Raw genomic sequence first — 72,089 nt, 5'->3', positions numbered from 1 at the left:
TCAGAACTGGAAAGGTGATAAAACAAGTTACTTTTAAATTGCAGGGAGGATGTGAGAGGAATGGATAGGACAAAGGGAATATCTCTGATGGGTGGGGCCAGGGTTTCCATGGGATTATTTGTAGATGAAGTTATCCAATTAATAGATTAATGAGGGTAGTTAGACAGAGAGAGAGAGAGAGAGAGCATGAACAAAGGAACATACAAGCTTTGAAAGGAGGGCAGATGAAGAGCAAGAATACAAAGAACATGTAAAAGCTGTGAAATTCAGAGCAATAGAAAATTCCCAGCAGACAGTAATAGTGAAAGAACAACTGAGCTAATATTATAGATAAATAACCTAAAGCAGAACTGACCAGTTCTTATACAAAGATTACCAATGATTTCATTGCACTTATGCATGGAATCATCCTGTCCATCGCTGGTAGTTCCAACGGTTGACCCACTCCCAGGTAAATTAGTCCCAGGTTCATGCAGCCCCACCACCAGTCCTTGGTTGAGTGACAATTGCTTTATTTCACTGCTGAACTCACCAGCAACAGAGGCTGTTTGTGCAGAGATTTCTCACAACATGCTGGAAAATCCCCACCTCTGCAATCATTCATCATCCGGACTTGGTGCAAGATCCCTATGCAGGAGGTCCTCAGGTTACAGAAAAACTGACAATGGAAATCCGGCTTTACACAAATTCTCCCAGACTCTGCTCTCGGGTATGCTACTCTTCATCAGGAAACAATGCAGACATCGGCCATAGACAGAGCTGATGCCTTCTCAAAACTCTCCTTAAGGTAAGTTCAAACATTATTAGCCCCAAGACACTTCTCGTTAGCACGCACTTTTATTAAACTGCTGATAGTTTTCTTGCGGATTATCTCCCTCCGTCACTCCACCCAAGCTGCATTCAGACAAATATTTTTCACGGTTCACTTGCTGGTTACATTTCCTATTATCTACATTGACTTTCCCCAGTCTACTCTTTGCAGTCCCCAGGGGCTGTTGAGGCAAAAGTTTTCACATTACGATTTTGGGGGAAATTGTTCACTTCAGACTTATGGAAAATTCACTTTGCAGACTGCTCTCAGGAACGGAACCTTTGATTAAGCAAGGGACTCCCTGTACAATTGAAAAGGAATTTCTGACCTGCAGATTGGGAGGAAATTGGCCACTTACATTTTTTTTTGATTATAGGTTTGCTCCCAGGATGTTCCAGAGACAGGACCTCAGCAATAAACAGCCTGAGCCTAACTCGTTCCTAAGGCCTTGTTACGCCTTGCTGTATGCCTCTAGGGTATGGGAGTTGTCAGGTCCTCCACATCTGTGGAAGATTATGAAGAGACAGAGGGCAGTGAGCCCAGGCAACAGGCTCTATCCAGCTCCACTGGCACCAATAATTCTTAAATGCCAAAATTCTAATAACTGGCATTTTACCAGATTATTTCCCCATTTGCTGGTTTGCATACTGGAACTAGTTACCCTCTGCACCACACCTTGTTCATACATCTCCTCACAAAATAGGCCCATTACTGCAAAAAAAAATGGGCAGTCAACCACACAAACTGAAATGAATGCATTTTCACTTAAAAAAAACAAAAAAAACAGATCACTGGAAGAACTGAGCAGGTCAAGCAGCATCTGTGGAGGCAAAAGATGCAAGTCAATGTTTCAGGTCAAGCCTGCTTCAGGGTTGAGAGGGAAGAGGAAAGATTTCTGCGTGGGGAGGGGGGCGGCGGGGGGTGGTGCGATGAAGACTGGTAGGTGATAGGTGGAACCAGATGGGGAGGGGATGATGGGCAGATGGAACCAGGTGGGGGGAGGGGATAGATAAGTGAACAATGACAAAAGAAAAGGAGAATACTGGGGTTACCTGAAATTGTAAAATTCAGTATTATTCCATCAGGTTGTAAGTTACCCAAATGGAATATAAGACGTTGATCTTCCAGTTAGTGTTTGGCCTATCTATAGCAATGGTGAAAGCGAAGAAGAGCAGGTCAGTGTGGTAGTGGGAAGGAGAGTTAAAATGACATGCAGCCAGAAGTTAGAGATGGTCATTGCAGACAGAGCACAGGTGCTCTGCAGAACGGTTGCCGAGTCTACGCTTGGTTTCACCGATATAGAGGAGGCCACATTGCAAGCACCAAATGCAGTAGACCAATTTGGAAAAGGTGCAGTTGAACCTCTGCCTCAGTTGGAAGGGTTCCTGGATGCTGGTGAGGGAGGAGGTGAAGGGACAGGTGAAGGGACAGGTGTTACACCCCCTACAGTTGCAGGGGAAAGTGCCAGGGGACAGGGATGTGTGAGTGAAGAAGGTTGAGCAGACCAGGGAGTCACAAAGCAAGTGGTCCCTGCAGTAAGGATAAAGTGACCGAGAGGGGAAGGTAAGACTAGTGGTGGAATTATGTTGGAGCTGGCAGAAATGGTGGAATTCTGTCTTCTTGAAAAATATGCTTTATACCATGGGCTTATCATTTCTACTGGGCCAAATTTAAGACAAAATAATTCATGTAATTGGAAAAATTAAAAACAGAATTATAGATTGGCCCTTGGAAACCATGATGTTGAGATTAATATGTTCATCCCTTTATCAACACATCCAGAAGTCTTGGTACATGTAGGTACCAATGACATCGGTAGAAAAAGAGAAGAGGTCCTAAAGGAGGAATACAAGGAGTTAGGAAGAAAGTTGAGAAGTAGTACCTCCAAGGTGGTAATTTCAGGATTACTACCTGTGCCACGCGCTAATAGTAATAAGAATAGAAAGATCTGTCAGATGAATGCGTGGCTGAGTGACTGGTGCGGGGGGCAGGGCTTCAGATTTCTGGATCATTGGGACCTTTTTTGGGGGAAGCATGACCTATTCACTAAGGATGGGTTACACCTAAACTCCAAAGGGTCCAATATCCTGGCGGGAATGTTTAATTTATCTGTTGGGGAAGGTTTAAACTACTCTGGCAGGGGGATGGAAACCAGGATGTTGGGATACAAGATGCTAGGGTAAGGGAGGAGGTTTATAGAAACACGTCCAAGACAGTGTGCAGTGAGGATGGCAAGAAGGACAGGCAGGTGAAAAGTCAGGATAGTTTGCTGAACAATAGAAGTACAACAAACCAGGATGTTAGGATACAGGATGTTAGGATAGAGGATGAGGTATATAGAAACAAGTCCATGATAGTGTGTAGTGAGGACGGTAAGAAGGACAGTCAGGTGAAAAGTCAGGATAATTTGCTGAACAATAGAAGTACAACAAAATCAATAGCAGATACTGGACTAAATGTACTATATTTAAATGCACATAGCATTAGGAATAAAGTAGATTACCTAGTGGCACAACTGCAGATTAATAAATACGACATTGTGGCAATCACCGAGTCATGGCTTTATGATAGATGTGATTGGGAACTAAATGTCCAGGGATACACAGTGTATAGGAAGGATAGGCGGGTAGGCAGAGGGGGTGGTGTGGCCATCATGGTTAGTAATGTTATAAAATCAATAGAAAGGAAGGACATTGGGTCAGAAGAGGTGGAATCCTTATGGGTGGAGCTAAGAAATAGCAAGGGTAAAAGGACAATAGTAGCAGTTATATATAGGTCCCCTAATAGCAGTCAGGAAGTGGACTATAAGTTGCAGTTAGAAATAGAAAAAACGTGTCAGAGTGACACTGTTAAGATAATTATGGGGGATTTTAACATGAAGGTGGATTGGGAAATCCAGCAAGGCAGTGGATCTCAAGAGAGTGAGTTTGTGGAATGTCTACGGGATGGCTTTTTGGAGTAACTTGTTGATGAGCCCACTAGGGGATCGGCTGTTTTGGACTGGGTGCTGTGTAACAAACCGGAGGTGATTAGGGAACTAAAGGTAAAGGAACCATTAGGAACTAGTGATCACAACATGATAGAGTTCAGTTTCAAATTTGAGAAGGAGAAGCTGATAACTGGTGCATCGATATTTCAGTGGAACAAAAGAAATTACAGTGGCATGAGAGAGGAACTGACCCAAATTGATTGGAAGAGTAAGCTAGCTGGAGGGACGGCGGAGCAGAAATGGAAGGAATTTCTACGTAATAAGGAAAATGCAGGATAGATATACTCCAAGGAAAAAGAAGGTTTTGAATGGAAAAAAGGCACAAATGTGGATAACGAGAGATATGAAGGCTAAAATAAAAGCAAAAGGGAGGGCATACAAGGAAGCAAAAATTAGTGGGAAAACAGAATACTGGGAAACTTTTAAAAACCTGCAGAAAGAAACTAAGAAGGTCATTAGGAAAGAAAAGATGAATTATGAAAGGAAGTTAGCAGATAACATTCGAAAGGATACTAAGTTTTTTTTAAATATATAAGGAGTAAAAGAGAGACACAGGTTGATATAGGACCAATCAATAACGGTGCAGGAGAGATTATAATGGATGATAAAGAGATGGCAGAAGAACTAAATGAGTATTTTGCATCGGTCTTCACTGTGGAGGACATCAGGAATATACTGGTTAGTCAGGGGTCTCACGGAATAGAACTGAGTTCAGTTAAGATTACTAGAGAGAAGGTGCTAGGAAAACTAAATGGGCTAAAGACTGATAAGTCTCCCGGACCGGATGAGGTGTATCCCCGGGTTCTGAAGGAGGTGGCTTTAGAGATAGCGGAGGCATTGGTGATAATTTTCCAGGAATCGATAGACTCCAGCATGGTCCCAGAGGACTGGAGGGTCGCAAATGTAGTTCCGCTGTATAAGGTGGGAGGCAGCATAAAGGAAATTACAGACCTATTAGTCTGACGTCGGTGGTGGGAAAGTTATTGGAATCGATCCTCAAGGATGAGGTTATGGAATACCTAGAGGTGCAAGGCAAGATAGGTCCAAGCCAACATGGTTTCGTGAGGGGAAGATCCTGCCTGACCAACCTATTGGAGTTTTTTTGAAGAAATCATAGGTAGGATGGATAAGGGAGAGGCGGTAGATGTTGTGTATTTAGACTTTCAAAAGGCCTTCAACAAGGTGCCGCATAAGAGACTGATTAATAAGATGAGAGGTCATGGAATTACAGATAGGATAACAGAATGGGTGGAGCATTGGCTGGTTGGCAGGAAGCAAAGGGTGGGAATAAAAGGACCGTGTTCTGGTTAGCTACTGGTTACTATTGGTGTTCTGCAGGGGTCGGTGTTGGAGCCGCTTCTTTTTGCCTTGTACATTAACGATTTGGATGATGGAGTAAGTGGTTTTGTGGCTAAGTTTGTGGATGACACCAAGATAGGTGGAGGAGTAGAGAGTATTGAGGAGACAGGAAGGTTGCAGAGAGACCTAGATAGTTTAGGAGAATGGGCAAGGAAATGGCAGATGAGATTCAATGTTGAGAAATGTGCAGCTGTACACTTTGGAAACAGAAATAAACGGGCAGGTTATTATCTAGAAGGAGAGAAAATTCAAAGTACAGAAGTACAAAGGGACTTGGGGGTACTCATGCAGGATACCCTAAAGGTTAACCACCAGGTCGGATCAGTGGTAAGGAAAGCAAATGCTATGTTGGCATTCATTTTGAGAGGTATAGTGCATAAAAGTAAGTAAGTGTTGATGAGGCTCTACGGGGCACTAGTGAGGCCTCATTTGGAATACCGTGTACAGTTTTGGACCCCATATTTTAGGAAAGAAGTGCTGATGTTGGAGAGGGTTTAGAGGAGATTTACGAGGATGATTCCCAGAATGAAAGGGCTTACATATGATGAGCGTTTGTTGGCTCCTGGACTGTACTCACTGGAGTACAGAAGAATGAGAGGGGACCTCATAGAAACATTTAAAATGTTGAAAGGACTGGACAGAGTAGATGTGGGCAAGCTGTTTTCCTTGGTGGGTGAGTCGAGGACCAGAGGGCACAATCTTAGAATTAGAGGGTACAGGTTTAAAACAGAGATGAGGAGAAATTTCTTTAGCCAGAGGGTAGTGAATTTATGGAATTCCTTGCCACATACAGCAGAGGCCAGATCATTGGAGGCATTTAAGGAGGAGATAGGCAGATAGCTAATTAGTCAAGGTATCAAGGGATGTGGGGATAAGGCCGGAAATTGGGGTTAGAATAGTTTTTTTTGCTCATAGAGCAGAGCCCCCCACCCCCCCCCATTTCTCATTTCTTTTTTCTTTTTCCCATTTTCTTTGGAGCAGACTCGATGGGCCGAATGGCCTACTTCTGCTCCCTTGTCTTGTGATCTTGTGACATCTTGAATTATTTTTCAGCTACCCACAGAAAGAAGAAAAACGAAAATTACTCCTGTGTTAAATTAAGTTTGATGAAGATGTTATGTTTCCCATAAGTACCAGAAAGAGCCCAGCTGAATAGTTGGGACCAATATTTGCTGAGGTAGAGTTTTCAAGCAGAGGGGAGGACCCATTGTAATTTAATTCCATGGCATACATGTTTCCTTTGAAGAGTGGTGTACGGTACTTGCCACCTACCAGCATAAGCCTGAATGTTTTCCAAGACTAACTGCCTCCAGAAGTGAATTGTTTCAGTGGCTGTGAAGCTATAAATGGAAATCAACATCACGCAGTTATCAACAAACATCCATACTTGTGGCCTCCTGATGGAGGAAAGTTTGCTGATGAAGCATCAAGATGGTTCAAATAAACATTGGAAATGCTGGAAATGCCAAGCAGCATCTGTGGAAGGAGAAACAGACCCTTCATCAGCAGTGGAAATGGAAAACTAAACAAGTTAATTTTAAGTTACAGAGAGGGTGGAGAGAGATAAAAGGAATATCTCTGATAGAGTGAGGCCAGTGTTGCTATGGTGATAAGCTGTTGATGATATCTGATTAATGAGGGCAGTGGGAGTGGGAGAGGGAAAGTAACACAGGAGAGTTGTGAAATGAAGGTCAGAATTGTAGGAAATGCCCAGGAGATCAGGCAGTGTCAGTGGAGAGAGAAAAAAACTGAGTCAATAATACAGATGGATAACTGACAGCAGAACTATCGTCAAACTTTTGCTTTGTTCTCTTCTCCTCTCCCCATTTAAAGCTTTTGTTTCTTGTTCTATTCTCAGTTCTATGGAAGATCTTTGACCTGAAACATTAGTTGTTTCTCTCTCCAAAATGGAATTTTCTGCTTTCATTTGATTTACCCCATCTGCAGTTTTTTGAATTTATTTTTGGACTTTGTTAAGTCCACTTTGCAAAGTCTACAACTGTACAGCTGTGTTTCTAAGCATTTCCCCTTTTGGGACCAGTTTCAAAGAATTTCATTTGTCATTAACTTGGTATTAATGAACAGTGGAAATTGCAATTAGTTGATTTTTTTCTCTCCTGCTCTTTAAGTTGGCATTATTTTGATTAAGTACCTTTAAGTGGATCCTTTGGATTCCAGATCAAATTGAATTTAATCAGATTGTAAATACTATCACTGAAACCTTAATTTCTATTAGCGGGGACACTTGTCATCAAAAAACCAAGAGAGGAGCTTGTTCTCATTATTTCCTGATACACTGATCAGCACTTTACAGTTAGCTTTATTTCTGACTTAATTAATCGTCATGCTTTGTTTTGCAAACTTATTCCATTTTAATACAAAGACAACATATGTGGTATTTGCTTTAAATATGATCACAGAAGTATTTCATTGCAGCAACAATGTTAAAATACAGGCCATCCCTGGGTAACGAATGGGTTCTGTTGTTACAAATGTCCATAAGTCAGAAAATACACAAAAGTCACTCGATACAGTAACCATACTTCCACAGTATCTTAATGAATGGCATCAAAAGCACATAGACTGATAAGGAAGAACTATTACTAAAAGTGGAGAGGGGATACTAGTTCTGATGTTCATAGGAACAAACATATGTCAAACTTTTGAATTTAATAATATTATGGGAGCTCATTTGGGTGTAGGGTGTCCGTAAGTCAGGCACTCATAACCTGGGGACGGCCTGTTCTGTGACACATTCAGGAATACTTTAAAATAAGCTCACAAATTTAAAACATTTTACTGTTTGTATTAGCTACTTTTTACATAACTACTTGATAAATTCAGTAAACCATTGGAGAAGCTAAAATTATTTCATTTTATTAATTTGGTATCAAAGTGAACTGAAAATTTACAAACAAATCTTTGCTGAGGGAGAGGCAGAAATTTCCATCACCATTCCACAACTTATTGCACTATAATGGCAAGAGTTGGAAATTCCAAAGAATTGCAGCTTAAAAATAGAAATCACACCACAATTTTCATAAGCATAAGAGTCAGTAATTGCTCAATTGGATAGATAAGTATAGAAACAAAAATGATCATCGAAAACAAATGTACGGGATTTTCAAAATAGATCATTAGCTTTTAACTCAAAACCATGATGAATAATATCTTTGGAAGGGCTTGACCATAAGCTAGTAAGCAATTCTTGCAGTCTTCAAAGCATTTGCTAATTTCAGCTGTTAGTGGTTGGGACTTTATAATCAAAAAATCATTCTTGGCACCTAGTCATTGTCTGATGATTAATGCATTTGAGACATTTGAAAACTAATTTCCACCATGTGGCTACATGAACTGTCTAGACTATTATATTTTTACCTTCATTCTTACCCATTTTTGGGGATTTGGACATCACTGACATAGCCAGCATTTATTGCCCATCTCTAAATGGCTCTGAGAAAGTGATGAGCTGCATCTTTGAATCAAGGTAGGCTTTCTAGTGAAGGTACTCTCAGTATGCTGTTGGGGAGGGTTCTAGGATTTAGACCCAGTAACAATGAAGGAACAGCAACATTTCCAAGACAAAATGGTGTGCAACCTGGAGGGTAACCAGAGGGTGATAGTGTTCCCATGTGCCTGTTGCCCTTTGTGGATGGTGGAATGTCATTGAGATAAGCGGCAGAGAGTGACTAGCCACAGAATATGATCTGCTTTTTTGCCACAGTATATATGTGGCTGATCCAATTGAGTTTCTGGTCAATGATAACCCCCAGATGGCAGTAAAACATTCTGGTCTAAATAGCTGTCTGACACTTGGCATATATCATCAAATGAAATCTCATTAACCCCTTTAATTGTAACATTGGTAGAAACATTAAAGTGCTGAATTGATTTAGGGACTTGGGAACAGTAGTCCATTCATTCAAATAAGGTTGTCTACTAATCATTTAGCTGATAGGCACATTCAATCACCTTGGGACTGTGGTACATTGTAGACTCCCTTAAAGTATTATTCCTTGTGTGATATATTCAAGTTTGTGTTTGACACACCAGACCTACATGTTCTAGATTCCTGCACCTTGCACTGCAGAGTGGAAGTGCAGAACTTGCTGGGGGTCAGAATGCAGGTGTGGGGATATCAACCCTACTAAGTCACAGTGTTTTTGTACACCTTCTACCAGGCTCCTGAGCTTCACACTAGCCATGGTTGGAATATCTACCACAACCCCATTCCTTTGACTGGGGGTGCTGACTTTCATTAAAATGTTAAGATAATTGTTTTTTATAATCTACTGCAGTTAAATGTCTTAGGTAAATATATTATGTTTTAATTATTTATTAGTAAATTTTAGTTCTTTTGTTTTTTTCCCCCAATTGTTTTGAAATGCTTCTGATTATCAGAGACATTAAGGAACAGTGGAAAAGCCTTTGATACTGCAAGCAGTGAGAAGGCCATCAGGGCGGTCTGTAGTTGGGGGTTAGATCCTAGCCCAGCAGCCCAGCCACCTCTCCAGCATGGAAAGGATAAAGCAAATGACATGGGTCGCGTGTTTGAGAGGCACGACACTACAGAGGATTGGTGAGAATGGGGGGGCTGGCATAGGCAGCAATCACAAGGCAAAGGTCAAGTTCAGCATAATCCACTACAATAGGTTGAACTTTCGTGAAAGAGGGTTGGAAGACAAAAGCAAGTCTTGTTCAAATTGTACAGAGCTGTGTGATAACATACTTGGAAAAACATTTACTTTTCAGTCTCTAAATTTAAGGAAAGATGCTCTTGAACTTGAAGTCAACAATGTAAATCCACACTTTTTTTTTACTGGGAAGAAGGGGTTATCCTATGAGGACAAATTGATAAGGAAAAGTTTATATTCACTTGAGTTTAGAAGGATAAGAGGTGGTCTCAATGAAACACAGATTAGGAGAGGGATTGGCAAGGAAGATGCTAAGTGGCTGTTTCATTGGACAGGAGTGTCTAGAACTAGGTTACTTAGAACCAGATAAGAGATCCTTGGGGAAATTACTTCACACAGAGGTCTATAAAGCTTTGGAATCCTTTACCCTGTAAGGTTGTGAGTTCCAAGTCAAGAGCACAGTCAAGATTGAGATCAACAGATGTTTGGGTACCAGCAAAATTAAAGGATGTAGTGATTATGAGTGAAAGTGGGCTTGAGGTGCAAGATCAGGTATAACTATCACATTTTCTACCATTTCCTTCTGCTGATCAGCTCATATATGCACAATTTCCAGTCACTTTATCCTGAATAACGGTAATTCCAGTATTTGTCCACAAATGATGTTAGGCAAACATGAAAATTCCCCAGTTGACCTCTTTTACTCTTCTCTTTAGGAATTTTGGCAATTTTCCAATCCAAGGGGCCAGTTCTTAAATGTGAACAACTTTCAGGCAGGTTGGGAACAGCTTCTTGCAGGTAAAACAGCATCCAACATGTGGGAGTCTTTTAAATGGGAGATAGTGAGAGTTCAGGGTAAACACATCCCTGTGATTGTGATATGAAAGATGGCAAAATTAGAACCCTGGATGACAAGGGATATCACCGGTTTGATGAAGAAAGAGAAGGAAGAATATGACCGATATACGTGGTGAGCAGGAGAGTTCCTTAAGAAAAAAAGAGCATGTAGGAGAGTACTTAAAAAAGAAATTAGGGAAGGAAACAAAAGAGGCCATGAAATATCATGGGCAGACAAGATTAAGAAACCAAAGATACAGTATTTATAAGTGCATCAGGAGCAAAAGGGTAACCAAGGAAAGAGTAGGTCCCCTTAGGGATAAGAAGGCAATCTGGGTAGAGCCAAGGGTTGTGAGTGAGGTCCTGAATGAATACTTCACATCTGTATTCACTAAGGAGAGAGACATAGTGAAATGGAGAGTTTAGGGAGTGCAATGGTAATATTGTGGAGCATATTAGCATTAAGAAAGGAGGGGCTAGATGTTTTGGTGTGCCTGATGAGACGTAACCCAGGCTGCTATGGGAGGCAAAGGAAGAGATTGATGGGATCCTGACGGAGATTTTTACATCTTCGTTAGCTACGGGGAACGCGCCATATGATTGGAGGATAGTAAATGTTCCTTTGTTCAAGAAGGGCAGCAGAGATAAACCAGGAAATATAGGTTTAGATCAGCGGTAGGGAAACTGTGAGAAAAAATACCAAGGGACAGGATTTATTTGCACTTGGAAAGGAAGAGATTAATTAGGGATTGTCAACTTGACTTTGTTTGTGGGAAATACTGTCTCACTAATTTGAAAGAATACTCTTGAGGTAATTTAAGCATATTGTTGAGGGCACTGCATTAGATTATGCCTACATGGACTTTAGTAAGGCCTTTGACAAGGTCCTGCGTGATAAGCTGGTTCTAAAGGTTAGAGCTCATGGGATCCAGAGCAAGCTGGCAAAGTGGATCGCTCTTTGGAAAGCTGTGACCAGTGATGTACTAGGATTGGTGATGCCACTTTTGATGTTTGTGACATACATTAACAGCTTGATATGAATTTAGGAGGTATAATTAGTACATTTGCAGAAGGCACGAACATTGGTAATGTCTTAGGTAGCAAGGAGCATTGTCTAAGACTAAGCAAGATATATATCAGCTGGAAAGTTAGGTGGAGCTATGGCAGATGGAATTAAATCCTGACAAGTGTCAGTCAAAGTCGAGTTCATTGTCACAGGCACAAGTACAATGAAAAACTTACTTTCAGCAGCATCACAGGCACAAAGCATCAGATACAACATTCATAAGAAAAACAAGTTATACAAAAATTATACAAGAAAGAATACATTTAAAACACAAGAAAACAAAGTTTATTGTAGTGCAAAGTGGTCACAGTGTTGCTATACTGAGGTAGTGATCAGGGCTGTGCAGGTTGGTTCAAGTAACGAATAGCTGAAGGGAAGTAACTGTCCTTGAACCTGGTGGTGTGGGACTTCAGCCTTCTGTACCTCCTGCCTGATGGTAACTGTGAGAAGGTGGCATGGCCTGGATGGTGGCGATCTTTGATGATAGATGTTGCCTTCTTGAGGCAGCACCTCATATAGTTAAGGTGATGCAGTTTGGGAAGGTAAACAAGGGTAGGGCATATGCACAGTAAATGGGAGGGCTCTGGGGATTGCTGATGAACAGAGGGACCTTGCAGCACATCCATAAATTCCTGAAAGTTCAGCAGAGGTAGAGAGGGTGATGAAGGCTTGCCTTTATTGGCCATGGCATGGAATATAAAAGCTGGGGTGTCAATGTTATAACTTTCTAAAACATTGGTCAGGCCACACCTAGAGTATTGTGAGAAGTTCTGGTCACTATTTTACAGGAAGAATGCAATTGCGTTGGATATAATTATAGAAGAGATTCACCAGGATGTTGTCTGGATTAGAGCATTTCATTTATAAAGAGATTTGGAGAGATTGGAATTATTTTCCCTGGAGTAGAGGAGCTGACCTGATGGAGGTATACAAAATTATGAGGATAGAAAGGGTAGATAGTAAGAATCTTTATCCGATGGTGGAGTTGTCTAAGACAAGAGGGCATAGGTACAAGGTGAGAGATGAACGGTTTAGAGGGAATGTGAGGAGGAATTCTTTCACACACAGAGTGATTAGAATCTGGAATGCACTGCCTGAGGTGGTGGTGGATGTTGGTACTCACAACACTTAAGAAGCATCTAGACAAGCACTTGAATCACCAAGACATAGACCGCTATGGATCTAATGCAGGTAAATGGAATTAGCAATAGCTGGGTACAACATGGATGTGGTGGGCTGAAGGGTCTGTTTCTGCACTATACAACTCTATGACTTGAGAGATTAGGGTTGAAAATGTGCACAGTTGGGACAAAAGATTTAAAAAAATTACATGCAAGCTTGAACTATTCAACATTCCAAAGGTCATGCTGACTAGCTGTTTATCTCTTAAATCATTCCTCATTCAAATTCCCAAAGCACAAGCCTTTACTTCTTGAACTCTGCTTTTCCAGTTAAAAAGAACAGCAAGATTAGACATTTGGCCACAAGTCTGCTTTAACCACGATCCTATCCCAAATTACATCACTTGCACAAAGAAGAAAGATTTCCACTTTGATTTTGACCGAGTTTTTATTCTGTTGACATTGGCACTGCTTCTGTCAAAGATGGAATGGTACAGGAAATATGAAACAGTCTACTATCATACCATAACTGACTATAATATGACACCAGTCTTGTGGTCCCACTCTCAGCCATATGTTGTGTTATATTCTGACAGCACAGGTGCAGCTACATTTAGTCCCGTTTCCTCCTTTAACATGAGTATTGGGGAATGGATATGCAATATAAATTATTACTCTTCTTCTGCCAGATTATATTTAATGTTCATGGAACAGGGGCAGGGCCCAATCAGGAACAATTCTAGTCCAAACTTCTTTCAGCCCCTCATAATCATACATGTTTATATTATTAAGGTATCCTCCTGGGTCCAGGTTCTGCAACAAAGCTACCTTTAGAAGAGTAGTGCCTGTTTCTCACTTTGTAATGAAAGCATTTCTCTATGCATGTGAAAGCTCTCCTTTACATTAACACACAAACCAAAGTGGAATCTTTTCTAGAAGAAAGTAAACAAAATAGTTAATTGAAGAAATTTCATTCAAACAGATAAAGTTACAAGCCTAGCCTGAGACAAAACAAAATAGTTTCTAAATTCAAATGGGTGAGCTTAAAACTTGCACCCTCTACAAATTATAAGAATACTTTATGACTCAGATTTAAATGCCTGCAGCCAATTTTACGTTCTTGGAGGGAAGTGGCCACAAAGCAATACAAATTCATGCTACCTGGAAAACACCCATCGACCAACTGAATCCTGGGGATTAGGCGCTGGGCTGTGTAACAGGGTGGTATGTTGGAGTTGGGTGGGGTGGTGCCAGGTGTAATATGGCAGCAGATCTGTCCAAGACTTCCTTGTGGATCCCAGAGAAGCATCTCTTGGCTCTACAAAGAAAAGATTACTTTTAAGGTCTGAACCTTGTCTTTATGAGCCTCTTTTGTCTCACCTGCTAAAAACTTCAGGCAAGTTCCAATGACATCAGTGAGACATTGGACAATCCCATCTCTGGGCTGGTGTATTTGTTCTTGCTCGATAGATTGTTTAAAACAAAAATCATGGTTTGTTGGATCTCAGAGGGTCATTGGTGGTGTGAAATATTAAAAGACAGATGCTGGAAATCTGAAATAAAAGCAGAAAATGCTGGTAATACTCATGCAGCCTCTGTGGAAAGAGAAATAGTTCATGCTTCAGGTCTGGAACCCTTAGTACTGGTATCAGAGTGGTTCAGGCCTTTAATCCCTGCTGTAAACTCTGTTTCCTAGCCAGGGACTCCATCCTTGCCCTGGCAACTGTGGGAGACTGAACCAGATTACCACAGCCTTGGTGTCCTGTCTGACTCAGAGCTTCTGACCAAACATCACCAACTTTGCCTTGTTGACTCCACTCCTGCCTCAGCTCATCTGCTGCTGAAACTTCTGTTCATACCTTTGCCATCTTAATTATTCCAATTGCCTCATGGCGAGTTTTACACCTTCCACCCCACATAACCTTGAGCTCATCCAAAACTCTGCTGACCACAGCTTAACCCATATCAACTCCCATTTACCCATCGCACTTGTTCTCCCTTATCTACTTCAGCTTAGCATCTGGCAAAGCCTCAATTTCACCTGCTTTCAAATCCCTCAAGGCCCCCACCACCAGCCACATACCCCCAAACACATACCTCTCCCAGTAATGTTGCCCACCATAACCTTGAGATTCAATCCTGGAATCTTCCGAATCCCTGATTTTATTTGCTCCAACAGTGGAGCTGTATCGGCTTTAGGTTTTGAGGCTCTGGAATTCACACTCTAAAATCATTACATACCTGTAGTGATTTAATAATGGCTGTAAAAGGGCGACTTTCTCTTTAAGGGTATCACTCATCAAATATAAGGTCATCTGATTGACTGCACTCTGGGTTGTAACAGGTCTCTGTAAAGGCTTACTGAAACAGTGCTGTAGCTCCCGAGTCTGTTCAGTTCTTTCCCAAAAGGTTATCTAAAGAATCCAGACATTATAATGCATCTACTTCTCTTTAACCATTTCTTTTTATTTTCAATTTGTCCAATGACCTCCTGTCACATCCTAATTAATAATACCCTTCTGAAGTGCATTAAGGTATTTTGCTATGTTAAAAGTAACATTTTGACATAATATCATTGTCATTGGGACATATCAACATATATGTATGTACTGTATATGCCTCCTGAAGGACCAGGTTAGCACCTTGGAGTTCAACTCCACCTTGAACATTGTCTGGTGTGACTACAGAAGGTATAGCAAACTGCCATGCCCCACTCTGGCATGGTAGTTTGCTATACCTTCTGTAGATGAAGGCAGTGGGCTAGAAAAATGCCCTCCTTACAAATCAGTCTCCAGAGGTCCTGACCATTGCAGATTTCTGCTGTCTTAGTGCCCCAATACCTCATTTACAGTTGCTTTTCTACAGAAGTATAGATAACTAGGCCCTGATCCAACAGTCAGTTGACTGTAGAGAAGTCAAGAGACTGCAGGTGCTGGTATCTGGAGCAAAATACAAACTGCTGGAGAACTCAGAATGGAAATCCCTTTGCCTCCACATTTCATGCCTGAAGATCCCTTTGCCTCCACAGATGCTGCCTGACCCACTGAGTAATCCCTTTGCCCCCACAGATTCAATTGTAGATGATGGTTTGGGAATATGGCCATCATCCATACAATGAATGTGGTCAATCCACTGCAAATGTCATTGGCTGAGTAATGAATACATGCTGATAAACTCAGAGCACTCCAGGCCCTCTGTATTGTTTCCTTGCCCTATGAAGAGATACGTTGGATGATTCTGAGGCAGTACAGAGTTTAGTGAGTTTCACCTTATATTGCAATATTAAAGGAAGTATACATAAAATTAAAATTGTTGAAGTTATAATATTGGAAGCAAACTGAGTGCATAATCTCAGGCAATATAGAGTCAATTGGAGTCATATCTGCTTTACACAGAGAAGGTACTGGGTATTGTGTGCAGGTCTGCTCACCTAGCTAATAGGAAGGATGTCATATGGGTGACATCCCATGGTCCAATGAGTTAGAACACATATGTTGAAACATTCCCACAATGAAATCTATAACCGCTACAAGGTCAGTTCTGGTAAATTGTACAACATCCAGATGGTTAGTCCTATGGTCTCCTGAGTGTCCTGACAATTATGGTGGAATCATTTAAAAGGAAATAGGTGCTTCAAAAAGACTCAAATATAACAGCTGCTAGGAATAGAAATACTATACATTGTTGAATAACAAGCTGAAAAAAATATTGCTTCTACGGAAAGACAATCAGCCAAGTTGTCAAACATGGAAAGCTGCAAATCCTTGAAAACATTGTGTCACATTAATTTCAATTTCTAACAGAAATATTGGACAGATGCCAACACATAGTCTAAGCACACGTGTAGATGGACACAGACACAAACATACATGCTTTTGCCCAGGTCCTAATCTTCTTCTTCCTCTGGTCCTCTTTCCCCCCCCTCCCATAGTTTCCTACCCTCCCTTAATCCTCCTCCCTTTCAACCCCTTCTCCATTCCCTTTTAGCAAATTCCCGCTTTCCTTCACTCAGATCTTCTATTCAGCCTCTTCCCTCTTTGTTCACCCCCTCCTTCCCAGCCCCTTCAATGCACAGCACATACTCTATTCTGTTATGTATACTCCTCTCCTCATTTTTTTTTTCATCATTTCAGCACATCTTTCTCTTTCCCTTTTCTCTCATGTACTTGCCTGATTGCCTTTGAAGGTATAAGGATTTTGTCTCAACTACTTTCTGTGGTAACAAATTCCACATTTCAAGCTCTCTCTGAACTTGATGAAAATTCTAAATTCTTGGAATGAGAGTCAGGATAGAGTGACCTGGAGGCAATGGTGATGTACCCATGTGATTGGTGCCCACCCTACCAGTTGGAAGAGCTTGTGGATTATCCTGATGCATGCTAAAGTGTGGGAGAGTTGTTGCTGTTCATTTTGTAGAAGATCCACAATTTGTTGGGATAGATAACAATGAATATTTAGGGTGATTAATTGGGATAAGAACAGAAAATGGTGGAAACCTTCAGCAGGTGGAGATGGGGAACAGGAAAGAGTGGTGGTGTGTGGTAAAGCTCCACAGAGGCATAAACATATGTAAATTATAATTCTCATGAAGGGTCTTCAACCCAAAACATTAACTCTGTTTCTCCATCCATTGATGCTGCCTGATCTCTTGTGTTTTTCCAGCATTTTCTAGATTTTAAAGCGTACACAGATCTAATTTTCTATGCAATTTATGCATTAAAAAAACCACAGGAGCTACCCAAATCACTTTCTAGACATCTATATTTCTTTTGTTCACCTGTTCTTTAAGAATCTCTGGGGAGTTGTTGCAGTGCATTTTGTAGACAGTGAACAATGCATCCATAATTTAGGGATGGGGCCTTTTCTAGTTGGCTGCCCATGACTAGTGGTGTTCCACAGGGTTCTGTGTTGGGTCTGCTACTTTCCACGTTATACATTAATGATCTGGATGATGGAATTGATAGCTTTGTGGCCAAGTTTGCAGATGATACAAAGGTAGGTGGAAGGGCAGGTAGTGTTGAGGAAGCAGGGAGTCTGCAGAAGGATTTGGACGGGTTGAGAGAATGGGCAAAGAAGTGGCAGATGGAATACAGTGAAGGGAAGTGTATGGTCATGCACTTTGGTAGAAGGAATAAAGGCAAAGACCATCTTCTAAATGGGGAGTGAATTCAGAAATCTGAGGTGCAAAGAGACTCAGGAGTCCTAGTGCAGGATTCCCTAAAGGTTAACTTGTAGGTTGAGTCAGTGGTAAGGAAGGCAACAGCAATGTTAGCATTCATTTAGAGAGGACTAGAATATAAAAGCAAGGATGTAATGCTGAGGCTTTATAAGGCATTGGCCAGACCACGTTTGATGTATTGTGAGCAGTTTTGGGCCCCATATCTAAGGAAGGATGTGCTGGCAATGGAGAGGTTCCAGAGGAGGCTTATGAGAATGATCCCAGAGACGAAAGGGTTAATGTATGAGGAGTGTTTGATGGCCTTTACTTGCTGGAGTTTAGAAGGATGACAGGAATCCCATTGAAACCTACTGAATATTGAAAGGCCTTGATAGAGTGGACATGGAGAGGATATTTCCAGTAGTGGGAGAATCTTGGACCAGAGGGCAGAGCCTCACAATAAAACGACATCCCTCAAGAATAGAGATGAGGAGGAATTTCTTTAGCCAGAGGGTGGTGAATCCATGGAATTCATTGCCACAGACGGCTGTAGAGGCCAAGTCATTCAGTATACTTAAAGTGGAGGTTGATATGTTCTTGATTAGTAAGGGTGTCGAAGGTTACAGGGAGAAGGCAGGAGAATGGGGTTGAGAGGGAAAAATAAAATCAGCCATGATTGAATGGTGGAACAGATTTGATGGGCCGAATTCTGCTCCTGTGTCTTATATACATGCTTCTACTCCAACTTTACATGCAGTGTCATTCACAGTGAGTCAGGTTTTACGCTCGAAATAGAAGTGCATCAGATGTCCGCAGAATTCTTCTCAATATTATCATCCACTGGGTAACACGGTCTACAAGTATTACCTACTTCTCATCCATTGAAGACCTTGACTTTGCAGATGATCCCTTTCCTACATACATCCCACACCATCACCAGGTTCATTTAACCATTCTGTTCTTGAACCTCCTGTACAACCCTAATCACTACATTAATATAGCAATACTATGACCACTTTGCACTAAAATTGACTTGTGTTCTTTCTTGTATAATTTGTTTTTCTTGTGCATGTTGTTTCTAATGCAATGTGCCTGTGTTGCAGCTGCAAGTAAGTTTCATTGCACTTGTGCATATGACAAGAAAAAAAATGTCACCCTACTCAATATATTCAGCTGGCAAATTGGACTGAAAATATGAATGAATCAAATATTCATGATCTTTAACCCTGCCTCACTAGTGTTTTGGATGCTAACAGAAGATCACATTCTCACCAACAGAGAAACATTCACATAGTTGGTCAGCACCAGTGAGGATGCTGGAACAGGCCAGGTCATCTGGGACAGGATCACAAAAACTCATCTCCAGGAGTTTAAACATAGTATCAAAATTAAACTACAACACACAGACTAAGGCTCCAGCTTCATCAGAGCTAATACTTCCATACTCTACAAAGGCACAATGCAGGGGATTACAGAGTATAACATGTCCAAACTTTCTTCATTTCATACAACCCGTAGAAAAATCTGTTTTTTTGGCTCAGAGCAATCTCAAACCAAAGTCTACTTAAAACAGTACAGCCAAGACGTGCACAATTATCAGGTGGTGCAAATGGTTTGGCCATTTGTTTCAGAATGAAGTTATTTCCATCACCAGAATTGTAACTAGATGAAAGGGGCAAGCAAAAATGAGGTGGCCTGAAATCACAACAGAGCTATGAAATCCTGGTTGAAAAACCTAGGGAATAGCTGGGGAACTATTGAAAGACTTGCCAGAAAAAGACAGTTGCAAGAGCTTTACACTTCTGTTATTTAGGGCAGAGACGATGAGCAGCAAATATATGCATTTTAAAAAAAAAGAGGCTAAAAAATCCAGTAAAGAAGATTTCAGTCATAATGTAGCAGAGATGTCGGAGCACTTCCAACATTAAACAAGAGATAATCCAATTTAAACAGTTGGATGCAAGGAAATAGCACAATTTGAAGTGTTACATCTGAAGCCAAAAGTTAGAAATGTAGCACATTTAGCCAAGGAAAGGGAATATTATACATTGCTGATGGCAGGCACCATATAATGTTAGGCTATGCAGAAAAAGAACAATTATACACAATGGCTCAACACTTTGAATAAATCTATAAGTGCTGATTTCCTCATTTCAGCCCTTGAAAGTTATCATAGGATAAGTAAGAACAATAAAATCAATCAAGAATGGGCAAAAACAGCAATATGCCATACACCTGCAAATCTTAACTAGTTGGAGAATGGAAGTGCTCCGACATCTCTGCTACATTATGACTGAAATCTTCTTTACTGGATTTTTTAGCCTCTTTTTTTTTAAATGCATATATTTACTGCTCATCGTCTCTGCCCTAAATAACAGAAGTGTAAAGCTCTTGAAGTTCAGAAGGAAGCTGAATATTTATTCCTCAGTCCACAAGTCAAAGGTAAAAGGGAGATATACATTTCAAAAAATCTCCGTTTTAAAAATAATTAGATTTTTAGCACCATGTGAAATATGCAAAGCACCTTCAATTGATTTCTGTAGACTGGATGAACTGTAGATTGTATTTCAAATTCAATGCTTTATTGGTGAATTCATCATGATAAATCATGCTTAACATCAAACTTGGAACATATCATTGCATATTATCTGGTTATGTTCACATTTATGATTCCAAGTCTGGCATTAATGTGTGGAATGCAAGTTATTAAAAGGCACCGTTATTTCTGCTGGAGGAAGTGCTCATTTGCAGGAAAGCACTTGAACTTCCTACAATGTTTTATTTAATTTTAAATGTTGGTTAATATTAAGTAATCTGATAAAGTGATTACACTAAAGATCTCAAAGAAGATGTTCAGGTTCAAAGTCCAACTTTGTAGAATTGCTTATAGCTTTGTAAATTTTTAAACTTTCCTTATCTTAGTCTGATTAACTTTCTGCTCTACTTTGATTACCCTACAAAGAATAATGGAAAAATCTTCCATTTGAAAGTCAGCAGATCCATTCATATCCACTGGCTTTTAAGCAAGACTAGGACACTGAACAAAGGCTTGTCTTATACAAGAATTCCTATTATTCCATCTGTACACCTTCATTTTTTTTTCATACCATTTGATACTATTTGTCAATTTGCTGCATGTAGGCAAAAGACCTTTTTGGTGATCAACAAAATGTTAAATAGGAGGAAGGCAGCTTGGCTTTATGAGCAGAAATTCAAGACAGAATCAGAGGACACGGATGATGTATTTCTTGATTTTCATTCCATATCTTATTCATTCATTCCTTTGCAATGCAGTGTTTACTGCATCGTGAAATGATTCGCATACAAATCTTCGTTTTAAGGTGTTGCCTACTGCCAGCTTGCTTAAACGCGACACTTCCCTGCTCCCAACCACCTCCTCCCCCCCCACCCCACCGATACCCATGCCCAGTTTTTCCATCTCTCATGTGTCACCCCTTCTTACAGGTGCAACAACAAATATCGATTGTGCTAGAAATCATCTGGGCAGAGCAGAACAAGGAGCAGCAAGTGTAGACAGAATTAAGTCAAACAGCAAGGATTATAATTAGGAAAGTTTGTTCCATTCACAGATTCTGTTTGAACTAAACCAGGTGAGAAAGACTCAAATCCAGAGAAGGCAACATTTTACATTCAAATTAATGCATACTTAAAATATTAGTTACAGATGAAAATGATGGTTTGTAGCCATTTTCTGCTCAAAGAAGCATTCAAAGAGCAAACAAAACACCAACCAGTCTTAGTAATGATCATGAAAAATGACCTGAATGATGCAAAACTTCTGGTTCACTGTTGTCTTTCAGGGGAAGAAATCTGTCATCCTTACCTTGTCAGATCTAGAACTCCAGAACCATCCCTTAAGTTCTTAAATGCTTTCTGAAGTGGCTGAACAATCCACTTTATACGAGTACCGCTAGGTTTAAACAGAGAAAATGAATAAAGCTGGACAGACCACCCAGCATGGACCTATGCATCAAATTAGGGTGCAGTGAAGCACTCCCAGCCTGACTAACTTTACAAGAACTTCCTCCCAAACATCTAGACACTGGTGTCTAAATTGAGAGAGCTGACTCACAGACTGGTCAAGCAACAACCTGAAAGTTATATTCACAGAATTATACTTACAATGTGCCAGACTTCTCAATCACAATCCCTGGGTAGGTCTTCTGTTACTGCCAGGGCAGATCTACCAGTAGCATAAACATGGACTAAAATGCTGAACTCAAAAGGCAAGGGGAGAATGACCATCCTTGACATCAAGGCAGTGCTTGACTAGGTGCAGTGGCCCTGGTAAGACACGTGTCAATGGGCATTAAAAGGGTAAACACTCTGTTGGCTGGATTCATACCTCACACAAAGAAAGATGGTTGTGATTGTTGAAGGTTAATCAGGCTAGTCCCTGAAGGACTGTGTGCTAGGATCCAACCAGCTTCAGCACCATATGAAGATCGGTGGATTGAACCTGGGTCACTCAAGTTGCTTGGCAGATCTACTAGCTACAACATGTCATTCAATTTCTTCTGATATTGTGTCTTCTGATTCAGCTCCTAAAAGTACTTCATTACATCTTAGTATTACTGTCTTTAAACAGATATTTTCAATCCACTTCCATCAATTCAACAGTCTGTAGACTGCAAAGGTATTCCTCTTCTTTAACCCATTAACCAAGTTCGAAGTAATGCTCAAGTCTCCATTCTGTTCTTGCCTACCTTGATGCACAGGAGAGAATATTTCCATATTCACAGCAATCAACATTTAATGCTTAATTTTGCCAAAAAAAAAAGGACAAAAGTGACTGGAAGAAGAGAACATAGAACAGAACAGCACATTACGGGCCCTTCGGCCAACGATGTTGTGCCCACCTAAATAAACGTACTCCATGATCAATCTAATCCTTTCCTCCTACACAGCCCATAACCTTCCATTTTTCTTACATCCATGTGCCTATCTAAGAGTCCTAAATGTTCCTATTGTATCAGCCTCTACCACTATCATTGGCAGTGTGTTCCAGGCACCCACCTCTCCGTGTGAAAAACCTACCTCTGACATCTCTCCTAAACTTTCCTCCTCACACCTTAAATCGAATGCCCTCTGGTATTGGCCATTGCTGCCCTGGAAAAGATGCTGGCTGTCCACTCAATCTATGCCTCTCATAATCTTATACACCTCTATCAAGTCACCTCTCATCCTTTGTCACTCTAAAGAGAAAAGCCCCAGTTCGCTCAGCCTATCCTCATAAGACATGCTCTCTAATCCGGGCAACATCCTGGTAAATCTCCTCTGCATCCCCTCTAAAGCTTCCACATCCTTCCTGTAATGAGGCAACTAGAACTGAACACAATACTCCAACTGTGGTCTAACCAGTTTTATAGAGCTGCAACATTACCTTATGGCTCTTGAACTCAAAATCCTGACTATTGAAGGCAGCACACCATACGCCTTCTTAACAACCCTATCAACTTGCCTGGCAACTTTGAGGGGTCCATGGACTAGAACCCCAAGATCCCCCTGTTCCTCCACTCTGTTAAGAATCCTGCCTTCAAGTTCGACTTTCCAAAGTGCATCACTTCACACTTTTCTGGATTGAACTCCATCTGCCATTTGTACGCCCAACTCTGCATCCTATCTTTATCCCATTGTAACCTACAAGAAACTTCTACACTATCCACAACTGCTCCAACCTTTGTGTCATCTGCGAACTTACTAACCCCACCCCTCCACTTCCTCATCCAAGTCATTTATGAAAATCGCAAACAGGGGTCCCAAAACACATCTCTGCAGAACACCACCAGTCACCGTCCTCCAGTCAGAATGCCTTCCATCGACTACCACCCTCTGCCTTCTGTGGGCAAGCCAATTCCAAATCTACACAGCCAAGTTTCCATGGATCCCATGCCTCATGACTTTCTGGATAAGCCTACCATGGGGAACCTTGTCAAGCTCCTTACTAAAATCCACATACACCACATCCACCGCTCTACCTTCATCAATCTGTCATGTCACCTAGAGACAAGGAAGACTATTACTAATGAAGTACCAGGTATTGTTCGGCAGATGGAACTGAACAAATTTTGTTAGGAGTAAAATCCACATATTTTATCTTGGATATATCATTACATTTGTCCTCAAAGTACTTTATGCTGATACAGTTTACTGAAATGGGAATTATTGCATTCTTGCTCCCAATTTACAAATTGATTAATATGTACATTATCATCATCAGCATTGTTGAAAACAGATGGTCCAGACAATCAGAGAAAGAGCCAAATTTGTAATTTTTGAATCAACATTGACTTCATAGCCACAGTTGTGGCACACAAGCTAGCCAATCCAAATTTATCAAAGTAAGATAACTCTAGTCCATTTTCAGTGCAATGTCACCATGCTACACTGGAATTATAACCAATTTCTGATAATGAAAACACTAAACCAATGGTTGTTCTCTTAAGGTGAAAATAGTGTTAGTGAAATCTTGTATCACTCACAGGATGAATTTAAACTGTTGATACATCCCAATTTATTCCTATAATCATTTCTTCCACAATGAAACCAAAGAAAACAACAAAGGTTTCCAATTAATAGCTGTATTAGTGCACACATTAATGTATAATTAGTACAACAAATTAAATTGAGACAATTGTCTAAAAATGTTATTTTTCTTTCAACGCTATTCACACTTTTATTCATTGCAATCTCTGGAGCAACGTACTAGCCTCCATTTGTTTAACATGTGCCAATCCTCATAGCTGGCTGAGACTCAGAGGCTCTCGACAACTCATTCTTCTGCCATTACTTCTACTCTGTCCTGGCTACCGCTACCATTTTCTAATTTGAGATTGCATTAGTACCTCAAATGGCACTCAGGATACAATCATGGGAATAAGACTGCTAATTAAGTCAGACCTAAAAGCTGCAGTCAAAATGCCATTGACACAATGTGCATTCAGCAAGCTTGTAAGTTTTAAAACATTTTATTTAAATTTTTGCTTAGTAAAAATACTTTCTTTCTCCAGGCCAAGAGTGCAATAATGGATCAGCATTCTACAGGGTGGTGCCAAGTGGGGTACCAGTGTACCGTACAGTTCCATCATAACATTTGCAACCCAAATGCAGTCTTCTATGCAGCACATACTTTCATGCTGTAACCAGTTGAGCAATAGGAAAACAACAGACAGCAACTTAAATTATTCTTTGTGTATTTTGCTTGCTTGACAAAAGAAGCATAATTCATGCCAGCAGGCTGACAAAGTTGTTTTACTTTGAATATAATCAGAATTCTAGAAGCTGAAAGGCTAAATAATTCTAATCAAAAGGAAATATTTTCAGTGTTTGCAACATTTTTATATCTTTACCAAATAAGGAGATAGACGAACAAACCAACTGACCCTAACAAATCTTGATATTGTACTCCAAATACAGCTCTTACATCCTTAAAAGGTTTTAGAAGAGCAGTTTAAATATTAAAGGAATTTAGTTCACTGATCACTATATGCTTTCGTACTTTTTGCACTCGAGGCCTGTATTTTTACATTTCTGCCAAAACTACCAAAAAGTCTCAAAACAAAAAGAAAAAAAATGCACATTTTGGTAAAGGTGATTTTTGTCCTTGCTGTGGTTTTTTGAACTGATGTCAATTACCTTCAGACAAACTGGAGGAATTTCTAAAACAGGTCACCTCCTTGGAAAACATTCTAGTAAACTGTAAACAATCAATTTTAGTTATCTGTTGACTACTTGCATCCACTCATTTGAAAACTAATGAAAATCTCTGTAGAAAAGCCCTGCATGTTCCCGTTTGATGTCCATATGGTGGGGTCTCAGCATTATCAAACTTGGATTTCACTGTGGTCAACAATCTTGAAAAACAACTGGAAAGCAAAATACTGCATCCATTGAAGAGTTTACTTTTAATTATTCTGAGCATACCTGTTGCCAAAAGGCCTCCCACACAAAACCATACTGCCAAATGAAGAAATTCACAACAGACATATCATCCATCTGAAGGTGCCCAAAAAAATATTAATTTAAAGTTATATTCTCTTTTAAATTCCAAAGTGCTCCTGAATAATTCACAATGAAATTATCTGGAATTGTCACAATTATGACTTTAAAAGCATTATACACATTTTTGTATTAACAAAGTTCAAACACCGAGTAGGAATTCTTTACACACAGGCAGAAGGGAGAGAATATATCCCAAGCTTATAAACAGCTATTAGTCATGTACTCTGGATAGTGAAGTGATATATGCAAACTCATTTCCTGGAGTTCCATTGTCATTAGGAAGTCAAAGCTGAATTATTTGAAAATGTGAACATGCTCTTTATCATAAACCTAAGAACATTAAACATATTAGGCTTTTATTTTCATGAACCAATCATTTCTGTATCATTTTTTAACCATGATACTGTAAACAAATGTATTAATGCAACAGTTTCTTTAAAATTGTATTTTAGTTGATCCTCTTAAGTACATCTGCCACTTCTACTTCCATACTTTGACAATCCCATCTCGTGAAGCAGTTACAATAAAACCCTGAGTGGTTTGGAAAGCAGCAAGATCGGTGATAATATCGTGGTGCCCAACTGGGAGAGATTCAGGACCTCTGCGAGGCACATCTTCTGATGACCCAACCTTCTGCTTGCTGTGAATTTCCTTCCAAAACAAAAATTGAGGCTGTCATTTAATTGAAACTCAAATTGTAAAGGTCAAGTATGAATGTCATTTAGAAATACTTCTATAAAAGGAACAAAGTTACTTCACTTTATTTAACCAATGTCTTTTCAAATATAATCAATTTAGTATTTAAGACTATTGCAATGCATTATGAATCAATGTGTTATATTAAGCTAAGTACACAAGTCAAAAATCAATTCCTCTATTATTTAAATCTTTTAGTATACTGGGTGTCCTGAATTAAACCTAAATTAAATATTTATTTAAAAATACACATTACAGTAAAGGCAATTTGGCATAAACCTGTGAAAGGCTGCAAGAATCTCAAACAATCTAACAGTTACAACTTAATATATGCCACTACAAGGGGGAGAGGGAATTTGCATTTTCATAGAATCTTTCATGTTTTTAGGATTTCCCAATTTTTTCAAAATACTTCAGTATTTACCAAGAAGGATGTGGAGGATAGGGAGCATGCTAATATGCTAGGACGTTTCAAGGTAGTGTCAGGTCTCTTAAAGAGCATTAGGGTGGATTAATTCCCCAGGGCCTGATGGGATATACCCCAGGTTATTGAGAAAGGCAAGAGATGAGATTACTGGGGCCTTGACCAACGTCTTCGGGTCCTCTCTGGCCATAGGTGAGGTCCCAAAGGACTGGCAAGTAGCTAATGTTATTCCATTATTCAAGAAGGGAGACAGAGATAATCCTGGTAACTATAGACTGGTGAGTCTCACGTCAGCGGTAGGGAAGTTACTGGAGAGGATACTTAGGGATAGGATTTATGAGCATTTGGAAAACTATAGCCTAATTAGGGACAGTCAGCATGGCTTTGTGCAGGGCAAGTCATGCCTTACTAACTTGACTGAACTTTTTGACAAAGTGATGAGGGTGATTGATGAAGGTAGAGCTGTGGATGTTGTCTACGTGGATTTTAGTAACGCATCCGACAAGGTTCCTCATGGGAGGCTCATCTAGAAGATTAAGCTGCATGGGTTCCAAGGTGAATTGGTCGTTTGGATTCAGAACTGGCTTGCCCATAGAAGACAGATGGTAGTGATCAATGGGACTTATTCCAGCTGGAGGTCTGTGACTAGTGGTCTTCCTCAGAGATCTGTACTGGGACCTCTGCTGTTTGTGATGTATATGGGTGGGTTAGTAAATTTACAGATGATACGAAGATTGGTGGTGTTGTGGATAGCGTAGAAGACTGGCAAAGGATACAGCGGGATAGAAATCAGTTGCAGATACAGGCAGAGAAATGGCAGATGGAGTTCAACCCTGCCAAATGTGAAGTGGTGCACCTTGGGAGATCAAATGTATAGAGACAGTACACTGTTAATGGCAGGACCCTTAATAGTGTTGATGAGCAGAGGGATCTTGGGGTCCAAGTTCATAGCTCCCTGAAAGTGGCTGCACAGGTTGATAGGGTGGTAAAGGCAGCATATGGCATGCCTGCCTTCATTAGTTGAGGCATTGAGTTCAAGAGTCAGGAAGTTATGCTGCAGCTTTATAAAATTTTAGTTAGGCCACATCTGGAATATTGCATTCAGTTTTGGTCACCCCATTATAGGAAGGATGTCAAGGCTTTGGAGAGAATGCAAAAGAGGTTTGCCAAGATGGTGCCTGGATTAGAGGGTGTGTGCTATAGGGATAGGTTGGACAAACCTGGGTTCTTTTCTCTGGAGTGGCAGAGGCTGTAGGGAGATCTGATAGAGGTTTATAAAATTATGAGAGGCATAGATAGAGTAGACAGTCTTTTCCCCACGGTTGAAATGTCCAATACTAGAGGCATGCATTTAAGGTGAGAGGGGAAAGTTCAAAGGAGATGCGTGAAGCAATTCTTTTTTTTTGAAAAAGAACAGAGTGGTGGGTGCCTGGAACGTGCTGCCTGGAGTGGTGGTGGGAGGCAAATACAAGAGGGGCATTCAAGAAGCTCTTAGATAGGCACATGAATGCGAGGGAAATGGTAGGATTTGGACATTGTGTAGGCAGAAGGGATTAGTTTAGTTGGGCGTTTTATTACTAATGTAATTGGTCCAGCACAGCATTGAGGGCCGAAGGGCCTGTTCCTGTGCTGTACTGTTCTATGTTCTATTATCACTGTTCTAATGTTAGGATATTTGATAGTCAGTTTATCACAGTTAAGAAAACTGAAATAGAAAAAAAATTGCTCAAAATCTGAAATAAAAGCAAAGTGTGGGGTCAATAATCTGAAACTTTGCTTCTCACCACAGAATGCTGTCTGACCTGCTGAGCATTTTGCTTTTATTAGTTAAGGTCCTGAAGTCAATCTCTTCTTGGCTGTGGACTAAAGTGCTGGATATGGGCTCCTCTGCTCTTGTAAAAAATCTGAATTTTAACAAACATCTGAGGGACCACATTGAACCTAGCTTTGAACTTTATTTGAGAAATTACACACCTGCAAGGAAAGCTTGCCTAAGTGACAGTCTCCAATTAAGCCAAAGAACATACAGAAAATAAAAACAAAAGTTGGAAATAATAAATCTGTCATGATCCAAAAAAAGCCTGTTTAACTTGTCAGAAAGGAGTTTCTTCTTCAAAAAGGATGTTACAATTTATTTCTTTAATCCTAATTTAATTGCCTTTTTTTCCCATTTCTTCATCTGATGAAGGGTATCAACCTGAAATGTCAACTGTCCATTTCCCTCCATAGATGCTGCCTAACCCACTGAGTTCCTCCAGCATCTTGTGTGTTGCTCTGAAATGGCCTAGTAGTTGTAATTACAATCTTAGAAAATTATTCCACCCCCCCCCCCCCCCCCAATATGCCTCCTTTTGTTTTACGCTAACATCAGCCTAGGTATTTAAGCACCTCCTGTTTCCCAATCATATCATTGTTTGAGTTTGTAAGCACAATGTGGTGTGTTCAGAGCGCATCTGTGAAGGGTGTAATTATATTTTCCCTTCTGTCTTTCCTTTGTCCAGTTCCTTTTTAAATGCTCTTCATATTCACTTTGTTCTGGCCATGAAGAGGAGTCTTGGGATCAAGATGAAAGCTGATTGATTTTTGTTTCTCCAGAGATTCCTTGACCTTAAGTATTCTTAACATTTTCAGCTTCATCAAAAAAAGCATACATCAGAGCTCGCTCTGAAGTTGTTTTTAGAAACATTTAATTGAAGTTAAGAATTAATTAGATGCTGGCCCTTTATTATGTCACGAACAATTAAAATCTTGCACAAAAACTACTTTTGCACATTTCAATAGAAGTTGAAGAGATCTTTTGAATGGTTACATACAGCAAAGCCTACCTGCACAACCTCAGTTCCTTCAATTATCTTTCTGTAGTACGAGACAGATGGACAATGCAGAGCATCATTTGCACCTCCTGCTACAATATACGATCTCTCAGGATATGCCAGATCCCAGAACCTGTATGAATAGAAGTGCCATTAAATTAACAGTTAACATTAGTTGCAATTGTTTTAAGTGGCTACAGTGGAACAATAACAAAACTGATCTTTTTCAGGACCCTGCTATAGAGATAACTTTTTTTTTATTAACTCAATAGAGAAGACTCTAATGGCTGTGGGAAGAATTTAAATAGTGCCATCCACAACTTCAGAACACTTCATAATATTTTATAGCTAATGAAGTGTAATTAGAGTTGTATGATAGTGGACACAACACTCAATTACAGGTAGCAAGGCTCCAAATACATTGTGATAATAATCAATTTTTTGATACTGGTTCAGGGATTAATGTTGATTAACACATTACTTCTTCAAAATAATACCATAGCATCCTTTATTCCTAAAGGGCCAGACCGGGCCTCAGTTTGACACCTCTTATGAAAGATAGCCTCTGAAAATGCAGCACTCCCTTTCTAGTCAATTTTCTAGACACTAAAATCAGAAGCTACTAACTGAGGTAGTTCTGTTGAGTTAGCCTATCTTTATGAGACAACACAGAAGGCACTACAATTGGAGATTATGTTTCTGACATTGAAGACAAAAATCTGTCATGCATCATGCTTACCAGCAACCTCTGTTGGAAGCATGCATGCATGTTCATTAGTGAGCTGATCAGGTTGGGAAATTATGCTGCTCTGATGAAAAAGAATTGAAATTGGAGTAGCACTGATGCCAGTTATAAAGATTAACAACGGTGTAAATGAAATATATGCTGCTGATTAAAATTGTTCAAAGTAATTTTCACCCCAGCCCTCCTAAGTTTACATAAAGAGATCCTATTGGTACCAGACAGCTATCAACATGACAGGAATCATACTGTGGAAAGAGGTCAATGCTTTCAAGAAGCAGAAGGATGAAAAGTCAAAAATACCCTCAAAAGATTGCAAATCTAAGCCTGGTATACATATGAGGGTGGGGGCAAACCAAAGCTTTTTGAACCATTTGCCAGAGTTATACAACATGTAAATTAGTTTGGCTTGGCAGATATTTGAAAATCCCCTACCAATATGTACAATTTTAAATACTCCATCAGCAATGTGGCTAAAATGCCAGTAAGAAATGATCACATGATTATAAAAAGAAAATTACACTGTTAATTTTATTATATAAACTACATGTTGGCAAGATGTGCCAATTTTGACGATTGCTGGGAAGAAATGCATCAAACAAGTAGTAAATGGCCTTTTGAAAAACATGAAAATTAAAGGCAGATGAGCAAAACAGTGGACTGCAAGTGCAGTAAAGAGGTAGTAATACAATCAGAATAACAGGACTATTATTGCTCATTGTTATGAGTAAATAATACAGCACCTTCAAGCTGATTTGGAGAATATCCATAACTCGAGTACAAACAATACTTTCTTCATACAATATTTACAAAATGCTGGTTGCTTTGTAGTAGAATTCATGCGGAAATAGAGATCATTAATAAAGTAGACAGAGAGCTTTATGATTCAGAAAACAAGACAGCCAGCTGAAATACATTTATATACTTGAAAAAGATACGGGCCAGTGAAATTCTGGCCCTTCAACCTCTGACACCATAGCTTAAATTCTGTCAATCTGGTTCCAAGCAGCGTAAACTGATGCCTGGTGTTCATCAGACTATTGCAGTTGGGATTCCTCTAGCTAGGTAGACCAATAAGAAGTGAATTTTATCCTGCATTTAACTCACACTATAATAAACATGAATATAGCTTTATCAAATACTAATTCAAAAGTTAGGGGAGTATTCCATTTTTCAAATAGAGCAATCTTCACTAAAAGCACAGAATCCATTAGGGATTCTAAATCTTTCTGAAGTTATATCAAGCAAATCGAGATTACCATTAAAAATAAAATTTTGCTCATTCTGTAGCAATCCCAGGTGGGGAAAACAAAAAAACTTTAGTGGTTTGGAATTACAGGACAAAATATGATTTTTAACTTTTACTTTATGCAGTTTGAATGACAGATCTAACATGTGGATCTATGCTCCAGTCACTGAAAATACCAAAAACACTGCTTCCGACACTACCAAATAATGTGCTCTTCATCCCAATTTTAATCAAAAATTCACAAAAGTACAATACCTTATTCTCATGTCTGACCCAGCTGTGAGCAACAGAGGATTTCCATCTGCTGGACTGCAGTAGATTCCATGAACACTATGTGCTGAAGGCTAAAAAGTAAATATAGTCAATCAGACCTTGGAACTTTCTTTACTTACCAACACAAAGTGATAATTTATCTCTATACGATTGCAATGATGTAACCTGTGGTGAAGGCCAAAATGCTCATCACAGTTATGAAAGTTCTCATCTTGGGATTTCCTAAGTGTGCGAGAAACAGGGGCAGAAGTAAGCCTACTTAGTCATTCATTAATCTTGTCCAATCTGTTTTTGGGATCGTCAACGGATATTACAGGTCATCCCTTGGTCCGGGTCATTAGTCCATATTGTAAGTAACAGATGTACAAGCACCAATCTATAAAATGAGACCCGAGTATTACTCCTTGTGCCACCTCGGTAGTTACTAACTGAAAATGATTGGTACATTCTGCCTTTTCTCTGCCTGTTAACAAATTCCTTATCCATGCTAATATATTATTCCCAACTAATGATCCCTCACTTCTGCAACAACCTCCCGAAGCATATTATGGAATGCTTTTTAAAATTCTGAACACAATACATCCACTAGTTCTTCAAATCATCATCTTCTGAGGCACCCCCTCAGGGTTAGAGACAAATTACTTCCACTCCGGTTCTCTGTTTTCAGAGGATGATAAACTTTCATAAAACCATGCTGACTTCTGCTTTACGACACTGAAGTTTTATGTATTATTATCACCTACTTAATGGACTTTACTACTTTCCTGACAAATGTTGTCTGACTAAGTAGTGTAATCTCTATATTCTTAGTAATGCACAAGTGTGTTAACCTATATTTGATACTCAGAATGGAGTTTGAACTCAATCTTCTGACTTGGAGGCAAGGGTGTTATTAACTGAGGCAAGGGTAACAAAGAATTTAAGCAGAACTATTCCCAAGTATTGAAGATATAGCTTCAAACCTGCATTTCAGAGAGAGGTGGAGCACTGCTGGCCCATAGGGTGAATCGCCGGTCTCCAGTTTCCATGTCCCACATTGAAACTTCATTATTTCCTTGCACAGCTGAACAGAAGTGTCAAAATAAATATACAGAATGTGTGTTGGCCACTTTTGCAATGACACTATAAACTATAGCAAATGTTTATCCATTATGCTTCGAATTTTGCAACTTGCCAGAAAGCAAATAGTGAATTAACTTAAAGAGAAACAACTTCAAAGGAAAGTTTAATCACTTTTTTTTAACCATGATTAACATTGGAAATCAATCACTGAATATAGGACTGACAGATTTTGAATTTGCAAAGCAAGAAAATAATGGTAGTGTTACTGTTTTTGATGTGGTGGCACTGTGTATTTAATACATGATCCAACAAAGAGCTCTAAAGAAAGATTACATCATTTTCCACACTGTTAAGTGGGTCAGTATCCATCTTGTTCCTATGGTGACACGCTGGTGTGCTGTGGGAACCCATGGTGTTGGAGGAGATGGTAAGAAAACATTATCCTTGGACTTCTATTGTCTATACAATATCTTGCATACAAGATACTATACATATCTTAATATCAGATTCAAACTCCATTGACATTCATTTTGAAAAATCAAATGGAAACAGTGAGAAAGAGAATTTTTAGAGGGATCCCTTCAAGATCCTTGGTCCCTCTTCAGTTCTGTTACTACTTCAGCCCAATAACCTTAGATGTCTTTTTATTAGTCACATGTACATCGAAGCACACTTTTGTGTAGTGTTCTGGCGGCAGCCCGCAAGTGTCACCACGCTTCAGGCGCCACATAGCATGCCCACAACTTCCTAACCCGTATGTCTTTGGAATGTGGGAGGAAACCAGAGCACCTAGAGGAAACCCACACAGACATGGGGAGAATGTACAAACTCCTTACAGAGAGTGGCCGGAATTGAATCCGGATCACTGGAACCGTAATAGCGCTACGCTAACCGCTACACGACCGTGTCTGCCTCAGGATCATAGAATTGTATAGCACAAAAACAGGTCCTTTTAGCGCAACTTATCCATGCCGACTGTGATGCCTATCTATGCTAATTCCATTTGTCTGCATTAGTTCTGTATCCCTTTATGTCTTTCCTATCCAAGTACCTGTCCAAATGGCTTTCAAACAAGCTCTTCCACCCAAATACCCAACACCCTTGGTGTGAAAAACTCACCCCTCAGATCTCCTTTAACTTTCTCCCTTCTCACCTTAAATCTGTGCTCTCTAGACTCCACTGCCCTGGTAAAAAGACTATCTATCCTATCCATGCCTCTCAACTTTATAAACCTCTACAAGGTCACCCTTCAGTATCCTATGATCTAGTGAGAATAAACATAGCCTATCCAATCTTTCCCTATAACTGTAGCTCTCCATTCCAAGCAACATCCTGGTGCATCCCTTCTGCACTATTTCCACATCCTTCCTGCAGTGTGGTGACGAGACTGTACACAATACTCCAAGCTCCTCCAGTCCTGGACTCTTGTGCATACCCAAACTTGATCACGCCCCCACTTATAGCTGTATCTTCTGATGCCAACATTCTAAGCTATGGAATTTTCTACTTTCCTACCACTTCCCAAGATCCTCCTTTTCACTACAGGCCATCTGTGACTTATGACACCCCTACGTATGAACAAGCTCTCATAATGTTATTAAATTCAGATGTCCAACATACATATATACGTTCGTCCTTATGAACAGCAGAACTAGTTCCCACTCTGTCTCCACTTCTAGCAATTGTTCTTTATCATCTGTCTTGTGTGCTTTTAGTGCCAATCATTATGACACTATGGAGGTATGGTTGCCATAATCAAGTGATTTGTGCATTTTCCAACTTACAGACAAAATCGATTCATATGTTTGTGAAAACGGAACCTGTTTGTTACCCAGGGACAGTCTGTATTACAATGCCTCTTTCACCAGTTATTTTTATCTGCCTTAATATCTGTTTGTGTTGCTTGGTGTCAATTTTTATTTGACAATGTTTCTTAGAGAGTCTTGGGATATGTTGTATAAATGGAAGATATTGCAATATAGCTCTATACAAAGAGATAGCATCAATTTTTTTTTTATGAACATCAGGCAATGGGACAGAAAGGGAAAGTCTTGATGTGGTTACCTAATGTTAAATTCTACACAGAAAATAGTTCAGTCCAGCACAGGAACAGGCAGACCATGATACCAATTTAAACTGCACACCTGCCTGCATATGGTCTACATCCCTCAACTCTCATGTGTCTGTCTAAATGCCTCTCTAACGTTGCTACCACATCTGCTTCCATCATATCCCCTGCCAGCTCGTACCAGCGACCTACCACTCCATGTAACAAAAAAAACTTGCCTTGTATCTCTCCTTTAAATTTCCTCTCTCTCATCTTAAAGCTATGCCCTCTAGTATTTGACATTTCTACCCTGGGGAAAAAAGTCTCTGACTATCTAACTTATCCATGCCTCTCCATTCTTTGGAGGAGAATTCACAAAGCAGAATGAGGAGGCATTAAAGCCAAAAACAATAAACCATAAGTAACCTAAATGAAACATTGAACTTACCTGCAATGACCCAGGACTGGCAGAGGGGGTGCATTAGTAGCTGCCGAATGCGAGCTCTTGCTGGATGACAATGACTTGAAATGGGAAGCTGAAATCTCATGTCCCAACAAGCCATGGTTCCATTACTTGTCCCTTTATATAAAAAAAATCCAACTTCAAATATAAATACAGCAAATGCTACAAGGAGCTCCTAGAAACCATCACTTACTGCAAGTATAACAGCTCTGATGTGTTTGACTGCATAAGACAAGTTAACTTTAGCTGTAAAGATTTACGACTTTGTGTCATAACTACATTTTGCTAATAGATTTATGTTCCCCAATAAAATATTATGGATAAATGTGCAACAAAAACAGATATTTGATAAATAGACCTAGAAAATCATACATACCTATACACAGCCAGCATTGATGTATATCTACAGCAAATGAAGTTATGAGCCCAAGTCTCAAATCATGCTTTAATGTCCAGGCATTTGTTGACGACCTCAAGTCCCAGCCAACTAAAGAACCATTTACAGTTGCATATGCTAAAATGGATTGAGCACCTGCATTAAAATGATGAATATCTACCACGCAGCCATCTTCCTTCTGGTCCAAAATTCTTGGGGAAGAAAAGGAAAATATTTGTTTGAATATGAACATTGCTAACTGCATGTGGTCAATGCTATATAAAAAAATACCCTGCTAATACTTACCAAGAAATGATTTGAATTATAAAATCTCTTTTCTGATATGACCAGAATGTGTTTATAATTACACATATTCCATAAATGGGTAAGATAAGCACAGCAATAACTATGTCAGCACAAATTCATATTATGGATGCAAGATAATTGTATCTGGTCAGATAAAATATCACTTGATATTTTCATCAAGAGCAGCTCTAAATTTAACTTTAATTCTTGAAAATTATACTAGACTACGATTGCTGTTCTTATTAATGCAATTATAAAATAACCAAGTTGTATTAGTATCAATACAATTGATATTGAACAGATTTAAAACAAAGGAACCAATTTGAGATTAGATGCTGATAATGACAAACTACCCTTCCATTTTTAGTATCTGTAAATAATCAAGTGCAAAGAATCAAAATACATTCTCATGTTCAATACCTAGCTTGCAAATCCAAATGTAAAGGAAGCTTCTTTAATATTAAATTCACTGCACATAATTATTAACACCACATGCAAATTTTGCAGAATTGGAACAAGAAGAAATGCATGTTAGTGACAACTAAATCATCCAGCACAGTTAGCTGCAGTACCGTTAACAAAGTTATAGGAAGTAACTATAATAGAGGACAGTATCAGTAAACACTAACATTGTTTTCTCATCAAATTGTACCAAATTCAAGACGTTTTAAAACAAAGGCCATTAGTTCTGTTAGACAACAAGAAACACTTAATGGTCTTAATCTGTAACCGTCACATAATAGGAAGCAGCAATGAATTGATAGCTTCCCTTAAAAAAAATCACAAGGCTGCATATAACATTGGGTAACGTGCATTATTAACGTTAAAGCCTAATAATAACTACAACTGAAGGTTTCTTTTTAAAAAAAGGCACATTGTGTTAATTGCATCATCAAGTATAACACAGACCTTCCGTTTTTATCAAATATAGCTATGTATATGTTTTAGTGCAGAAAAATCAGCTCCTCAATGTCTTGCAAACAAAAAAATGCACAAATAACAAGGGCATAAATGCAAATGAAAGAGGTTAACCATGCTAAAGTCAGGGCTGTAATATCAATATTAAACATGTATAAAAACCTAGCAATTGAATGATTAAAAAAAATTAAGCATACACGTTACAGATGCAATGGTCTTCCTTTCTGTGGAGAAAAAGATAAAAAGTCACCGTCGAAACATTACACCCCAAACCTTGCACCATCAATATGTTGAACTTTGTTGACCAGGTACGTGTGTAAGATCAAAGGCTGATTAATCATGGTGTTGGAAGTCAAACATCTAACAGTTTGGAGTAAAATAATTATGAAAGCTTTTATTTTGTGCTACTGTAATTAATAATTTTCAGAACATGCCTAGAAACCATCCTGCTAGAGGATATACATGAGGCAACCTTACAGTCCAAGTCAGGTTATGTTAAAATGCTATGGTTTGATGGAAGGTTGGGAGAGGAAAGTCATCAACTATGGTTTAGCACTTGGGGGAAAAAGTATCATGGCAAGAAATACAGGATGAAGTCAACTATTTTTAATGAATTGTTAGAAAAAGACTTACACCAACACACTCTAAATGTTATAGACTATTTTACAGATCAAAGTTAAGGAAGTTGTGTAGCCCAGGCAAGAGTAGGTAAATTAAACTGTGCCAATTGAAAATCTGGAGCACAAAATAAAGTTTTGATAACAACTTATACTGTTTTTATCACTGAGATACTGGACACTTGATAAAAGATGTTCCAATCTTTTTTTTTCCTTTCAGATATTTATTACTCTTAGTTTCACACATTTGCAACAAGGGAATCATGCTGGACAGTTAGCTGCTGTACCATTACCAAAGATACAGGAAATAGTTAAATAGATTACGGAATAATTTTATCTTCCAACTACACTTCATCATTGCAATAAGAACTCTCAAAAATGGAAAAGTACAAAGCAACCAGACAGGATTTTGCAGTCAGTGTTGAAGCGACAGTGTTCGTTGCCAACCTCAAAAAAAGTTGCCCACACAGACTTACAAATCTCTGTGGCACAGATTTCCAACTTTATGACTTCTTATGATATCAGGCACATCACCTCACAGGGACTCTAGAATCCACCAGCCATTTTATCATCAAAAAGCGTGGATGCCACATTATAGAATTATCACGTATTCTAAACTAGGAAGTGCAAAATTTTAATCAAATATTTTAAACATTACAGAGTCGAACACATACATGATTAAAGTAGAAACTGAAATATTATAAATAAAACTAGAAGAATTGAATTAAAATATTTTAAAATATTTAAAGGGAATTTAAAAGACCAAAAACATAGCACTTTTTTTTATATATACAAGGCCAAGGAGTTTCATAATTCATAATTATGGTTTAGAAAGTCATTAGAAGTTTATTAAGAGTGCTTGCAAGAAAGCATATGAACCAGACCGAGTTGGAGCCAGCCCACCTCACGCTATCCCTGTGGCCAGAATTATTTTTTGAAGTCCTGTGGGTTCAATTATCGTGTAGACCTTGCTGCTACAGCTGATCAAAAATATTCAAGACCAACTCAAAGAGGATTTAAAATAATTAATTTTAAATGAATTTATTTAATAACAACTCAAGTGCTTATGTACCCAAAATTAATAAAATTAAGATAATAAAAACAAACATAAGGAAAATTAACATGATAAAAATCAGTTAATATTCAAATGAAATATTGTAATATAGTACCTGCTCTGGAGGGGATGTATTTTTGGAGATTTTGGAGGTTTACTAGCCTCAATTCCTAGGAGCTGGACAGTACCATTGTCAGAAGCAACTGCCAGATAATGGGAGCCCTGGCAGAATGCTAAAGTTTTGATTTTTCCTCCTATTCGAGAGTATGTCAAAATTGATCTACAAAACAAAGACAGAAGTCAATAAAGGAAAATTATTGGCATCATTGATAGATGGAGATAAATACAGTAATACTACCAATGACTGCTGATGCACTTCGTCTCAAATAATAATGGAAACTTTCACACTTGGCTACACACCTGAAGAAAGTACTCCTTCACACAAAGCGCAATCAAAATCTGCAGCTTACTTCTCTAACAAGCTATTGAGGCTAATTTAATTGAACAATTTCATAACTGCAATGGAACGATGGTTGTTAGGCAAGCATATTAAAGATTACGGAACTATAGCAATTAGATGGAGTTGAGATACAAATTAGCTATGACCTAATTAGAACCATAGAACAATACAGGCCCTTCGGCCCACCACGTTGTGCTGCCCTTCAAACCACACTTAAGACTATCTAACCCCTTCCTCCCACATATCCCCCTATCTTAAATTCCTCCACATGCTTATCTAACAATCTCTTGAACTTGTCCAATGTATCAGCCTCCACCACCACCCCAGGCAGCGCATTCCATCCACCAACCACTCTCTGGGTGAAAAACCTCCCTCTGATATCACCCTTGAACTTCCCACCCAATACCTCTTGCTTTGAGCATTGGCGCCCTGGGAAAGAGGCGCTGGCTGTCCACTCTATCTATTCCTCTTAATATTTTGTATAACTCTATCATGTCTCCCCTCATCCTCCTCCTCTCCAATGAGTAAAGCCCTAGCTCCTTTAGTCTCTCCTCATAATCCATACTCTCTAATCCAGGCAGCATCCTGGTAAATCTCCTCTGCACCCTTTCCAACACCTCCACATCCTTCCTATAATGAGTCGACCAGAACTGGACACAGTACTCTAACTGTGGCCTAACCAGAGTTTTGTAAAGCTGCATCATTACTTCGCAGCTCTTAAACTCGATCCCACGATTTATGAAAGCCAACATCCCATAAGCTTTCTTAACTACCCTATCCACCTGCGAGGCAACTCCAGATCCTGCTGCTCTTCTACACTGCCCAGAATCCTGCCATTTACCTTGTACTCCGCCTTGGAGTTTGTCCTTCCAAAGTGTACTACCCCACACTTCTCTGGATTGAACTCCATCTGCCACTTGTCAGCCCAGCTCTGCATCCTATCAATATCCCTCTGTAAGCTTCTACAGCCCTCCACGCTATCCACAACACCACCGATCTTCATGTCATCTGCAAACTTGCTAACCCAGCCTTCCACCCCCTCATCTAAGTCATTCATAAATATCACAAAAAGTAGAGGTCCCAGACCCAATCCCTGCGGGACACCACTAGTCACAGCCCTCCAATCCGAATGCACTCCCTCCACCACAACCCTCTGCTTTCTACAGGCAAGCCAATTTTGAATCCACACGGCCAAGCTTCTCCAGATGCCTTGGCCTCTGACTTTCTGAAGAAGCCTACTATGAGGAACCTTGTCAAACATCTTACTAAAATCCATGTAGACCACATTCACTGCATTACCCTCATCAATCTTCCTGGCCACCTCCTCAAAGAACCCTATCAGGCTTGTGAGGCAAGATCTTCCCTTCACAAAGCCATGCTGGCTGTCCCTAATCAGTCCATGTTTCTCCAAATGCTCACAGATCCTATCTCTTAGAATCCTTTCCAATAGCTTACCCACCACAGACGTAAGGCTCACTGGTCTGTAATTCCCTGGACTATCCCTACTACCTTTTTTGAATAAGGGGACAACATTCGCCACCCTCCAATCCTCCGGTGAATAACAGACCATGTTTGAGGGCTGAATAACATGCTACATAAGAATACAATGTAAACTACAACTCTGAGTAACCAATTTCAGAGTTTAATCTGGCGTAATGTTCATGAAATATTGAACTACATTCTGGCTAAACAAAATTACATCTACCTACTGCGCTGCTGGGGAACAAAACAAATTGCAACAGCTCTTGGTAAAGGTTTTGCCCATTAAGATTAGAGGAACATTGAAGCCAGTAATTTAAAACATTTGACTTCACAGTGTGGAAAACCTGACTGTTTTCGGAATATATTGCTGTGCACTTAAAATTCATTTAATCTCTTGATGCAAGAATAATATCCTGTTAATTATAAAAGGCAGAGTTTAAATAGAAATGTCAAAGTATCGACATGCCCTTCCAGGACAAAAAAACTCAGCAAGCCACAGAATATACTATTTTGAAAAAACATTTTTAGGCAAGGATGAAAATAATTATTTTAATAACCGCTCCAAATTTGCTGCAATTTAATTCCAAAATACAGACAAAAAAATTATACAGATATTATAAAATGCAATTATAAAAGTGAATATAGTAAACAAAAATTTCCAGCACACCTTTACACACAAAACATAGCAGAAGAAAAAAAATTGCAAATAATATTTTATAAGAATAGGTAATAAATTCTGCTCGTAAGTTAGAGTCTACATTTCCATCTCCCAAAACATCTTAGACAAACAAGAAATTTAGAACAGGGGTTCCCTAATTATGATCCACAACAATCCACAGTTTGGCCTATTGAACAACTCTCTGGCTTGGATATTCTAACTTGCAAGAGGCCCAAAATATCATCCACATGAGAATTCCCCCTGTAATGACTACTGCAGGGTGTGGAGATTGAGGAGGAAATGTTGGAGAAGGTTAGCAGAAATCCATGTATCATGTTCGGGGAAATGGAAAGTAGGTGAAAGGTGGGTTAAGAAGTGGCAAGATTTGAGAGTTGGAGATCTTGAGAAGGATGGCATGGTTTGAGGAATGGGCTGAAGACAAGATCAAAACCTTTTAATGGATAGGGGCAGATGGTGGTGAATGAGTAGCTTGGGTGGAAGACATGATCAAGACCATGTGGGTGGGGTAGATTCAAGAAAAGATTAAAACCCTGGGGCTAAGGTCTGGGAGCTGATTGAGACTATTGTAGCAAAGCCTGCAGAAAAAATGCACTTATATTAAAATAAATCAACAATACAAAAGAATCACGTGGCTGTATTGTAAACTGTGACCTTCACAAATAAAAATAGATCAGTCTGTTTCCCAGAATGCCACGAGGAACCATGGGGGCTTTTAAAACTACCTGTGAGCTGAAGGGAATGCAAGAGGAATATAAAGATGATTGGCTGATTGTATAAATACATCAATCAGGAAACTGGCTAAAGTCACTGCTACATAATGTTGCATGTCTGTTCAACTCTGTCTATACTATCCTTCAAACTCTCATGCCTAAGCCGTTAACCAGATTTGCACATCAATATGATAAGAAACCACCAAGTCTGGATTTGTCTTCTACAAGCATTTTGAAAAGATAACAAAGTCATCACTGGAGTAAAATCTGTTCACCAACCTTTCAAAATATTCATAAACTCAGAACTTCTCAACAAAACACCATTTTAAATGAAAAATGAAATCAAACAGAATGATAAACCCTTTTGATGATAATTCACTGAAATTAGTTCATGGATTTACAAAAATACAGGATTAATATAGTGCAGTTAAATGTGAGTGTGTGCACATGCATATGTGCAGGGGAGTCATGTCAATTATCGCAGGTGTGATATTTGTACTAAAATGGGGTGCTTTAAGGGGAAATGGATTTGATCACCTGTACATGTGGAGTCCTCCATACAATTTTCAGGGTATTTGGTATTTAAAATCTACAAGAGAATTAAGAGAACTGTGTGTGATTAGTTTTTAAAATTAAAAGGAACATTGTGTCGACACAAGGGTACTTGCGTCGGTATGGTATCTGTGGTACAATAATCTATTAAGAGAACATTACGTTGACCTTCCTGTGAGGCTTGGCCAGTTTTACACTTTGCCCCACCCATTCAGGTTCAGATCAAATTCAGGAAGGAAGCTGTTAGAGGGGAATGTGTGGGGGTTGCTTCCTTCAACTTTAGGGAGGTGGTGGCGGCTGGAAAGGAGCAAGTCAGAAAAGACTGGGGGCAGGTGGATATAATGGGAAGTAGAGGCAAAGAGGAAATTAGGTAGTCGAAGGGCTTACACAGAATGGTGTTCAAGGACAACAGGAGCAAGGTGGTGGATTCCTTAGACTCTCTGATGGTTCTGGCCCTTTAGCACTAAAGCAGATACCAACCCACCACTCAACATCTCCCTTGGTGTTCAAGACTCTTTCTGTTCAAAGTGATTGCTCATCAAGAATTAGAGGCAAAATGAAGCTTATAATTTAAGGCACTTGGCTTCAATGCTAAACAACTGCCATGTGCTGCTTGACCTTAATGCACTTTGCACTGTGGACACCACATCTTAGAGCATTATGCATAAGGAAATGTTGTCAACAGTTCTGCCCCATAGTACCCTGCTCAGATCTGAAAACATCCTTGAAGCACACTAGCTTGTGCACCTGACCTAAAGAATTACATCCATACCTTGTGGTTGTGGTCTTTCCCTCCATCTTCTGACTGTCCCAAATCTTCACAGTCCCATCATTTGAGCAGGTAGCAAAAATTGAATGTTCATCAGACACCCGGATCCTGTTCACTGCTGATTTATGTTCATGGAGATGTGCAACCAGAAGCCCTTTGGGATGCCAGCCTAGACAGACAGTGGAATTCATTAATAATGCAGAATTACATTAAGTTACAATCCTACAATATTGTTATCCTCCCACTGACACGTCACTATGAACACCTAATGCAAGTAACTCAGAATGTAATATTAACCTCTGATACTTGACTGTTAAAAATTATACATATAGCACAAAAAAAAACTAATTTGAAGAGCAAAAGTTAGTATTCATTCATCACAATAAAACTGCAAATACTCCAGCTACATGAACACATTATGAATAACCAGAGAATAGCAAAAGAAGAAACCACTATACCTTGCAAGGAAAAACTCAATAAATATTTGAAGCAGATGAAATTAAAAGACTAGAAAGCATGTTAATTTTATTTTACTCTAGCAGAAAGGGCTCTATTAGTATAAACATCTATGATTCAAGTTGCTTCAGCAAGTTTCTTTTTCTAATCAGAAGGTATGGTCAAATTGTAGTGGAGAATTCACACTGTGGGACAAGAAACGGTCTTAATTTGGTAACACTGCACCCTAACTGCTGCATAATCTATAACAAGGTACATATTTTAACAAATTCAACAAGATGTTAAATAACTGAGCACAAGTATAGAAAAAGCTTTATAAGTGGTTCTATGATTGCACCTTATAACTTGGAGGGGAAAAAAAGTGTATCTTCCAAAGAAGCCCTTTGTCTAGTTTTACATTAAAAACTACTAGTGAACACTGGATAATATTCATTTACATGAACTACTGGCATACATAAAATAAGTTTTGTGTGGCCTACATATCATCACCAGGTATAGCACACTACTGCATACTCTCTTTTTACTATTTAATAATGCCCAGTAGAAAGGACATGCTTCTAACACCCACCTCCTCTTGCACTTTTTCTGATATCTGAAGGAAACATGAAATACTGCGTGGAAGTAATTTCAAATATAAAGCAATATAATGGACTAATGGCCTTGTATCTAGCCAACTTATTAAAGTCACCAGAAAGACTGTGGCTCATTTTTTAATCCACATTATTAATTTAACCCAACAATTGGGTTTTCCTAATTACAATGTAGAAGAGCTAGAGCAACCAATCTAAAAGTGCAGTATAATAGCAATCCAAAAAAGTTGGTCATCAGCTGTCCATTATCTTTTTTACTGCAGTATGGTGAATAATGCCATGAGGGGAATGGGCTGCTAGATTAATTTTAAACAAACTATATTGAAGACTAATTTAACTCTATTGGCAGGTGCTGCATCTCCTACAACTACAGGAGATACAACACTAGTCCTTTCAACCCTTTCTAACATCCAGGGGCCCAAACAATCCTTCCAAGTGAAGCAGCAATCCACTTGCACTTCTTCCAACCTAGTATACTGTGTTCAATGCTCACAATGTGGTCTCCTCTGCATAGGAGGAACTACATGGAAACTGGGTGACCACTTCAAATTATCCATTCCACTGTCATTCTGACATGCTAGTAGCCTCCTTCGCCGTTACAAGAATGTGCCATGCAAACCTGAGGAATAACATTTCATCTTCCTTGTAAGCATGTTTTTAGGTATTGAGTTCAACAGTTTTGGTAACCGTCTTTGTTTGTATCAGAACTGGCCAGTTCCACAAAAGGTGGATAGTTAGTTTGTTTGTTCTTAAGTTCATCAGTTCATTGTTACTTTGTTTGCGTTATTTCTAACTGCCCTCATTGACAGATCAGTTAACTTCATCAAAAGCTTGCCCATTTGGCAATACCAAACTCATCCTATCAGAGATATTCCCTCTCTTATACACACACTCCAACCTCCCTACAAATTTGTTTTCTTTCTTCCCCAGTTCTGACAGAGTCTTCAGCCTGAAACATTAACTGTTTTGCTTTCCACAGATGCTGCCTGACCTGCTGAGTGCTCCCAGTACTTGCTAATTTTTAAAAAATCTTTGTGTACCTGGTGGTGGAGATTTGCTCTCCCATTCAGCACTTTCCATTAGCTGTTTTGCCATTCGTTCAGCATTGCATTGCTCTCGCTTCTGCTGAATCAGGTGTTGAAGCTCAGTGACACATGTGGTAATACGTCTCTGGTATGTAGAGGGCAACAATGGAACATTTCCACTTAGTGGAACTGGTAAAGAAGCAGCTGATTTCCTCGTTGGGACCATAGTTCCTTCAGACACCTTTAAATGGAATTACATAGTCATGTTAGTCTCTACTCCTTAATTAATTATCCTCTTGCTCTTCATGCATTTTTAAAGATGCACAATTTGCCAATCTAATTCCACCCCTCCCTCCCACCCCTGTACATTTTATACAATCCTAGGCTCTCTGCAACTTTGAGCTCCTGATATCTGACACACAGTTCCCTTCTTTGACCTGATGCACAGGGGACCATAGGCTTAGGATTCACACATTTTCCCTTGGTGGAATATGTTTGCTTTGAAACAAAAACCATTCTGATGAAGGGTCACTGGCCTAAAACATTAACTGATTTCTCTTTCCAAAGATGCTGCTTGACTGGCTGAGTTCTTCCAGCATTTCTGTTTTTGTTTCAAATTCCAAAATCTATTTTGTTTTTATGTTTGCTCCAGACCTCATTTCCTTCTTTACTGCCTCCCACTTCTGATACTGATGCACTTCCAAGTGGTTAGATCCAGTAATAATTGAACTAAATCAAATCTCAGCTTCGTAAAATTGGCCTTTCTCCAACTGGGATCATTTACTTGAGGTTGATATTTGTCCTCTTCCAGAAATACACTAATTTCATTGCCAGCTATAGGTTTTATTCTATATCTAAAATTGCCCCCCTCTTATAAAATTTCCTCCATACAAAGTGAGTAAAATTCACTGAAGCACATTTTAAGAATCGTGTCTATATCTTTTTCAGTGATTCCATCCCAATTAATTAGTGCTCCCCATCATTAACAGTATCAGCACGAAGCGCTGCCTCAAGGCAGTGGCATCTATCATCAAGGACCCCCACTGTCTGGGTCATGCCCTCTTCTGACTATCATCAGGCAGGAGGTACAGATGCCTGAAGTCCCACTGCACCAGGTTCAGAAATAGCTACTTTCCTACAATCATCAGGTTCCTGAAACACTTTGCACAACTGTAACCCAACCTCAACAATGCAACACTATGGACCACCTCTTTACCCTACCATGGACTTGTCTTCGCTTGTATCTTTATACTTTTTGCACTGAGGTCCTACATTTACAGGTTTTTTTCTCCCCACTGTCAGGTATAATTTATACTCTGTGCGTTGTCTATACCTATGTGCCTATGATGCTGCTGCTGCAAGTAAGTTTTTCTTGTACTGTACCTCACCATACTTACGCACATGAAAATAAACTCGACTTGTTGAAATTAAAACACCATTACTACCCTACTGCTTTGGCACTCCTCAGGAATTTACCTATGTATTTATCTATATCTTCCTTTTGTTGGAATTTCACAGTATAATGATCTTTTTACATTGACACAAGAGACTGCAGATGCTGGAATCTGGAGCACAAAAAAAAAGCCGCTGAAGGAAGTCAGCAGGTCAGGCAGCATTTGTGAAAGGAAATCAGCAGTCAATTGTTCTCAGAGGCTTATGAGTTGGGACCCTTCATCTGGACCCTTTTCATGTTCTTCTCTTCAATCTATAATGCCTCATATTGATTCTTACAGCATTATATACTTTATCACTAATACTACAAATGTTCAATCCTTTGATTCTTCAACCAATATTGTAATCATCCTCCTTTTACTAATTCTTCAACCTCATCTGAAAAGCCCATAACCAAAAATGTTTGGCTGTATTGCCAGGTTCCAATAAGTTATTCCTTGAAGCCACATATCAATGACCTAGTCATAGAATGAAGCAGGGGAAGACCAAACAGTTCCTTAAACCTGCTCTGACATTCAGTATCATCACAGCTGATCTGAACTTTGGTCTCAATTTGATTTTCTGTCCCATTCTCTGTAACTCTCAATCACCATGTGGTCCACAAATTTAACTTAGCCTTGTATATAACTAAAGAACCAGCTTACACAACTTGTATGAATATTGATGTGGAGTGGGATGCATTTTCCTTGACAATTTTAAGTACTGCTCACAATTCATCAGGAGCACGGTATTGATACATCATACTCTGTTTAAAGCTTTCTAGGGTAGATAATTTCAAATACTCATTAGCCTCTGAGAACAATCCTTCATCTCTGTCTGCCACAACAGCCAGGACCTCCCGGTGGCCACCCACTTCAATTCCACATCCCACTCCCATACTGACATGTCTATCCATGGCTTCCTCTACTGCCACAGGTTGGAGGAACAACACCTCATATTCCGCCTTGGTGGCCTCCAACCTGATGGCCTCAATGTCCATTTCTCTAACTTCTGGTAACTCCACCCCTTCTTTTTCTTCCCCCCCCCACCCCAACTCCTTATTCCTGTGGCTCCCTTCCCCCATCTTGATAACCTACCCATCTCCTCTCCTCCATCCTTTATTCCATGATCCATTGCCCCCTCCTACCAGATTCCTCCTTCTCCAGCCCTTTGCCTCTTCTACGCATCACCTCTCAGTTTATCACATCTTTCCCACCCCCCCCCACCACCCACCTTCCCCCCTCACCTGGACTCACTTATCACCTGCCTGTGTGCTCCTCCCCCCCTCCCCCTTATTCTGGCTTCTGCCCGCTTCCTTTCCAGTCCTGATGGTCTCAGTCCGAAACGTCAACGGTTTATTTTCCTCCACAGATACTGCCTGACCTGCTGAGTTCCTCCAGCACTTTTTGTGTATTGCTCCAGATTCCAGCATCTGCGGAATTTGTGTCTCCTTCATCTCAAACTTAGTGATTGAAGCCTTTATCCCACGTCTAGTCCCTCCAATTCTAGACTCCTCCACCAAAAGAATCCTCATGTCATCTGCCTTGTCAAGCACCCAGAGAAGTTTACAGCATTTCAATAAGATGAATTTTCATGTATATTGCACTTAGCTCATATGCCCTTTTTCCATCAGGTTCATTGCATTGAAGTATATGCCATCAAGCTCTGCTAAACCCATTTTTTGTCTATTTTCTTTCCACATATAGCTTTGGCTTACAATTGATTTACTATTTTTCAGCATTTAATTTCCATCTCCAATACCCTTCCCTCTCAATATAGACTCAGATTCCCACCCACCTTACGTAACCCCTCTGAATAGCACTAGCGACACTCCCTTGATTTCTGATGAAGGGAGATGTTAAGTTTCTCTCTCCATAGATGCTGCCTGACCTGCTGAGTGTTTCCAACATTTTTTTGTTTTTAATTCAAAACTCTAGCATCTGCCAATTTTTTGATTTTCATTCTCTTGACAACAGTGGCTCCAGTAGTTGAAATACAACCTATGATCTTTTACAGGTCCCATAGAATGAGCACCAATATTCCAGAAATTGAAAACCCTCCCTCTACCATTGCTCCAGCCACACTGACCAACATTGACTCAACTTCTATATTCACTAGACACCAGGAGTAACTGAGAGATTACTATTCAAGGCTGCTTTCAAATCTCTTTCTGAACTTTCTTAAAATCTGGCAGAAACCCTCTTTTACAATTAACTTTCTATTAACCTGTTGCAAAGTGGAGTTGGTAGTGATCACCATTCCTGGTGAAGATTCCGATCTGAGATTTTTCCCAGTAGTATTTTCCTGCTCTCCAGGGGCTGCAATAACTTTAGGCTGCACAACATTTGGAGGTTCAAGAGAGCCAAACATGCTCTTCCATTCTTCATTTAAACTTGAGTCTTGTTTAACATGTCTTCTTGCTACAAAATACCAAAACATCGAGTCAGCAATCCTAGTAATCATCTAAAATCTACTAAATTACTGGTAATTTATGAAAACTCTGAACTTCAAACATAGCTCCTGACAAAAAATGCTAATTATTCTATAAAATTTAATATACTTTGTTGCATCCCAATTGAGAAAGCAGCTTTTGATATATCAACTCAGTACTCACCAAGTGAAGATATTCTGCAAACTTTTAATGCCAGAAAATGACTTTTTGGACCACAAATTTTGGTCTACTTCTGGGCTGAACAGCTGCACTGACTATTAACCACCAGCTGCATGCAGCATATTTTTCTATCATCTGCATTTCATATTTGCGTGATCTTACTGCTGCCAATTATAATCAAGGCAGCAAAAGAAAAAAAGCAACTACCTCGTTTATCATCACTTTCTTGTTTTGTCTTCACAAGATCAATGTGCCTTCTAGGAATTCCTAATGCAGCCAGATCAATCACGCCACTCTGACCACTATCACTCATGTGGCTTTGATCCACCACATTGGCTTTGGCCTTGTTTGACTTCAGCATGAAATCCTTCAGAGCTAGTAGTTTGTCTTCATCTGCTTCACTCATGCCCTACATTAAGACAAATGAGCCACAAGACAGATTATAGGCACACCTGGATGTTGAGTTTCAGATGAAGCCAGTTGAATGAATAGTTAGACCACAGAAAACAGATATAATGCAATTACCATTCCAGTGCTATATATTCCAAGCTTACTTTACATAACATGGCAGCAATGGGTTCACATCAACAGGGCCTACAACTGAAGGCCACGGCAGGACCAACAGCATCTTCAGGGTTATCAACAAGCAAGAGGTATATGTATATAAAAGACAATGAGAGGCAGCTATTGTGGGTTTGGCCATCTTGTGAGGGACAATATGCCATTCTGGAGTGTCACTTTTGGCTACAGAAATACCTATCCTTTTTGCTCACTATTGAATCCCTCACTACTACTGTTCATCTAGACATTTCCCTCCCCTGCTGTGCATGTTGCCTCCCTAGTGCCAGGATCATGTACAGAAGATTCTGAAGGAGGAAGGAGAACAGCCAGAAATCATAGGACACATTGTTACTAACATAGGTAGAAAGAGGGATGAGGTCTTGCAAGGTGAGTAAAGGGAGTTAAGCCGAAGGTTAAAGAGTAAGACCTCTAAGGTCGCAATCTTAGGATTAGTCCCTGTACGTTGCACTAGTGAAGGGAGAAACAGGAAGATTGATCTAATGCATACATGAAGAGCTGGTGCAGGAGGGAAGGCTTTATGTACTTGGATCATTGGGATCACTTCTACAGTAGGTATGACCTATACAGAAAGGATGGGTTGCACCTCAACTGGAAGCTGACCAATATCCTTTCAGGGAGGTTTGCTCATGTTGCCTGGGGGGATTCAAATTAATTTCGCAGAGGGATTGAAAGCATTGTAGCAGGTGGGGAGGAAAATGTAGTGGACAAATCAAACAAGCCCAGTGGGCAGAGCAGACAGAGGCAGGTTAAGGAGCACAGGAGAGCTGGCAGGCTCAATTGCATTTACTTTAACGCAAACAGCCTCACAGGCAAGTGCAATGATCTTAGAGCATAGATCAGCACTTAGAATTACGATATTACTGCAATCATGGAAACATGATTGAGGGAAGGGAAGGAATGGCAGTTTAATGTTCTGAAGTACAGAAGTTAATCAAAATGGAACAACAAAATTTAAACCGTGCTCTTATTCCCTCAAGAGCTTTTTGTCAGCCAGGAACCATAATGAAACTAAATATAAACATTATACATAGTTAACATATCAATGTGTTCAGATGTCATCCCTCTAATCTATCCTAAAATGTGAAGAACTATCAAAAGTAAAATACAAAGGATGTTAGAAATACAAACAGCAAATTCTGGAAGCATTCGACAGATCTTGCAGCTTGTTTGGAGGGAGAAGCTCAATTTCATCTGATGAAAGATCATCAGGTGAAAGATTAATTATTACTCTCTCCCCACACTCTACTGAGCAATCCCAGCATTTTTGCATCTCTTACACCAGCTTATTGTAATTCTGAATTAATGACTGTATCCATTCCTTTACATGAATTTATTTTGTTCATTCTTACTTCTTCCATGCCCCCATCTATTCTGCTCACTATATTCTTAAGAAATTCTGTGACATGTCAAATATGATTTCCCTTTCATGTTGACCCTGCCCAGTCCTATTATTTTTTTCTAAGCACCCTACTACTATTTCATTAATAACATTTTATAGCAACTTCCCTACCACTCAAGTCTGACTAGTTGATCTGTAATTCATCATAATCTCTGTAGGTCATTTCTTAAATACTATAGTTATATTTACTTCCTTCCAAATGTACAGAATTTTAGAAGATGACAGCAAGTGCACCCACTATTTTCATAACCACCTTAGATTGCATGTCATCAAATCCAACCTCCACCATCTTCTGATAGTACATTCAAGGTTGTCACCACCCTCAGAGTGAAAAAAAATTCCTTAGAGCCCTGCTAACCCTCTCACTGCTCACTTCAAACTTATGCCTTCTTGTTTTTGACATCTTGATTATGGGGAAAAGTTTCTCATGCTCCATCCTATCTATATGCCTTATAACTTTATACATCTATCCTAAAGGTGTTAGATCAATTTATATCCAAATTGCATAAAAGCTATAAAGAGAATTATTCTTGGAAAAGGGAAACATACCCAGGTGCTAATGAAACTCAAGATATCTACAACAATAAGCAATGCAACTTATGTGATCTTTGTAACGCTTTTAAACATACATGCCCATAACCTAGCACACCTGCTATTTTCTGAACATTGCAACTTACTATAAACACAAAATAATCTTCAGAAACAGGAAGAAAGCCCAATATTGGCACTAAAAGTACAATTCACTAAAGACCCCTCACCATAGTTAAATGCAGATTTAACCAAGGACGTTACATAATTAAGCACTTAATCCTTATGAATTTAAAAGTACAGTGTACCAGATTATGTCCCCTACATATTGATTAAAAAAGAGAGCGGTGAAAATAGATTCTTACAATTTTTTTTAAATTCACACATCAAGTATTACCTGAGAAAGCAATTTCTTTAACAACTGGGCAATGATTGGGTCCTCAGGGATTGGGCATTCCAGCAGATGTCCGTTTCGTATTTTCTGGCGCAAGTGCAAATGCTTGTAGAGATTTATTATGTCCTTTGATCGCAATACATAATCAAATATGGAACGGTTGACAGGCTCCTTGAGCACACTCAGCAACACAATTTCCTTGTCTATCTAGAAAAAATCCAAAAAGAGACAAATTGAAATTTACAAACTAAACTAGTATTTACATACAACTTATCTAAAAACAAAAGCAATCTGTAGCAAAATAATTATGATGTTTGAATGACCAAGTCCAGGGATGTGCTAAAACAGGAATTTGTGTTAGTTTACTTCTTTTCGTTATTTATTTTACTACAGCAGTTCTGCTTTGAATCCTGGGGTGTCTGCTGGGCATTGTCCACTGGTAGCCATTCATTGCTATTCTACATTTTTTGTAACATGACTAATTTTCTGTACATGCTGCCACCCTCTCTTTTCCACGTGCTTCAATCTTGGTGACAAGGCCAGTTGTGTGGTACTTTATTAATGCCTTTTGGAAATCCATACAAGAACAAGGAAATCACGATCAACCTGGTCCAGGCACAACTGGGGTATTGTGTCCTAATGTGGACACCACACTTTCAGAAAGATGTGAAGGCCTTAAACTGGGTACAGAAGAGATTCAGTAAAATAACTGCAGAGACTTTAGTTGTGTGGATAGACTAGAGAAACAAGTTATTTTCATTAGAACAAAAGAGATCTCACCGAGGTATTGAAATTTATGATGGATCTAGATGGTCAGTAGAAACTGTTCTCACTGCTGAAGGACTAAAAGCCAGAAGGCATCAAATAAAAGGTGGTTGACCACAGAACCAAAAATGACATGATTGATTAGTTTCTGGATTGCACTGCTGGAAGTCATCACGTAGGGAGGTTGAATTGCGGTGTTCAAAAAGACAACTGCATAAGTACTTGAAAACAAAACAATTGCAGAGCAATGGGAGTATAGCAGAAGAAAGGGGCTAAGTGCATTTATTCTTGAATGGACTTGATGGACTATATGGCCTCCTTCACTACTGTACCTTTTATGTAATTTTATATTCATTCTTGTTCCCAGGCATTATGGCATTGCTACTTTAAAAAAAACAAAATAAATAATCAAAAACAAAGCAATTTGCATTGGCAATGAATTGTTTCTTCTCTCCTGAAAGGCTGATTGGGTTCTAAAACTAGCTATCTGGGAAAATAAAGTACAAACAGAAATGCCAATGTTCTAAACTCCAAATCCTTTTTACGATACATTGCAGGAAAATGGTTAAAATCTTAAAATGCTCATTAGTCAGGATTCAGGTTGTATAATTTAAATGCACATCACTATCAATTCCACAGAACATTAAAATAATGAAAAGCAATTAAGTTTAAGTACCAAAGCAATTCTGGTTCAGTTGTCACGAAAAAACAAATAGGTCAGGTTAGGCTGCCCAGTGCCCGCCACCCAGAAACATTGCCTGAAGTAGCCCCATACTTGCATTACCAGATCCAGATTCAGAGGGTCTGCCTTGCTGACTCAAGGCATCCCAAGACTCAAGCGACACATCTTGAATTCAGCCAGGATTTCTAGGGACACAGAGGAATGGGTGCCCCCAAAACTGCCCCAAAGGCTTCAACAGCAAATACAGGCAAATGTACTTTCACTATCAGCTAATTCATATTTAAGTTAAACAAAATATTCAACTGAGTTTCCGCTTGAGGTTCTGAAACTATTCGCATGAAACTTCTGTATTCCAATTTAATATTAAGATATTAAATAAACATCAAGACGCATCTGGATGAGCATTTTAGTTTCTATTTCCATAATCAGGAAGACAAGGCAGCAACTCATTCTCCAGTATTTATAATTTTCACTAAAGGCCAAGCCTTTGATATTGTTACGTCTAGTACCCAAGGTCACTAAAATCAGAAAACACCTAACTGTATTAATTATCTCATTTGGCTAAAATAAATACCAAATTCAAAATGCTAAATAATGTTAAATTAAACAGAGCAGAAATGATATCTTAGCCACACCAAAAGACAAGCAATTACAATTTATTTAACTGTGGAACAAATCAAGTAGTACTATTGGTTGGGAGGTGAATAGGTTGAGAAATGGCATCAGTTTGCAATCGACATCAGCAATATTCAGATATTGTGCTACCACTGTTACGAATCCCACAGCTTCATAACAGATCCAGAGATTTGGGTGACACAAAGAAGTTGCTAATGCAAAAAAAAGGAACAAGATTTACCTGTATTATTGGTTGGGAGATGAATGGATTGAGAAATGGCATCAGTTTGCAATAGACATCAGCAATATTCAGATGCTGTGCTACCACTGTTATGAATCCCACAGCTCCATAACGGATCCAGAGATTTGGGTGACACAAAAAAGGTGCTAATGTAAAAAAAAAGGGCAAGATTTCTTTTTAAATACACAAACTTCAATACAGAGAAGGGTAACAAGACAGTTTTTTTAATATGCACTTTGCACAGACTTAGTGAATTTAAACAATTATATATTTTAACGAAATTAACAAGGCAATCAGATATGAATAAATTTCATTATGTACATCACAGCATTTAGTTACGTTCTACAGAGCCTAATTTCAGGATTCTAATGATTCCAAGAAATACATAATCTTACCCTGGAAATTCAACAATATTCTTTACAGCAACAACTGAAAAAGTCATTATGTTGAGAAATCAGAAGGACAAATGCCACCCGAGACAAAATAATGTAGCTCCAATATAATTGTTTATTAATTCACTCAGAAAATCCTTGGCATTGTTGCCTTGGAAAAATACAAAGCTCATGACCTATAACATAGATATTATAAAGCAGTTTTGTGAAATGCTGCATTATTTTTTCTAATATCCTGGAGATTTGAAATTCTGTTTTTTATTAAAACTGTATTGAACTTCTACTGCCATTTTTCTTAGTTATAATAGACATCTCTAGTTTATAAGAAAACTCACACCACCTACCTTTATATTAATGTTATTTAGAAGCTTGGCAAACACAAGAAGAACAGCTCAAATTCCACAAAAGTTATTGCCGTAACAAGGATTTCTATTCTATCTTTTGGATGAAGCTACGTTACCAGGTAAGGCAATTTAATGTCACACTGGTTCATGGGAAGCATAGGTCTACTTACAGAAATGGCTTTTAGTACAGTTCCCAAGAAATATTTTGGGTAAGCCTAATACTGACAGAAAAATCTAGATAATTAAGTTTGTTATTAGGTGATGATATTTGGTATACATGTATATAGAATGAGTTTGAGAGGTACTGATCAAGAGGTCAAGTTACCCTGAAAGGCAACAGAACAGCAGAGAAGCATTCCAAACAGAAATACTTGAAGCATTTCCTAGCACGCCGGGAAATTAAGATAATAAAAAAAATCAAAACACTGCAGATGCTAGAAATCTGAAATAATAATATAAAATGCTAGAGATGTTTAACAAGTCAGCAAGCACCTGTGGACAATTAAACAGATGTAATGTTTCTGGCAAAAGGTCACCAACCTGAAATGTCAACTCAGATTTGCTTTCCAAAGATGCTGCCTAACCTACTGAGTAATTACTGTAGTTGTGTTTTATCTCATGCAACTAGATATAAAATTTGTTGCTAAGACACCTTTGGAAATGTTGCTAAATTATAGGCATTACGTATAGGCAAGTTGTATTTGTTGGAAAGTCTACTAATAACTTTCTTGAATAGGATATTGAATCCAAAAACTTCTAACACAAATATATACCACTGATGAATCAAGACTGAACTAAAATCAAGTGTCACTATAAAATAAATGACAACTGCCCACAGATGTGGGAACTTTAATAGAAAAAAAACATTAAATCATCACCACAATCTGCGTCAGCTGCAGAACATGCTCCAAAAATCTTGGGTTAATAAAGAATAGGGTGCAAGTTCTTGGAATTGATAATTAGCCTCAAATCTCTTGCTTCTCAAATATAGTGCAGGCTTCTACTTATATTAAATGCAAGAAATGGGAACAATGTTGAAAACAAATAATTTAAAAAAAGGAATCAAACAGCTGTATTGAGACTGTTTATGTCAAGGAATAAATGGCTTTGAAATGTAAGTTCTAAATATGCCACAAATTGACTATTAAAGGTTAGTAAGAATTAACTAATTCAAACATTTTGGGAGGAAAAGGGGCTGAAGATGTTAAACAACCCACCACAAGAGGTGATGCAAACAGGATGGATTTTTTTGTACTTTAACAGAGCTAATAGGAATCTATGAGAATGAATAGGAGAGATACAAATTAGCTTTCATTCTTGCTTCCAATAAACAGGCAAATAACTATCCCCATCAGTAAATATTTGGATGAGGACAGGATTGTTTGAGCTAAACTGTCTCACATTACTGTAGGTACATCATGTCTTGACAAAAAAAACCTTTGTCACTTGATTATCATTATAGGTAGCGTTCACTGCTAACTTAAGTGTCAGAGTGGAAAATGGACATGTTACAACATGGATAAAGAAAATTTATTCCTCCGTCAAAAATAAATCTTACCAATATCGTTAGCAAACTCATAGATATGAGGTTTTTGCAGAAGTCCCAGCTGACACATGCAAGTCATTGCATTGAGGGCTTTATAGATCACAAACTCCTCAGCATCACTGAGTCCTTGTTGTAGAAGAGGTTTGAGAATTGATGAGCTCTGCCATCCAACATAAGCTGCTACACCTGAAAATAAAAACACGTTTCAAGAATATCTTTGGTCTTTGGAAGAATGCATCAAATATTCAAGACCACCAAACTTATAACAAGGTGAAGTTTTCCAATATCAGATTGCAAAACAATGTTGGAATTTCTTTATCACTGGCTAGTTTTTCACTAGCCCACTGGAAGGTCAGGACATACTTAGAGACAGATCCAGGGCATCTGTCACCAAAATCTTATGCTGGGCGCGTGAAGTTCAGTGGCAGAACCCCACCATACATGGATTCCCCAGTATTTACACTAGGGAACCTGCCTCTCTAATCCTATACCAGACCCAAGGGAGGACCACAGTCCTCCTTCATTTGAATAAGAATACGCGTGCTGGAGATTCGGAGGAAAAGAAGGAAGCTATTTATTTTTTTAACATTAGTTATTATTTCTCAGTGTTGTAATTTTATTTTAATTAACCTTAAGCAAAATATCTCAGCTTTTAAACCAAGCCTTGATAGCTTTTAAAGAAGCCAAAGCTGTGTTCCAGTTTTGCCTTCTGTTAAACGTTATGGAGGAATTTCAGGGCTGGGGCCTCAGCTGCATTTTGCCTGAGGTCTACTCATCACCAAGGCCTTTCAGCACCTTGCCGATGCTTCCAAAATGCAGTCAACAGACTCTGCATCTGATCAGCCCAGGTAAATGCAAGTAGGCACAGGACTGTAGAATGAATCCTGCTCAATTTGGCCATTGAACTCAGTTTACATTAATTTTGGCATGCATACTCTGCAATGCTATCTTAAAGAGAAGCAATGTGCATACACGCTGTAACCATGAGTTACAGGCTGCCAAAATGCTCTTAAAATTAAATAAAGGTACCTCACAGTCACATTTTGCCAAAAACATGACATGAGTCAACTATTTGACTTTCAAAACATGGGATATTATGTACATTTTGTGTTGGCCAAACATGAAAAAAATTCTAAAACTAATTCCCTACTTGCGTTTATCATTAGCTAATCAATTTTCTGCTGTGAATTCTTTTCTAAATGATATAAGTACTTTCACAATTTACATGGAGCGATCTTGTTTCATCCTTACAACAAACCTAGATTTAAGTTTGAACCAACTACATTTGAACTTCCGTCCACTTTTTTTTAAATCTTAGAGAATGACATTAATGACTCCTTAAAATAAATCAACCAATTGGCAGTTCACATAAACAGATGAAAATTATAATTGCCAGTGCTTTTCAGTATTAATTTTAGTGCAAGAAGCCTTTTTTAAAATCTTCGTAAGCAAGTTTTATTGTACCACCTTGTGGTCGATTTTAGCAAAGCCTATGAGCTACTTTAGAATCAACATCCAAAATATATGAATATGTACCAACTATTTATATTAAAGATTTTGAAACAAACAAAATTATTGGGTATACATAAAAATGCATTAACAAATCTAGAACTATTCATTTCCTTCCTTTTAATCTTGTTACAATAGTATTCTAAAAAATGTTCTTTGTACAGCCATCTGTAATTAGTTGTCTGGACACTTGTTCACTTTTGAAAGACAGTACTGACAACCCAGAAGAAAACAATACTATTATTGTACAACGGAAATAATATAATGCAAGGCAAAAAAAAATACAGGAAATGTGGAAATCAGTAGTACTTATTTGAAAACAGTGAATGAGACTAGATTTGCTTCAATGTTAAAGAAAATAATTACTTTTTAACTTTGTCTTTTGGCCACCAAAAGAATTAGGTATTACAACTAATTTAATAACTTGATTGTAGTTTTCCCAAAAAATTGATTGGATTCAATTTTAAATCCAAGAGTTCAACATGCAAGTTTTAAAATGTATACAAAATATTGCAAACCAAATCATAATGTGGATATAGATGAACTCAAACATTCCAAACACTAGAAAAGTATTTGCAGCAAAAGAAATCCAGAACACAAACAAAATATGATGGAAGTGTTCAGCAGGACAGCCAAAATCTACAGGGAATGAAGCAAAGGCAATATTTCAAATCAAGGACTCTTGATCAGAACTAGAGATCTGAGGGAATAAGTGTGGTTTAAGTTGCTAAAAGGAAAGTGGGTGGAGAGAACAAAGGGAATGCATGTGACGGTGCAAATCGAAAGTTGTCAAGATAACAATTACTTTAAATACTAGCAATTCGTGAGAGAAGAGAAAAACAAAAGGAACAAAATGAAAATGAAATTTAAAGCCTCAAAAGTAGAGAAAAGGTGGTGCCTTGAAATTGTTATGTTCAATAATGTCTAGAGGGCTACAACATCCTATAGAGAAGACAGGATGCTGTCCTCCAGCTTGCTTTTGTTGAAGCAAAGAGAGGTCAGAGTAGAAGTGGGACATAGGCAACTGGAACTTCAGTGTATGGTTTCTCTGAAGTAGAGACCACGTCATGAGATCTGAATGAAATACACCAAATTGGAAAATGAATTGCTGCTTCACCTGGAAGGACTGTTTGGGTCCCTGGATATCAGGAATAGAAGAGGTAAAAAGGGTAAATGTTGCATCTCCCACAACGTGATAGAAAGGTGCCATGAGAAGGGGAATGTTTGGTGAGGATGGAAGAGCAAATCAGGGAGTTACAGAAGGCATGATCCCTTCAGAAAGCTCAAAAGGGGAAGGCAAGGGAAGGTGTGTCTGGTGGTAGAATCCCACCGAATGTGACAGGAATTAGAGGATGATTCATTGAACATGGATGGAAGCTGAGGAGAAAGGGAACACCACCTATCCTTGTTCCAGTTGGGAGAGGAGGTAAGAGCAGAAGGGCAGAGATGCATTTGAGAGGAAGCTACAGTTAAGAATAAAGGAAGACTAAGACAAGGAAGCACTGTGAAAAGTCTCATCATTGGAGACAACACAACATGAGCAGAGAAATTGGAATAATGGGAGAAGTGTAGTCGAGATAGCTGTGAGAGCTGGTTGCAAAATTAGAATTTGGTTCAAGTGCAAGAAGCAACAGCAAGACGGTCATCAATGTAACAGAAAAATCATGAGGAAGGAGGCCCGAATAGGGCTGAAGTGACAACTGTTCCACGAATTCCACAAAGACATAGGTGTGACTTGGCTGCACGTCTTCTTTCTAGAAGATGGTCATGATCTCCAAGGTCTTTGGCATGTCTTTCTCTTCCTAATAGTGGAAGATGAGGTTGAGAATTTGTGCCAAGTTTTTGAACTTCAGCCAGGATACCAACTGCCCCCAAGGCCTTGTTTTTTGGCTGACACATGGCCTTTTCAATTTTTGTTTTTCCTCAGGGGTGGAAAGGCAAAACCACAGATCGTCAAGGGTACTCTATCAGAGACAGAGTCATAGTTAAGAAGTTCTTCCAAAAGTGGTCTTTTTAGCAAGTACTAACTGTCTCGATAATATAATCCGTTTCCAGTGGGGTTGGCCCTGGGGTTTTTAAGTCCATAAATAATCTTGAGACCACTGAAGAATCCACCCATGTCAATGGGAGCATTCAGCTGATGTGTTTTTCGATAAACTTGTTCCTATAAAGATCTAATTTGGCACTTGCAGACGTTAAAAGACTTGGACTAACTCGGGTTAATCAAAGCATCAGCATGGTAGCAGGTATAAAGAGAGAAAGGGCAACTGTGACTGAACTAATCTGCAGAACAACAATCAATGAAAGAGGCATAAGGTAGGAAACTAATATTAGCCAAGACTAGTTACTTGTCTGCTGTAAACAGAGGGACTAGTACTCTAAAAAAAAATATGTTGCTGAACTAAGGAATTCTTAATGCTCATTGCATCAGCCATTTATCTTAATACATAAAATACAGGCTGTCTCCAGGTAACAAATCAGATCTGTTTTTACAGACATCCATAAGTTGATTTTGCCCACAAGTCAGAAAATACACTAAAAAGTTACTCAAAACGGTAACCATACTTCCACAGTATTTTAATGAATGGCAACACAAGACCAACAAGAAAGAACAATCACTGGAAGTGGAGAGAAAGGGGAAACCAGTTCTGCCATTCATACGTCAGGGATACTTTTGAATTTAATATTATGGGAGCTTGCTCATTTGTATGGGTGTCTGTAAGTCAGTGTTTGCAATCCGGGGATGGCCTATCTAGAGTGTTTTTTTTAGCACATGTAGACTAGAGGAACCTCAAGTAATCTTTCTAGAAGGCTGAATTACTCAAGGCATCAGGAGATCAACTCATGTGATGAGTGCAATTTTGTTTTGGCATAGTAGATTATGTTTTTTATTTCATGACTTACATTTTGCCTGAAAAATAATTACGAGTATCTCTCAGTTCCAGTGCCGTGTTTTGTCTCAACTGCCTTCATTTATCTTCCTCAATTAACACTCTCCTAGACAGATGAGCTATGATTAACAAGCGTTCATCAACCTCCCTTTGAAAACACCAATCGCATTCATATCACCCACACAATCTTGGTCCTCATCTATTCCCCCACAATGTGTCTTCTCACTTTTCCAGTTCAGGAAAAACTTGAAACATTAACTCTGTTTCTCTATCTACAATTGCTGCCTGGCCTGCTGAGTATCTCCAGCATTTTAAGAATCAATGAGTGATAGAGCATGGAAAGAGGGCTTTTGGCCCACTGTGCCCATACCTGCCATGGAGAACCCAACTAAATTACTTCCATTCATCCCAGATTTTCAGAATGCAATTATGTGCATTGTGTTCAGAATCAACCTAAACATTTGTTTAAATAAAAACATCTTGATGAAAATTAACATGACAAGTTGATATTCTCCCTTTTATTAAGGCTAATACTTTAAAATAATATTGTAACAAAGCACTGCCTGTTCTCCAATTTCATAATCTTATAACATTTTAATTGGGCAGAATTACAGCATAATAGGAGCTCATACTGTCAAAAAATTGCTATTGTACTTACCAACAATACTATCAAAGAAGGCACCTCGAAGATGCCAATCATTTTTATCGTTCAAAAAGGTAATCATGTGTGACAAGAGGACATCATTAGCCTTTTGCCGGCCAAAGAACACACAAAGTCGAGTAATACCATTCTCCATTAAGGTCTGCTTCACAATATTTTCTGGGTCACTAAGCAGCGTCACTACTTTTTGCTGAACCATCTCATGAAGAGCTTGTAATTCTACAAAAATAGAATCCAGTTCATTAGTCAACTCAAGATTTTGAGGAATTAATCCGGAAATGTGAACAATTGCATTATGTGGCAATGAAAAGAGATTATAAAGCAAGAGATTACCAGAGTCATAGTTTTCATTGGGATGTAGTATTTCTTCTGTTTCCTCACCATTTAGCTCACCTTCCACATTTAAATTATTTAATTGGACTATTTCTAAAAAACGGAGAGCTGTCTCTGCCAAAAGTGCTATGTTTTCTGTTAAAAGACAATATAGGATAATGAAAAGTTCAGAAAGTAACTTTCACTGAAATAAATTATAGTTCATCTTTTGGCCGAGTTATAAAATCATCAGACAATGAAAGAAATTGAATACAGTGTAGGGAAATGAACACCAAATAGAATTGCATGAACTCAAGCTCACCTAATTCAAAAAGAATTCACAAAAACAACAAAATAATCTTAATTTATATTGAGAGCAATGCCTCAAAACTGGGGTGGGAACAATGCAAGGTTAATGGTAGGATATAATCTGCCATATTGGGGATATGGAGACAACTGCAATAAGGCAAGGAGAGGAAGTGCGCAAGGGGAGGGAAGTTTCAATCCATACGCAGCTAGTCCACAATATGGAACCGCTATAGATCAGAAATATTTCTTTTGTCTACATTCCTTACCTGCATATGCTAATCTGACAAGAGTTGCTTCATCCTGAGCCAAGTGTGCAATACCTGGTAAAATGTACTCAGGGTAAATATTGACATCATTACGTGGCACCTCTTTGACAAGGGCTAGTACTTTTGTCAGTGTTCTGACTGCTTCAGCTCGCACTCTTGGTACAGAATCATTGGCAAAATGCAAGAGATAAGGTGTTATACGATCAAGCAAGATCTCTCCACTTAGTCTCGTTGCCAAATGGAGAATTAGTTCCAAAGCAGCTAATTTAGAATCACAGAACTGGAGTGTCTGCAAGCAAGAAGTGATAACAGACACCAAAATAACCAAACCATACTCTTTTGTTTCTCCATCACTTTTCTCTGTCTGGTCTTCTCCACAAACATTTTGTAGAATATTTTCCAAATCTTTCCTTATTACCAAGATACGTTCATCAGCAGATTGGAAAGTCTCTTTTGCAAATTGTGCCATATAAGGTTGCAGAAAAGTGTAAAACAGCTCTGGGAAAGCTCTTCCCCTCTGTTGTTTAAGATGTTCTTCCGCAGTTAGACGTTTCTCAGGGTCACGCTGAATCATCTGACTGACCTGCAATACAGGAAGATTAATGTTCCAATCCTTAAAAGAAAACAAAAGTAAATCATATTTTGACCACATAGCTATTCATGAAAGCAGGGAAGTTTAATGCAAAGCTCAAAAGATTGCAAGATCAATATCCTAGAGGGACTCAAAGCTCACAAATGAGATTACCCTACTGATTTCCAGTAGGGAAGTGCCATCTGTATCACCAAGTCATGAACAGCTGGGAACTTAAAATTTATGGTTATAAGTAACTATTTCAGCTAATTCAATATTTTCAGTACGGTAATCAGCCACAACCCCTTGTGCTAAAGGAATTGGAAAGGAAATGTATAACAAAAACAGAAAATTGTTTAAATACTTAGCAGGTTAGAAAGCTTCTGTGGAGAGAGAGAAACCAAGTTAAAGTTTCAGGTCAATGATCTCATTGGTAAAATGATCACCAATCTTAAATGTTTGCTCTGTTTCTCTTTCCAGAGATGCTGCTGCGGAGTATTTCCAGAATTTTGTGTTTTTATTACAGATTTCCAGTATATGTTTTTGTTTCACTTTTCAGTAACTGGGAAATAAATAAATTTGCCAGGGCTCCTGCTCTCTAATCACTATCCAATGGCAAATATACATGTAAAGTGCAAGAAAAATATGGGCTCACAAAAAGTACCCTTCATAAACGGTCTGATGAAAAATGGCTGCTGTGCAAGAATATGTTCTATTACAGTCTAACAGAACATATATTCACAGTCATCTTCAAGACTAAAGTGATGAATGTACAATGTTAAAATTTTACACAAGAACCACGATTCCAAACTTTTTAGCAGTGTAAGAAAATAACGAATGTACTAGATAGATTATCATACTGATGAAAACGTTATTGTACTCTACTGGCAAACTATAGTTTTTGACCTCAATAATAAATCCAACATATCTATTAAATCATGGCCGATCATGTAAACTGCCACCAAGTATAAATCCAAATAGGTTCATGCAATGAAGTAAACCTTTCACCTGAGTTACTCTTAATGCCAGAAGGTGGAAAAGCAAATTATTCAATTGTCAGAGCAACTACAGATGGACATTAAGTGATGCCTTACTAATATATCCTGAAAATAAGATAAAAGAACAGTTATAATGAGTTCAACTTTTTAAGGAGTGCATTTCCTAATGATATTGAAAAATGATAAGATATTCTTTCACTGCAGTGCACAATGATAACAAAATCATACCCTTTTTCCTCAGACATTGTGCCAATGATGTACAAAATAGTGGCAAAATTTCATTTAAAAAAAATAGGTGAATTATAAATCAGAATATGCATGATGATCTACGGTCATTCACACCATCCCCACATCAACAAATTATGGTATATCAAATAATCATTTTAAAGGCTGCAGGTTCTACTACACTTATGCCAGCATATCATTAAGTTATATACAAAACTAAGCACTCAGAGCATGCTTACCAGACCTCTTATGCTAATATCCTCAATCTTATTCAACACCTGTTCATGGGAAAAATGGCCATTTCTGTAAGCCAGCAATTGGGATAGATCAAACATTGGCACTCCTTCTGTGAAGAGCTCTGCAATAACACACCCTGCAATAAGAAAAAAAAGTAGCAATTAGATGTGGTTCAGACATTATATACTGTGCAACAATTGTGCAAAATTCGTTCCCAACTACAATTAAATTCTTAACATTTCTTTCCTCATGACTGCTTCCTTTACCTGAAATACTTGATTTTAATACTTAAGCAATTAGACAAAGTGCTACAAAGTAAAGCCAACTGGAACTGATCAATTACTACCATGCAACTTCTTGAAAAGATTTTTTTTCAATATTATCCATCAGCATTAATTGTATTTGTTAAATGGAGTAACAGCAACCCAGCATGGATCTATTAAGGACAAATTGTGTTTAATCTATTTGATAAAGGTTACTAAAAAGGATTTTGAAGCAGAGGGACCTTAGCCTATAGGTGCACAAGTGGCAGGCCAGGTTGAGAAAGCAGTTAAAAATACACATACAATTCTGGTTTTATCAATAAAGGCAGAGAGGATGAAAGCAGTGAAGTCATGCTGCACCTTTATAGGACACTGGTCCAGCCTCAACTGCAATACAATTGTTCAAATCGCTACTTTACAAGAAGGATGTAAAGGTGTTAGGGGGGTCCAGAAAAGAACTGAGAATAGTAACTGTAGTCTCTTATGCCAGTACAAAGTAGATTAGAGGGACAGGGCCTAGTTTTTTGGAGAAGGCTGTGGACAGATTTGTTACAAATATATGAAATGAATGAGGGGTCCGGACACAGTGGACAGTGGGAGGCTATGCTGTTTTGTGGAAGGGTCAAGGACTGGAGGTTATAATACAAGACAAAGAAAAATAAATAAGAGCAATAGGAGGAAAAACATTTTTACGTAGCACGTGATTACAATCTGGAATCCACTGCCTTGAGCTGTAGTTGAGATGCATTGCAACATTGTGGCCTTCAAGAGGGAATTAGATCAACATCTAGTGGAGAAAAATTTGCCAGGCTGTGGAACAAAGTTCAGTGGGCAGATTTAGAGTTGCTCTGGCACAAAACTGACATACATGATGGGCCAAATGGTCTCCTTCTGTGCTGTAACCACTCAATGAAAAAAGTACAATGTTGGAAAATACTGAATGAATTTTCTTGAATTACACAATCTAGATAATTAATTTCATCTAGGTAATAAGGGCTTACTGAGTTGATAGTTACATAGAAGCAGTAATGGGCCCTTAGATATTCACAATTTATATTAATGGAAAATGAAAATACAGTATGTATTATATCCAATTTTGCAGATATTACAAAATCATGTGGGAAAGTGAAATGAGCAGAGGACACAATCTGCAATGTGATATAGGTTAAGCAAGTGGGCAAGGTGACAGCAGATGGAATATAATGTGAGAAAATGTTAAATTGTGTTTGACTATTAAAGAAACAAGAATGCAAGAAGCAGGTGTAAGCCATCTTACTCCTCACACCTGCACCACTATCCTTCAGGATCATGGCTGATCTTCTCTCTCAGTTTAATTTCCCCGCATTCTTCCTGTATCCTTCAATTCCCTTAATATCCAAAACTGAATTCATGTGTTTTAAACAAACTCACTGACTGAGCCACCACCCTCCAAATAAACGTCTCTTCTTCTCAGTTCTAAATGGCCAAACCCTTATTCTGAGAGTGTGACCTCTGGTTCTAGACTCCCGAGCTAAGGGAAACCTTCACCTGCATCCATTCTGTCAAGCCCTGTTTCAATGAAGTTCTCTCTCATTCTTCTAAATCTAAAGTACACAGGCCTGGTCTACTTAATCTTTCCACATGTGCCAAGCCTACCATCTCAGGAACCAGTCTAGCAAATCTTCACTGCACTTCTCTGTAGGTGCATTCTTATGTAATTCAGAAAGACCTCTTTACTCCTTACTCAGGTCTTCTCACAATAAAAGCCATCATACTATTTGCCCTCCAAACTGGTTCCTGTACCTGCATGTCAGTTTTTAATGACTCATATACATGGACATCCAGGTCCCTTTGAAAATTAACATTTCCCAATCTGTCATGTTTCTTAAATAAAAACACTCATTTTGTGCACTAAATAGACCTCACATCTTTCCAGTTGTCTTCCATCTGCAATATTCTTGCCCACACACCTAGCTCATCAATATTTTCTTGAAGCCTCTTTGTATCCTCCTTGCTATTCATAAGGCTGCCCATTTTTCCATCAATAGTTTTTAAAATAGTGAGAGACTATGTTGATGGACATGGGAATCTTGATGTGCTAATTTATCAGACACAAGTAAAAATTGCTCATTATACCTGAATGAAGATTATACCTGAATGAAGAAGCCAGACAGTACATTGGTCTGAATTGCAAGAGGATTCAGGAAAGATGAACGAGACCAGTACTGTGCTCAGGGGCAAAGGAGGTAGTGAGGGAGAAAAGAACGGTCAGGTTTGGAAGTGGAGGGGTGCCTGGAGTGAGGGTGAAAAAGAATAATTGGGAGCAGTGCTATGGCTGGCCATGGAAATGGTGAAGGACCTGCAGAAGTCAATCAGGTGTTTACGATGAGTGAGAATGAACAAGCAAGATGCATTGTAGGGGTAGAGGATCAATGTCAGTGATGTGGTAAGCAATGAAGACCAGGAGGTGGTGGTGTTGGAAAGTAGGGCCTCCATTGGGGTCTTTAGGAAAAATCATAGCATCTAGCCAAACTTTTGTCTTCATTTTTAGATTTTCAACATTGTCAGCTTTACATCTCAAATTCAGAGAAGGTATGTCTTTTTTTTGCCTGCTGGGTACTCCACTTTGTGTCTGATCAAGTAGTTTCATACTAATTGTAAATAGTCTCAATGCAGAGCAAGATCCCATCTCGTTAGAAAGATCAGAGTCCAGAGTTACAAATATAACGTACATTCTAGCAATAACTTGTGTTATGGACTTGGTGAATGTCCCTTTAAGATAGAGCATAATGGTGTGTGTATGTGGCGTGCTTACATCAACAGAAGATAAAGGATGTAATGACGTTGTTGAAGAAGTCAGTCAGAGAGGAGAGAGAGAAAAGAGACAGAGAGAGACACCAGCCTGCTAGTTTCTCTATCGATGAATGAGAAACAATAACTGTGTCTGTTACTACAATCCACGTATGGAAATTGGGAGTAATCTGGTGGAGTTCACTTTGTTGCTGACCTATAGAGGGAAACAGGTATTTGTGTGGACGGCCACGATTCGGATGCTTTTCGGGGTGAGGAAGTCACTACCGAGTAAACACTGAGGTGTCGATTGGGTTCCATCGTGGAACATTTGGATTTCGTAATTACTCTATGTTCTCTACATCTACGTCTTACCTTCAGACAACAGTGGTTGTTGAAGAAGCCTTTGCTCATGTTTCACCTTACGGCTTGCTGAACTGAACTTTGAAAACTATTCCTGGACTTGGAGTTTGGGAATTTGCCACACACACACACACGACGAGTTTAGTTTTTGGGGTTAATGTTCAAGGTTTAACATTTTTATTTTTATTTTTCTTATTATCATAAGTAGTTATTAATAATAGTTTTTTTTAAACACTTATACATCTCAGTGAGTTTCTTTTGTTGCTGGTTCCTAACATTTGGGTAGTTGCAACTTAAAAGTTACTATGATTCACGCACTTCCCAACTAACAGACTATTTAGTAAGCGCACCTGCAGAGAATACATCCATGGCCGGTTTGAGTTCTCCCCTCATCCTCTGACTGTTGGGAGTCAGATCCACTAGTGGGGTAGTTGAATCCCTCGCAGCTTCCAGCTCCGTGCTGAACATCGTCCCGTCCACAAAGCGCTCTGGGGCAATATAGCAAGTCCTCCTCCGGGAGGTGTCGAAGAAATAATTGAAGTCTGCCGGGTTGTCCTCGGGCAGGTAGGTGGGCTTGAAGCTGGCAAAGTCGGTGAGCAGCACCCAGTTCCAGCTGGTGACCATAACGTTTTCCGTCTTGATGTCCCCGTGGCGAACGCCGGCCCGGTGAGCCTGCTCCACCGCATTGAGGAGCTGGAAGGCAATCCACTTCTTCTCGATGTTGTTGAGAAAGGGACGGGTGCTGATGCGGTCGTACAGGTTGTCCCGGACGTACTGCCGGAAGAGCATGGCGGCTTTCTCGGTGAAACTGGCCCTCTGGAAGGGCACGCAGTTGGGGGCCCCGAGCAGCTTGTGGCGCAGCTCATCCAGCTCCTGCTTGTAGGCGGTGAGCGGCAACGACGGGTCCTGCACGGCGAACACTTTGACCACCACCAGCCCCTCGCGGTGCTTGGCCCGGGCCACCTTGAAGAAGCGGGTGCTGCCCAGGCTCTTGTCGTACTCGAACTCGTGGATGTCGGAGAAGTAACTGTCGACGGACAGGATCTGGGAGGGCGCGATGCCCGCCAGCTGGTTCCCCATAACGGCGGGCGGTGGGCTTCAGCTTGCAGCAATGGACACCGGCCCCGCTCGCTGCCCCGGCAGCTGCGGATAAATAAATGCAGAGCCGCAGTCAGCCAAAAGCCAGGCACTGCTACCGGCCGCCGTCAGTCCTGCGGCATCAATGCCGACAGACGGCGAAATAGAGCTGCGAGCAGACAGTTAATTCCTCATTTTCATCCCAAATGAAATCACATTTTGACTGGCGCATCTCCGCCAGTCGTTGGGGCAACGGAAAGGGTTGAACGCGTCGAGGAAAGCGCGCTTCATCAAATTATAAACGCCTCAGGGTGTGCGCTCAGGACTGCTGCAGGTAGGACGGAGACTGGAACAGCACGAAGAGCGCTTCGGTTTCAAAACCCTTCACCCGAAACCTTCTCCAACACTCAACCCGGAGGAAGATGGCGGCGACACAGCGCGGCGGGGGATGGTGAAACAGGACGGACCGGGTGGCCAGGTGGCGCATGCGTGCAAGCTGATGGTCGGGGGAGAGTTGTGCGCATGTGCGCCTGGGCACCAATGCAAATTTGGTGATTGTGAATTAAACTTTTAGTAGGAGTCGGTAATTCAACGTGTACTGAGTGATTCAGTTAACCTTGAAGTGGAATTGACGTCGAGGTGGCTGGATGGTAATAAATAAAGGGTCGGGTGTTGTGTATCTCGATGATTCTTAACGAAAACTGCAGGCAGCTGCCTCACAATGCTTGCAGGGTGTGATACCAACAACAGGTCCACGACAGAGCCAATTTCGGGTAGACTATTATCAAACAAAGCTGCATCATTGCCCTGATGCTCTTTACAGTCTCTCTTCTTGCTGCGCCCCATCCCTAACAACTTCCTGCTGAAGTGGAACTACTCGATAGAACTGTGGGAAAATGTCTAACCTATGTTGACTCCACTTCAGAACCAAGAAAAAATCCTGGTCCTCAGTTCTAGATTCCTGATACTTGGAAATACCCTCTCCACATCCATCTTGTCAAAATCTTTCAGGATCTTTTGTGTCTCTTTAATAAATTCGAGCAGCTACAAGCCTAACTTGTCCAATCTTTCTTAATAACATAATCCAATCACTCCAAGTATTAGTCCACTAAAACTTCTCTGAACTGCTTCTAACATAATAACAAGTTATCTTAAATAAAACGACCAGGAGCACACCACCTCACAAACTACCCACCCATCCATACTGTAAGCCCATCCCTGCCTCATCTGTGATAGAATCTGCAAGTTCCACATTGGCCTCATCAGTCATCTCAGAACCAATAGAACTGGAGTGGAAGTAAGTGATCCTCAATCCCAAAGGATAGCCAAAGAAGAAGAAGAAATAAGAATACTGCTTCCTTTATGTTAGAAGTTTCTACAGACTTAAAAGGCTGAGTTCACATGTTTATCTCTCCTAACATTGTTTGTACAAATTTGGAATATATATTGAAGCAGGTAATTGGGAGTTACGTTGTCAGTCTGTAGTTTGAATGAAAACTGATTGCTGCAATGAACATTTGCGTTTAACTTCATGCTCTGTATCCGAGAGGGTAAATGGGTGATTGCGATAGTGATACTCAGCTCCAGATTAATTCAGAAGAACTCACAGTACACCACACTGGGAAGGAAATGTGGAAGTCCTGGGCTGTGGAGTCTAAGATTGGTTGAGTTTACAAATTTGTAACAAAAAATGGTGAGACAGAAAGTATTCCTCAAAGCTAAAGATGAGCACATGCCGAAAAGGATGCTGGAAATGGCACGTGGAATATGTTGGAAAGTTCTGGTAACATAATAAAGAGCAAGAGGCATTTAGTACTTCCACAGAGCATTTGGATACATTATTTAAGGCTAATAACATTATAGAAGCAACAGGTGACTATGTTGAAAAACAAAATATGTTAACTATGAGTGAAAACAAGGTAACATTTTGAGTAGGTTTTGGCTCTGATGTCTGATAATATCAAATTTATTGGCTGCCAAATTTGTCAAAATGCAGTAGACTGTCCATCTGCCCACATAGATGCTGTCTGGCCTGCTAAGTTTCTCCAGTGGTTTGTTTTATGTTTCAGATTACAGCATCTGCAGTCTCTCATGTCTCCAATAGATGAAATTGTTGCAAAACTGAAAACTCACTTCAATCTGGCACCGTCCAGAATATTTCAGAGTTACAAATTTGGAATATATATTGAAGCAGATAATTGAAGTCAGTCTCAAGTTCTAGGCAGGACTGCGTAATTTTGGTACGTATTTGGACATAGCACAGTGGGACAGTTTACTGCATATGTAATAAGAAATTACAGACCAAATTCTTTAAGGTGTAAGAATCTACATTTGAGAAGACAACAACA

At 39.3% G+C, this 72,089-nt stretch overlaps 1 protein-coding gene across 2 annotated transcripts; it reads right to left on the bottom strand.

The window, feature by feature from the left end:
* Positions 1-24,561: 24,561 nt before the first annotated feature.
* pik3r4 (phosphoinositide-3-kinase, regulatory subunit 4) lies at positions 24,562-71,347 on the bottom strand. Of its 2 annotated transcripts, none has more exons than XM_052016675.1 (19): positions 69,015-71,347; positions 65,311-65,405; positions 63,239-63,821; positions 62,685-62,819; positions 62,349-62,570; positions 57,303-57,476; positions 55,009-55,154; positions 52,709-52,912; positions 50,010-50,211; positions 49,418-49,611; positions 45,776-46,001; positions 43,693-43,858; positions 39,153-39,317; positions 36,143-36,354; positions 35,752-35,883; positions 33,157-33,257; positions 32,177-32,265; positions 29,943-30,063; positions 24,562-26,648 (listed from the first exon to the last, which is right to left on the bottom strand). In XM_052016675.1, exons 1-19 carry the CDS (start codon positions 69,742-69,744, stop codon positions 26,478-26,480), a joined length of 4,068 nt encoding a protein of 1,355 aa, XP_051872635.1. In that variant the 5' UTR covers positions 69,745-71,347; the 3' UTR covers positions 24,562-26,477. The 2 variants fall into 2 exon arrangements, with proteins under 2 accessions (XP_051872635.1, XP_051872634.1); XM_052016674.1 differs by having other exon boundaries at positions 65,272-65,405; positions 69,015-71,345.
* Between the last annotated feature and the right edge of the window lie 742 nt (positions 71,348-72,089).

The sequence above is a fragment of the Pristis pectinata genome, chromosome 5 (genome assembly GCF_009764475.1).
Source record: "Pristis pectinata isolate sPriPec2 chromosome 5, sPriPec2.1.pri, whole genome shotgun sequence".
Taxonomy (NCBI): Eukaryota; Metazoa; Chordata; class Chondrichthyes; order Rhinopristiformes; family Pristidae; genus Pristis; species Pristis pectinata.
Note: the sequence above shows the minus strand (reverse complement) of the source record. Positions and strands in the feature narration are given on the sequence as shown.

What these genes read in the sequence shown, in the direction of transcription:
- pik3r4 (XM_052016674.1), bottom strand. Translation starts at nt 69,744, where the DNA reads ATGGGGAACCAGCTGGCGGGCATCGCGCCCTCCCAGATCCTGTCCGTC. An exon ending in ATATTAGCATAAGAGGTCTG is followed by an intron (nt 63,822 to 65,271) that starts GTAAGCATGCTC and finishes CCTGTATTGCAG; the next exon opens with GTCAGTCAGATGATTCAGCG. An exon ending in TGAGTTTGCTAACGATATTG is followed by an intron (nt 55,155 to 57,302) that starts GTAAGATTTATT and finishes TTTTTACATTAG; the next exon opens with CACCTTTTTTGTGTCACCCA.